The sequence below is a fragment of the Apodemus sylvaticus genome, chromosome X (genome assembly GCF_947179515.1).
Source record: "Apodemus sylvaticus chromosome X, mApoSyl1.1, whole genome shotgun sequence".
In the NCBI taxonomy this organism is placed as follows: domain Eukaryota; kingdom Metazoa; phylum Chordata; class Mammalia; order Rodentia; family Muridae; genus Apodemus; species Apodemus sylvaticus.
Genome location: NC_067495.1, coordinates 12,141,448 through 12,202,395, shown reverse-complemented (window position 1 = coordinate 12,202,395; position 60,948 = coordinate 12,141,448). Strand labels below are relative to the sequence as shown.

At 46.3% G+C, this 60,948-nt stretch overlaps 2 protein-coding genes across 5 annotated transcripts; one reads left to right on the top strand and one right to left on the bottom strand.

Annotated features, from left to right (window-relative positions):
• Positions 1-16,127: 16,127 nt before the first annotated feature.
• On the bottom strand, positions 16,128-28,859 carry Ftsj1 (FtsJ RNA 2'-O-methyltransferase 1). 4 transcript variants are annotated; one of them, XM_052171343.1, is made up of 13 exons: positions 28,636-28,857; positions 27,187-27,342; positions 26,883-26,952; positions 26,707-26,797; positions 25,218-25,296; positions 22,760-22,812; positions 22,618-22,671; positions 22,419-22,521; positions 22,223-22,306; positions 21,335-21,438; positions 21,063-21,251; positions 20,843-20,884; positions 16,128-16,538 (listed from the first exon to the last, which is right to left on the bottom strand). In XM_052171343.1, exons 2-12 carry the CDS (start codon positions 27,305-27,307, stop codon positions 20,852-20,854), a joined length of 981 nt encoding a protein of 326 aa, XP_052027303.1. In that variant the 5' UTR covers positions 27,308-27,342; positions 28,636-28,857; the 3' UTR covers positions 16,128-16,538; positions 20,843-20,851. The 4 variants fall into 4 exon arrangements, with proteins under 4 accessions (XP_052027303.1, XP_052027305.1, XP_052027306.1 ...); XM_052171345.1 differs by having other exon boundaries at positions 21,335-21,432; positions 28,636-28,854; XM_052171344.1 differs by lacking the exon at positions 16,128-16,538 and adding an exon at positions 20,180-20,430 and having other exon boundaries at positions 28,636-28,858.
• Positions 28,860-47,114: 18,255 nt separating this feature from the next.
• On the top strand, positions 47,115-55,311 carry Slc38a5 (solute carrier family 38 member 5). The gene is made up of 16 exons (XM_052171270.1): positions 47,115-47,229; positions 47,611-47,670; positions 47,766-47,847; positions 48,364-48,479; positions 48,589-48,662; positions 49,317-49,409; positions 49,528-49,606; positions 51,584-51,666; positions 52,038-52,096; positions 52,245-52,373; positions 52,538-52,617; positions 53,177-53,277; positions 53,442-53,557; positions 53,983-54,127; positions 54,222-54,325; positions 54,879-55,311. The coding sequence occupies exons 1-16, from the start codon at positions 47,207-47,209 to the stop codon at positions 54,978-54,980; spliced, it is 1,446 nt and encodes a 481-aa protein (XP_052027230.1). The 5' UTR covers positions 47,115-47,206; the 3' UTR covers positions 54,981-55,311.
• Positions 55,312-60,948: the final 5,637 nt, after the last annotated feature.

Genomic DNA, 60,948 nt, shown 5'->3' with positions numbered 1-60,948 from the left:
TTTTCTCTTTCTTCCTCTCCTTTCTCTTCTTTCTTCCTTTCTTTCTTCCTTCCTTCCTTCCTTTCTTTCTTTCTTTTTCTTTCTTTCTCTTTCTTTCTTTCTTTCTTTCTTTCTTTCTTTCTTTCTTTCTTTCTTTCTTTCTTTCTTTCTTTCTTTCTTTCTTTCTTTCTTTCTTTCTTTCTTTCTTTCTTTCTGTCTTTTTGAGACAGGATTTCTCTGTGTAGCCCTGGCTGTCCTGGAACTGAACCTGTAGACCAGGCTGGCCTCAAACTCAGAAATCCGCCTGCATCTCAAGAGGATTAAAGGTGTGTCCCACCACAACTGGTTCCTGTTTTTACCCTCTCCCTTCCTTTCTTTTCTTCTTCTTCTTCTTCTTTTTTTTTTTGAGATGTGGTTTCTCTGTGTAGCCTCGGTTATCCTGGGACTCACTCTGTAGACCAGGCTGGCCTCAAACTCAGAGATCAGCTTGCCTTTGCCTACCGAGTGCTGGGGACTAAAGGCAAGCACCACCACTGCCCGGCTCTGTGGGATCTTTTCTTGCTAGATGATTGAAATGGGAGGGGCCACCCTCTGTGGGTGGTAGCATTCCTGTGCAGGTGGTCCTGGGTTTTATAAGAAAGCAAACTGAGCTAGCCAGTAAGCAATTGTTCCTCCTTGGCCTCTGCTTCAACTCCTGCCCTGACTTCTCAGTGCTATAAAATGTAAGCTGAAATGAACTCTTTCCTCATCACATTGCTGTTGGTCATGATGTTTATCATAGCAATAGAAACCTTCAGAACATTCAGAGCACAGCAGCGTCAGAGTGGAGCTGCCAGGCTCCGAGAGGACAGATGGATCCCCAGGGGAAGGGACGGCCATCTGCTCTACATGGAATGGAGCCATGATAGGAAGGAGGCTGCTTTGGCCTTTTCTGCCACCTTTGTGACTCTCTAGCTAGGTCTTCCGAGCAGTAGGACGTTTCTCAAGAGATCCGCCTCCCCCTCCTCCCCCCTTCCTTTCTGTACTGCCCTAAATTCTGCCAGAAGACAAAGTCCTTTCCTTTTATAGACAGTCTCCGCCACAAATGTGGTTCACCACTTTTGAGACTCCTTACCATTCCCATACAGATTCATTGCCATCTGTCCTGGGTGGCAGAGTTTCTGGGGCCAAAGAGAAATGACATGACTTGTGGGATAAAGCCGAGGACTTCTGAGAAGTGTACAGAAGGGCCACGAATGCCTGTGGCTTTGCTGAACGACTCATTGGTGGCGTCTTGTTACAGGCATACACTCTATTTGCCAACTCAACTCCTACTTAAACACCCCGTCCTCTTTCTTCCTATCCCCGGAAATACTAGTGCCGAGGATGAAATTTGGGAATAAATGTGTGAGCCTAGCCAGACCACATGACCTAAAACGGGAACACAGGGAGCCAAGCTTGCCCACGGCCTGAGGCTCCTCACTTTGTAAGAGTTGGGGAGGCTGCCTCTGTGGGAAAGCCTACTGAGGGCTGAGGAATCACAGGCCAAGCAAAGTCCCCTTCGCTGCTGCAAGATGAGGAGTCCTTGGGCAAGAGTGCTCCCCCGGCTCAGGCTGCTCCTATTATTTTTCTCTCTTAAACTGGTTTTACTTGGGATTCTGCCACTTGCCACCCACATATTACCAAAGAGTAGCGCATCTGCCTTCCTGCCTGGTCAGGTCAGGTAAGGCTCCCAGACTGGTTGTCTGATGTCAGGGCATGTTAATGTTATAGACAGGAATTTTGCCTAAGAGATTTCTCAAGCTACCAGAATCCATTCCCAGTGTCTCACAAGATCAGCAGGCAGGACTCATGAATAGCCTGGATCCAAACATCCTGTTCACTGGCTGAGAAACCTGTGCTTTTGCTGCTCAATCTGCTGGGGCACGCTCCTGCTGTGGATGTTTTCCGGAATGCCTTACCCACTTGTCTGGTGGACTTTGTCTTCAAGAGAGCAGGGCCCAGGCTCGGGGATCCTCAGTCTTGTAGCTGTTAGGATCATGGAAAGCCAGGGGGTGGTGGCACACTCCTGTAATCCTAGCACTCTGGGAGGCAGAGGCAGGCAGATTTCTGAGTTTGAGGCCAGCCTGGTCTACAGAGTGAGTTCCAGGACAGCTGGGGCTACACAGAGAAACCCTGTCTTGAAAAAGCCAAATACAAAAAACCAAAAAAAAAAAAAAAAAAAAAAACCCCCAAAAAAACAAAAAAAAACAAACAAACAAACAAACAAAAAAAGAAAGAATCCAGGGATTTTGGGTTTTTTTGTTCGTTTGTTTGTTGGTTGGTTTTTTTTTTCCGAGACAGGGTTTCTCTGTGTAGCCCTGGCTGTCCTGGAACTCACTCTGTAGACCAGGCTGCTTCGAACTCAGAAATCTGCCTGCCTCTTGCCTCCCAAGTGCTGGGATTGAAGGTGTGCGCCACCACTGCCTGTCAAGAATCCAGGTTTTGGCAGAGCCACAGGAGTGAAATTTGACAGCGTTTCGGTTGTCTCTGAAACATTGTCATTTGGAACAAAGATCGACCTTGAAAAAAGTGTTGCTTTTCTCCTTCAGCCATGCCCCCCCCCCTCCTTGTACTGAGCCATTCTAAGAGCTCTGTGGTAACCCTGAGATATATGTCAGAACGTGAGATGGCTTGTAAGCCACTAATGTCTGAGGGAGAGGTGCCAGGAAGCCAGCCTGTCAGAACATGGAGAAGAAAGTCAAGCATGACACTTGCAAGACAATTTCCTACAGGGTACACTGAAAAGATGCCCAAAATGGCCTACAGCACTGGGGAGAAGCTGGGCATGGGAAAACAGAGTCTGGGGGCCAACACCAAGGTAGGGGGTACCCTGAGAGCTGAGACCTAGGAGTGGGCAAACAGTTGGACCAAGAAACTGTGCCTGGCTCACTAATCACTTGTAGGAAAACAAATGCCCAGGCCTAGAAGTTGTCCAGAGAAAGGGAGGCTTTGAGAGGACGGGTAAGGGAAATCTATGTGTTACTCAAGCACACTCCCTTGCCTTAAAGAGCTACCCAGGATTCCCCAAGCCCCGGGGCCCTACTGTGTGTTGTCTGCCTTTTCTGGGCCTCAGTATTCTAAATCACCAAATGGCCAACGTGTTTGCTGCCAGGGCAAGCATTTAGCCTGAAAGAAGAGGCCACGGGCAGTGCCATTTTGTGACCTCTCTCCGAGGGACAAGGCACGGAAATAGAGTAAAGTCGTAATAGCCCTCCACCCCTCACCAACCCATTATGGGAGAAGCCAAGCCTGGTGGGATGGGGCTAAGAGAGAAACATCCATTGCTAGTCCTACACCACACTGACCCACTTGGTCACTGTAGGGAAAACAGAGACTTCCTCCTACCCCTGGCTGTCCCTAAATCCCCAATGGGGCTCAGAGAAATGACTGAGGGATCTCCCCATTAATCTCAACATTTCATCCCTACCCACCCACCCCACCCCAACCTGCACTTACCAAAAGCCCCCAGGTGCAGTATTAAGACCTCCCCGTGCCTCTACGTCCACACTAACAGCTATTTGCATCTGGAGCCTTCAAGAGACATAATACTGACTACGGAATGTCAGGCAGCAGTGGGCCACGATACATAGCTATGGGAGACATGCCCTAACAACGGACTCCTTGGAAGAAAACCGAGTATACAATATAGCCTGAGCTCTTCTAGCATTCCTGGGTGGGGGTGGGGAGCAGGGGGTGTGTGGACCTAGCTTTGCTTTGCGTCCATAAGGAGAAGGGTATTCTACTAAGTTTCCAAAGCATTGCATAAACCAGTGAGGACCTTCAGCATCCGGGCCTTTGAAAGCTCTTTTTAGGTGCTGGAGAGATGGCTCAGCAGTTAAGAGCACTGGGTACTCTTCTGAAGGTCCTGAGTTCAAATCCTAGCAATCACACAGTGGCTCACAACAACTATCTGTAATGAGATCTGACGCCCTCTTCTGGTGTGTCTGAAAACAGCTGCAATGTATTTACATATAATAAATAGATCTTAAAAAAAAAAAAAAAGAAGCCGGGCGGTGGTGGCGCAGGGATTTAATCCCAGCAGAGGCAGAGGCAGGTGGATTTCCGACTTCGGAAGCCAGCCTGTCTACAGAGTAAGTTCCCGGACAGCCAGGGCTATACAGAGAAACCCTGTCCGGGGGTGGAGGTGGGGGTGGGGTGGAGGTGAGCGTGGGGGTGGGGGAAAGCTTCTTTTTAGATCCATTTATTTGCCGATTTGTTTATCTGTTTTAGAGAAGGGGCATCTGGAGGTCAGAGGTCAGAGGTCAGTTCCCTCCAGCTACCGGGTTGTCCCAGAGATCAAACTCAGGTTGTTGGGCTTAGCCGCAAGCACCTTTACCTGGAGAGTCGTCTAGCAAGCTAGCATCCAGCCCTTTAGAGACAGATGAAGTCTGCAGATAAGGCTGAAGTGGAGTAGTGGACGTAGCTTGAGGGATGGGCAGGCCTCAGCCTGGGGTAGCTCTGACCAGGGGGAAAAAAAGCACAGCTGTTGTGGGTCTGCGCTTCCTCTGAAGTGTCAGAACGCTGCCGAAACACCGCTCAGGGAGGCGAAACACAGTCTAAGGAGTCCCACCTAAGTTTCTCCGGGTGAGACATGGGGGGACTGGGACGGAGGCTGTGCTTCTTAAACTCCTGTGCACCTAGACGCTGCTGGGAACCTTGAACAGTCGAGAGCATTGGTTCTCATCCTGTGTCCCCAGAGGCTGCTGGGGATCAAGAGGAGTTGAGAATGGGGGCCCATGAGCCCAGGGCAGGGGGATTCCACCTTAGGTCTGGGTGAGGGCCAGGAGTATGGAGGGGCTCTACAAAATGACGGCTTCCCCCTGAGGTGGTTCTTGATAAAGAAGATAGTCCTTGATTGTCCAAACTGTTTTGCTCATGGTGGATGAAGATGTATATATATATCCTACTCAGGGTGATCCAGGGATTAAATACATTTTGCTGACAGGGATGCCCCGAAGGGAGGCTCATTGGCTAAACACTCGAGGGCCCCTTTAGAGATCTCATTAGCATGGAGAACTCTATGCTACTGTGACCTGTTTTCATGGTTCTCTTAGCCGGTTTCATGGTTATGTGCTCCAGGACAGGAACCTGGTCGGGAGCTAGTTCCAACTGCCATTCTCTTTTTTTAAAATATATATATATATATTTGGTTGTTTGGATTTGGTTTTTTCGAGACAGGGTTTCTCTGTGTGTAGCCCTGGCTGTCCTGGAACTCACTCTGTAGACCAGGCTGGCCTCGAACTCAGAAATCCTCCTGCCTCTGCCTCCCAGAGTGATGGGAGGCCTTGGTCTTCAGGGGTACATTTTCATAGACACCCAGACGCAAGGTCCTATGGGTACTTGGACACAGGACAACATGCATCCGGGGCTCTTAGAGGGTATGTGTACCTTCATGACCAGACCCAGATCCAAAACCTGCACCTGATATGTACACAGATAAAACCTTGGGTCCCCCAAAAAGAAGGAAGGAGTGGCCCCTGGTCCTGGAAAAACTCAGTGCAACAGTGTAGGGGAATACCAGGATAGGGAAGTGGGAAGGGGTGGATTGTGGAACAGGGGGAGGGAAAAGGGCTTATGGGACTTTTGGGGAGGGGGGATCCAGGAAAGGGAAAATCACTTGAAATGTAAATAAAGAATATATTGAATAAAAACAAAACAAAACATGGGTCCCTGGAGTTACACATGGAGATCTGCACAGGCCTAAGCCATAGGCATGCCTGTGTCACATGTATGGGTATCTAGAGATAAATATGCACAGATGCTAAGGGCTGAGTTCATGTGCATATTTGATCACTTCCATATGTGCATGCATTCATATGAAGTATATGTGTACAAACATCTAACCATAGGCCTATGGACAAATAATCACTTGTGTATACATACATATCTGTGGGCACTTGGAGTACACATGTACTTGGTCCTAGAACAGTGGAAATCCCTGCAGTGTAGACTCTCTGTCTGTCTGTCTATGTTTCTCTGTCCCTCTGTCTATCTCTCTCACCCATGCTTGTATGCAAGTTCCCAGAAATCTACATGCGCAGACATCCAGGTCCAAGCTTGCAAATAACCTATTCACTCTCAATTGTACACATATAGGCACCCAAAGGTATGCATGCACACACAACTAGAAACACCAGCCTCAGTCAATGGGCGCCTCTGAATGCATACATAACTATGTCTAAGCACTTTGGTAGGCACGCATACACATACAGACAGGAACACTGAGGCAGCACACATGGCTAGTATGCATTTGCACATAGAAATGTAGTTGCACAACTACTTTTTTTTTTTTTTGAGACAGGGTTTCTCTGTGTAGTCCTGGCTGTCCTGGAACTCACTCTGTAGACCAGGCTGGCCTCGAACTCAGAAATCCGCCTGCCTCTGCCTCCCAGAGTGCTAGGATTACAGGCATGAGCCACCACCACCCGGCTGCACAACTACCTTTTACAAGATATGCACACACCTGCTAGGCATATCTGTACACCAGTAGTCCAGAAAATATATACTGAGGCTAGTAGTACATATGTGTGCATAATCTCATCATCTCCATTTCCAACAGCAAAGTATGAGCATTACACACCTCTATATAAAGGCACCAAAGTATTATAACTGTGTACACACATGTGTGGGAGTATACCGTGGAATGTACAACTTTATCCTCTTCAGAAGGTACACGTACCTTCATGCACATATGAACATACAATTATCCTTTTTTGTTGTTGTTTTGTTTTTTGGATTTGGTTTTATGAGACAGGGTTTCTCTGTGTAGCCCTGGCTGTCCTGGAACTCACTCTGTAGACCAGGCTAGCCTCGAACTCAGAAATCCACCTGCCTCTGCCTCCCAGAGTGCTGGGATTACAGGCGTGCGCCACTGCCGCCCAGCTACATCCAATTATCCTTAAATGTCCCCAGCCCTGCCTGGATGGTTATGGCTCCCAGTAGGAACTAGCAGAGCTTTTCGGTGAGGCACAGCCCATGGCTCGGCTTTCCCAGACACTTGCTCCTTCCCTTGGACTGTCACTAAGCCTAAGAAGACCACAGTGCATCTACTTTTCTTTTTTATATTTATTTATTTATTTATTTATTTATTTATTTATTTATTTGCGTCTACTTTTCTGAACTGAGGCATGAGTGCTGTCTTAGTTAGGGTTTCTGTTTTTGGGAAGAGACACCATAGCCATGGCGACATTTATAATGGGAAACATTTCATTGGGGCTGGCTTACAGTTTCAGAGCTTTAGTCCATTCTCATCATGGCAGGGAGCATGGCAGCGTCTACATCTTTTTTGTTTGTTTGTTTGTTTTTTGTTTTTTTCTGATATATTTTTAATTTACATTTCAAATGATTTCCCCTTTCCTGGCTCCCCACTCCCCGAAAGTCCCATAAGCTCTCTTCCCTCCCCCTGTTCCCCCATCCACCCCTTCCCACTTCCCTGTTCTGGTATTGCCCTATACTGCTGCACGGAGTCTTTGAGTTCTACATCTTAATCCATAGGCAGCAGAAGGGGACTGTGTGCCACACTGGGCAGAGTCTCAGCATAGGTGACCTCAAAGCTCACCCCTACAGTGACATGCTTTCTCCAATAAGGCTACACCTTCTCCAACAAAGCCACACCTCCTAATAGTGCCACTCCCTATGGGCCAAGCACACACACACACACACACACACACACACACACACACATACTCTCGCGCGCGCGCGCGCGCGCGAATCTATGGGGACCATTCCTATTCAAACCACCACAAGTGCCTATAAAACTATATAGCCGTTCAGCAGTAGAATAACTTGGTATGGGCCAAATTTGGAGGCACAGTAGAAGGTGATTTTGTGCAGTTATAAAATGGGTATATCTCCAATATACCCATTTTCCTAGGCAGCAATGTCGCTGAGGATGGACAATGGGCACAGCTTCTAGAACCCACTGCAATGCTGCAGATTTCATCCTCGAATTTTCCTGAGCTGCTGCTGTTTCCTCTCAGCTCCATACCTGGTTTCAACTTAGCCCGAGGATCAGTCAAATTCCCTTTCCTTCAAGTGAGTGCCTTCTCTCACACATAGTCAAAGGCAGGTCTCCTGAAATTAGCCTGGAAAGTAAGAGGCAACGTCTCAGTGGTTCCAGCCTTTATAATAAAGTGTTATGGGCTCTGTGGCTCAATACACGCGGCGGTTTGAATAAGTATGACTCCACTCCGCAGGCTCATATTTGAATGCATAGTCATCAGGGAGTGGAACTATTGAGAAAGACTAGGAAGGATGTGCTTTGAACTGTGGGGTCCTGGCTCTGGAAGCTTCGGAGGAGGATATTAGGAAGTGACTTAGAGGCCATTCTTGTGAAATTTTGAGGAAGAAAGTGGCTGCTTTCTGCTTCTGTCCAAAAAAAAAAAAAAAAAAAATCTGCCTGACAGTAAACGGAAGAGTTTTGGAGTAAGAAAAGCCTCACCCTAAAGGGAGTAAAGGGAGTGGCAGCCTCAGGACAAGACCCTGTCCAGCTAAGCTAACTTGCAGAAAGGAATTAAAGTGTCTCCTAACTCCCCCCCTCCAAAAGAGAGAGAGAGAGAGAGAGAGAGACAGAGAGAGAGAGACAGAGAGAGAGAAAGTGAGAGACAGAGACAGAGACAGAGAGACAGACAGACAGAGAGAGAGAGAGAGAGAGAGAGAGAGAGAGAGAGAGGAATATTAAAGAAAAGTTTAAACGGTGGGGGAAAGCATCGGAAACAGAAAGCTGGTGAGAATAAATTTGAATGAGGGAGCCAAGTTCCAGTCCCAACAAGTAGCAGACCTTGGCACCTTCAGCCAAATTATTTTGGCTGTACTTTGAGAGGGTTTAGGAGGTGTGGCCTTTTTGGAATAGGTGTGGCCTTGTTAGAGGAAGTGTGCCATTGGGGGGGGCCTTTGAAGTTTCCAAAATCCAAGCCAAGTCCACGGTCCCTTTCTTCCTGCTGCCTGTAGGTTCAGATCTAGAATTCTCAGTAATCTCTCCAGCACCATGTCTGCCTGTGTGCCACCATGCTTCTGCCATGCTTCCCGCCATGAGGATAACGGACTAAACCTCTGAAATGGCAAGCCAGCCCCCAATGGAACACTTTCTTCTTTAAGAGTTGCCATGGGAGGAGGGGAGTTAGGTTGGGGGGGCTGCTAGAGAGATGGCTCAGTGGTTAAGAGTACTCACTGCTCTTCCAGAGGTCCTGAGTTCAAATCCCAGTAACCACATGGTGTGGTGACTCAGAACCATCCGTAATAAGATCTGGTGACCTCTTCTGGGGTGTCTGAAGACAGCTACAGTGTACTTACATACATAAAATAAATAAATCTTTAAAAAGAGTTGCCATGGTCATGTTGTCTTTTCACAGCAATAGAACACTAACTTGGACTATATTTATTCTCTTCACAGTTCTGGAAGGCTCAAGTCCACAAGACGAGAACAATAGCAAGGTTGCTTTCTAGTCAGGTGTCTCTTCCAAAAGGTGTATATAGCCATCTTCTTACTAAGTTCTCTCTTGGCTTTTGCTGTGTATGGTCTGTGTTTTCTTATGATGACACCTATCCTAATAGATGAGTAACTTATATATGTGACTGTATTTAACTGTCTCCTTAAAGGCTGGCTTTCCAAACACAATCAGTATTCTAATGGGTTCCACACATACGAAGTCAACCAATCTCAGACTAAAATATTCAGAATAACAACTGTGTCTGCACTGACTATGGGCAGACCTTTCTTCATTATCATTTTCCTTATATAATACAGTATCACATCTACATGCACAGCATTAACACTGTACTAGGTCTTGTAGGGAGCATTGTCATATATGCTGGGGAGCATATATCAAGCAGCATAAAATATATGTGTGTATGCATATGCTTATATGTGTTGTGTATTTTTGGAAAATTAAACAATATGATCCCTTCATGCTTTTTCCAACAACCTTGCTGTTATTTGTCTCTGGTCTTTCCCCCTCCTTTTGTATGTATCTTCTTTCCCATTTTTCTATTCTCACTTTCTATCACCCCTAGTCTGCTATTTCCCTCTCAAGCCCTTACTACCTTCTGCCCTTCTATGCTTTAATGGTTTCTGGATTATTAAAAGCCCCCAGTACTAGGTATGAGAAACCACCTTTCATATGTTTCGTCAGGGTGGCCAAATGATTCCCAAAACAAGATAGATTTTTGCTGGTTGCCTCTCAGAGGTTGAAGGTAAGCCCTTATTGCTGAAGACACCATACATTTAGGATACAGGCCTCAAATGACTTGGGCTGGATCTAACCTGGAAGCTTCCATGGTCCTGGAAAATACTATGCTTCCCGAGTGGTAGAATTATAGGTTCACGCCACATAGACCAGGCACTATAATTTTTTTTTTTTTTTTAGACAATGTCTCTTTCTATGTAGTTCTGACTGTTCTGGAATTTGCTGTGTAGACCAGGCTGGCCTCAGATTCACAGAGATCCTTCTACCTTTGCCTCTTTTTTTTTTTTTTTATTTATTTATTATATGTCAGTATACTGTTGCTGTCTTCAGACACTTCAGAAGAGGGTATCAGCTCTCTTTACAGATGGTTGTGAGCCACCATGTGGTTGCTGGGATTTGAACTCAGGACCTTCAGAAGAGCAGCCAGTGCTCTTAACCGCTGAGCCATCTCTCCAGCCCCTACCTTTGCCTCTTGAATGTTGAGATTAAGAACTTGTACCACCACACCTGGCAGAATTCTTTGAGAATTTCATACAAAATATTTTTATTATATTCTTTCTCAGACCCCAACTCCCTTTCCCTACCCCAACTTCATATTTTCTCTCTTAAAAAAAAATAAGCAAGCTAGGTGTGGTGGCACAAGCCTTTAATTTTATCACTTGAGAGACAGAAGTAAGATCTGATTGTGTGGGCCAATGAGGTCTGCTCTGGGGTCGGGTTAATACACACAGTGTCACTCCATTAAAGAAAACTGATTTTTCCTCTCCTATCAGCTAGCATTTGTGGGCAGGACTTTGTGCCCACTTCCCCTCCTCTCTGGTGCAGTTTTGCCTAGCCTGAGGTTGTTCAGGTCTGGTGCGTGCTGTCATAGCCTCTGTGCATTTATATGTGCCACAACTCTGCTCCTTTTGGAAAATGTGGTTTCCTTAACATTGTCTCCCATTTTTGACTTACAATATTTCATCTCCTTCTGCATAGCTAGCTCCCTGAGCTTTGAGGGTAAGGGTTTGATAACAAGACATCCCAGTAAGGCTTAGGGCTTCCAGAGTATCTTATTCTTTGCACATTCTCCAGTTGTGGGTGGGTCTGTCTTCATTACTATTTACCGCAAGAAGCTTCTCTGATGACTGAATAGATGGAACTAGAAGCTTGCTTCTTGGGTGAGGTAACCCAGCCCCAGAAAGACAAACATTACGTGCTCTCTCCTATGTGGATGCTATGTTTACGCTTTACACATGTGTTCTATGTAGAATATCCAGAGGTTAGGTAGTTGATAACAGACTGGCCGGGAGGAGGGGGTCTTCTAAGGATGGGATAGAGAATAGTATAAAGGGGCATGGGAAACTGCAACAGAAGGATTCAATAAGGAGGGCAGGGTAAAGGAGGGACCATAGAGAGAAAGGGATAATGAAGACTAAAGGCCTTCTGAAAAGCCACGTGAAAACCCACTACTATAGAAGCTTCTCAAAACATATGCATTTATCAAAGGACCATATATAGCATACGGAGGGCAATAGCACAACTAGACATCTTATACAACCAAGTATAATCTCTAGGGCCAGGAATGGGTTACATTATGAGTTCACTGGGCAAAGAGGTCTCACAGGCCCTTCAGAAACACTGTAGGTTGTTGTCAGTGCTATTGGTTACCCGGCACCAGTTGATAGTAAGGCCCTGTTGCTGAAGGTGCCGCGTACTTTCAGTATAGAACATGGAGAAAGGAAGTCGGTAGTCAACTGGAAGTACTGCCCCTACTGGCTAGAGCTCATAGTGTTAGAAGGTGCTACACATGCTATTGGTGGGCGAAAGTAATCATTAGTATCTGCTTACAAAGCCTGTGAACTATACTATATTTGCTCAAAAGAAGATATGCTAAGATATGCCCGCTGGCACAACGGTGAATTTAGGGGAGTCTGTAGCAATGTGCCCAGCAGGGATTTTATTTATTTATTTTTACTTATTTATTTATTTATTTTGGTTTTTTTGAGACAGGGTTTCTTTGTGTATGTAGCCCTGGCTGTCCTGGAACTCACTCTGTAGACCAGGCTGGCCTCGAACTCAGAAATCTGCCTGCCTCTGCCTCCCAGAGTGCTGGGATTAAAGGTGTGCTGGCCACCCCCGGTGAGCAGGGATTTTTAAAAAGGCTAGGGACATGCACATATCTCTGTAGTGGGAAGTCCTCTGGGTTATGCTCAGGAGTGGTATAGCTAGATCATACAGTAGTTCCGTTCTTAGGTCCTTGAGAAGCCTCTATACTGATTCCCATAGTTGCTGCACTAATTGACACGCCTATCAAGAGCCCAGGTTCTTGTTTCTATAATCTTCTATAATCTGTATTAGCATGTTTTCATGATGGTGAGATTTTGGCTTCGCGGCAGGTGGAATCTCAAAGCAGTCTATTATTATTATTATTTTTATAACGAGAGGTCCTGTGTAGCCAGGGCTGGCCTCTAATTCCTGCTGCAGTCAAAGATGATCGTGAACTTCTTGTCCTCCTGCCTCTACCAATCCACTGCTAGGATTACAGCCATGTGCTGCCCTTCTGCCTTCTGCAGAGCTGCCTTTGGAGCCAGGGTTTTGTGTGTGCTAGGGAAACCTACCCAAACAAGTTACGTTTCTATCCCTTCAAAGTTTACATTTCTTTAATTTTAGTATGTGTGTGGGTGTGTGCTTATGCCACAGCCTGTAAGTGTAGGTCAGGAGGCAGCGTGCAGGAGCTGGGTCTCTGGACTTGGGGCCTTGGCTACTTCCTTCAGGTTGCTAAGTATCGGCAGCCTTTTCCTTCCTACAGAGCCTTCCTGTCGGCCCTCAAAGTTGTTTAATTGTGAATTTCTCTGGTGACTAAGGATGTTCACTACTTCAGAAGCATTCACTGGCAGCTGGGTATGGTGGCACATGCCTATTAATCCCAACACTCAGGGGGTAGAGACAGGCTGATGTGAGTTCAAGGCCAGCCTGGTCTACAAAGTGAGTTCCAGGACAGCCAGATCTGCATAGAGACTCTGTCTCAAGAAACCAAAGACGGGAAATACGAGTGGCCAATAATCTTTTAGTTTTGTTTTGTTTTATCTTTTTTGAGACAGGGTTTCTCTGTGTAGCCTTGGCTGTCCTGAAACTTGCTCTGTAGACCAGGCTTGTCTCCAAGTCACAGAGATCTGCAGCCTCCCAAGTGCTAGGCTTAGAGGCATGCGCTGCCACCACCAGATATTAACTCTGTTTGAAGTACAGCTGGCAAAAATTGTCTTTTGTTCTATACAAAATGTCTGTTCACTCTGCTGAGCACAGGAGACCTTTAATTTTATGTAATCTCATCTGCCCATTCTTTTACTTATTTATTTATTTTTTTGTTTTTTTGTTTTTTTTTTTTTTAAGACAGGGTTTCTCTTTGTAGCCCTGGCTGTCCTGGAGCTCACTTTGTAGACCAGGCTGGCCTCAAACTCAGAAATCCACCTGCCTCTGCCTCCCAAGTGCTGGGATTAAAGGCGTGCGCCACCACTGCCTGGCTATTTATTTATTTATTTATTTATTTAATTTCCATCTGCCCATTCTTTAAAGATTTATACATTTGTGCGTGTTTTCTTTCTGTCTGTTTTATATACCACATGGAATGCCTGGCACGGGAAGAGGTCAGAAGAAAGCATTAGACGTCCTGGAACTGGAGTTACTGAAGTTTTTCAGCTACCTTGAGGGTGTTGGAAATTGAGCCCGGGTCTTCTGCAAGAACAACACATGCTCTTAAAGCTGAGTCATCTCTCCAGACCCTCAATTCTTGAGCTATTTTTTGTGCCATTCGGTTCTATCCTTGCTCCTGTCTCATCTCCCCTCTGATCTCATGTCCCACTACTGGTCCTCAGGCCGACTGTTCCTGCTCCACCCCTCATCTCTGCTTGCTGCTCATGGAGTCTGGCAAGCACAGGTTTTCCCCTCTGCCTGGATCTCTTGCTCCACCCATACCCCTCCCAACAGTCAAAGCCTGGAACAGGGGCACTTGTGGAGTCTCTCGGTTCTTTCCTGGGCACTGCGGAGTTGGTGTGGCAACGGGGCACGGGCGTAGACGCATCTGTGATGGCATGCCTTTGTGGGGGCCCTCCAGACATGCATTCCTGAGGTCAGAGAGCCAGGGTTGTGGACATTCCTGTGGTCATATTGATTTGAATGAGAATCATCATCTCAGGTTAAATCACTGTAGTGTGAAAACCTCTAGACAGAGTGGGGTGCAGACATTCCTGGAATCGCAGAGAGAGGAGTGGTCAGAGACCAAAGTGCAGGTGCTCGGATATACTTGAGTTTGTAAAGACGTAGGATTAGGCCCCAGAAGATAGCTTAGGAAGTTCATGTCAGCTCCTGCTGGGTTCTAAAAACTCAGAATTATAGTCAAGGAAGATGTACTGGCCGGTTTTGTGTGTCCACTTGACACAGGCTGAAGTTATCACAGAGAAAGGAGCTTCAGTTGGGGAAGTGCCTCCATGAGATCCAGCTGTGGGGCATTTTCTCAGTTAGTGATCAAGTGGGGAGGGCCCCTTGTGGGTGGTACCACCTTTGGGCTTGTGTTCTTGGGTTCTATAAGAGAGCAGGCTGAGCAAGCCAGGGGAATCAAGCCAGTAAGTAACATCCTTCCATGGCCTCTGCATCAGCTCCTGCTTCCTGACTTGCTTGAGTTCCAGTCCTGACTTCCTTTGGTGATGAACTGTAATGTGGAAGTGTAAGTGGAATAAATCCTTTCCTCCCCAACTTGCTTCTTGGTTGTGATGTTTTGTGTAGGAATAGAAACCCTGACTAAGACAGAGGACTTCGACACTTCTTTTTTTTTTTTTTTTCTCGACACTTCTTTAGAAAACAAATTTCCCCCCACACGCCTGCTTATATTGGTCGTGCTGGGCATAGAATTCAAGGACTTGTACCTGGTTAGCTAAGTATAAAGAAAAGACTGACAACCCAAAAAGTTTGGTCCAGTAAAATTAGGCATCGTCAAACATGCCTTTAATGTCAGTACTTGGGAGATAGGGATGGGAGGATCCCTATTTCAATGTCATTCTTGGGTATACAGTAAGATTGAGGCCAGCCTTGGCTACACAAGACCCTTTCTCAACCAAATAAAACAAAGCAACTGCAACAAAAATCATCTGAGAAATCTTTTGGAAATCTGGGATTATAGGTGTGTGCCACATTTGACTTCACCTTTTGTTTTCTTTTTGAAAAGGGCCTAGCTCTACTGTCCACATTGACCTCGAGGTTCTGGGCTTGAGGGTTTTCATTTTGGGCACCTGAGTAACCTGTAGGTGGTAACAGTACTACATCCAACTAACAGACTTTGTGTGTTGGTGAAAATGGAACCCAGGGCCTTATGCATACTAGGCAAGGACCTACCACTGAGCTACATCCTCAGTCCACCACAGGGTGTTTTTGAAGGCAAACCTGCATATGCATACAAATACCTCTGAATATTGACAAAGGCAGATTATGCTGAAATACAGTTATCTCCTTACATTTGAATAAAACTGGAATATAGTAGCCAGGTTTGGTGGCACAGGTCTGCAATCTCAGCACTCAGGGAGTGATGCTGGAGGATTTTGAGGTCCCCCCACCTCCCCTCCCCAGATAGGGCTTCTCTGTATAGCCCTGGCTGTCCTGGAACTCACTCTGTAGACCAGGCTGGCCTCGAACTCAGAAATCCGCCTGCCAATGCCTCCAAAGTGCTGGGATTAAAGGTGTGCACTACCACTGCCTGGTGGATTCTGAGTTTTAAGGGCAGTCTAGCCTATAAGGGAAGATGTCTCACAAATATCCACCCAGACAATCAACCCATTGGGATGCAGTTATAAATGAGATATCTAATTATAGAATCAATTTATAAAATCAACTATTATTCAAAGTGGTGAGAAATAGGAGCAGTATTTCAGATGTCTGTAAACCGTCAGATAAAAAGTAAGCGACTTACATACATAGGGCTTTTCCTGTTTTGATTTATTGCCAATATTTGTTAACTGGGAATAAAGCTGAACTTCAGCTTTAGTGACAATATTCACACGTTCCTCCACCATGCTTGGTGGAGGTCCCTCATTTTAACCACAGTAAGAACTACTGCTTTGGGGGACAATCCTGGGCCTTCTAGGACACTCCAGGAGAGAATTAGAGAAGTGGAAGGTGCTCACAGTCTCAACAAATCCCTCCTGCAGCTCCGAGGACTTCTTCACCATTTCTTTGTAGTGATGGAGTTGTTGTAGATCCTCACTCTAGGTCGGTCTCTTCAGTCCCCATAGATGATATCTGCAAACAAACTCACCCAGACAGCTTCTGGTTGTGTTGGCAGGCAGCAGCTTTTGGGCTGTAATAGTTTGACTTTTACTGCAAACCCTAACATAAAGGGAAATGTATATATATATTAAAAAAAAACCATGTGTGTCAAAGGTACAAGTGCTATTTCATTCTCATTGTTGTGTAGTTCCTCACTGTGAACAGGCTAGGACTGAACAGGAGGGCCACAGGCGTCAAGAACTAATCTGTCAGTCTGGAGAGATGGCTCAGCGGTTAAGGGCACTGCCTGCTCTTCCAGAGGTCCTGAGTTCAAATCCTAGCAACCACATGGTAGCTCACAACCATCTGTAATGAGATCTGATGACACCATCTTCTGGTGTGTGTCTGAAGACAGCTACAGTGTACTCATATAAATAGAAATAAAAATAATATATATATTAAATAAAATAATATATATTATATAATAAATATATATAATAAATATTATTTTAACTCAATTTTAAAAGAACTAATTTGTCTTGGCCATTGGGCTTAGCAGGGAGAGCCTTTTCCTCTTAAGCTATCTCTCCAGCCCTAGAACTAATTTCTTAGAAGTACAATTGAGGCTGGGTATGGTAGTGTACATCTTTAATCCTAGCAACTGGGGGGCCTCGTGTATGCCAGGCAAGTTGTATCACTGACCTATATACCTCACCCATTTTGTTTATTTTTGTTTTGCTTCAGCCATATAGCCTAGGCTGGCCTGTTGCTTATGTACTAGGACCAAAGGCCTGTGTCACCACACTTGGCCTGTTTCAATTTAAAAAAAATTATTTATTTTCATTTTATGTGTATAACTGTCTTGCCTGCATGCATGTACGTAAATGCATCATGTCTGCTTGGTAAATATGGGGGGCAGAGAAGAAAGCATCTGATCCCATGGAATCAAAGTTACAGACAGCTGTGAGCTGCTACAGGGACCGAACCTTGATGTCTGAATGGGCAGCAAGTGATCTTAACCAGTTAGCTGTCTTTCTAGCTAATTTTTTTTTGAGATTACTTGTTTAGTTATGTGCATGGGTGTTTTGCCTTGCATATTTGTGTACCATGTTGTGCCTGGTGCATTAGGTAGGTGTGAGCCTCTGGATTTCATTCTGTAGCCCTGGTTGTCCTGGAACTCGCTATGTAGACCAGGCTGACCCCGAACTCTGAAATCTGCCTGCCTCTACCTGCTGGGTGCTAGGATTAAAGGTGTGTGCCACCATTCCTGGGCTGTGTGTCAATTTTCTTGTTTGTCTTAATTTTTTTTTATAGATTTATTTATTTTTATTTGAGTACACTATAGCTATCCACAGACACTCTAGAAGAGGGCGTCAGATCCCATTACAGGTGGTTGTGAGCCACCATGTGGTTGCTGGAATTGAACTCACGACCTCTGGAAGAGCAGTCAGTGCTCTTAACTGCTGAGCCCATGTCTCAACTTTTTAAGGTGCCCTTTATACTAGAAGACTTAAATGTGAGTAACCTGCTAGGCCATTGTTGGAAAAGGATGTCTCCTAACAGTCAGATCTAAGTCCATCCTATTTGAACCACGTGGCTTCTTCTATTTCAGGGAGTTTGAACCTTGAATAGGTCTGCTGTGCCTTCTTCCTGGAATGTTCTTCCCCTAAATAAACCCACAAGTGCTCACACCTTATTCCCCTCTGTGCTTTCTTTACCTCACAAAGGTCTTTTAGAAAACATGCTTTTATTTTTTATTTCCTTTTCTCACAGGGTCTCTACATAGCCCTGGCTGTCAACTCGCATGTAGACTAGGCTAGCCTCACACTCACAATCCTGGTGCCTCTGCCTCCCAGGTGCCTGCCTGGCTAGAAAAGGACTTTCAAAACTCCAAACTCCTGTCTGCATTCTCTGATTGTCTCCATTTTGCTTTACTTTTTCCTACCTTCCAGAGCCAGTATTACTTTTCCATGTGCGGCCAATGCATTCCAGTGACAAGGCACCTCTGTGGGAAGCACACCTTGGGTACTTTTGTTATTGTATAAAAATCAGATGGTCTCTTAGGAGACCATTGTTTTTGTAGCTCATTGTAAACACAGTCAAATACAAGTTACAATATAGAAATTCTGACTCTTTGTTTCCTGTTGGATCTTTAAACCTAGAATGCCTGCAAATATTCATTTAATAAGTATTTACCAACCCCCTCAACAGGTAGTATGCAAAATGCTTAAAGTTCTTCAGATGCTCTCTATATATTCATCTATTGAGAAAAAAAATGTTTTTAACAAATCCTTGGGGGTGGGGGTGGGGGTGGGCCAGGAGCTGGAGAAATGGTTCAGTGGTTAAGAGCACAGCCTACTCTTCTGGAGATCTTGGGTTTGATTCTCAGAGCCTACCTGGTGGCCCACAACCACCTGTAACTCCAGTTCCAGGGGACCTGATACCATCTTTTGGCCACTTCTATAGCCCCAACTTCGTTTTTTATTGAAGATAGGGTCTCATGCAGCCCAGGCTGTCTTCCTGGACAGACAATCTGGTATACAGCTGTGGATGACCTTGTACTTCTGACTGTCTATGGTGGTTTAAATGAATGGTCCCCAGAGGCTCATATACTTGAATGCTTGCTGACCAGCTGGTGGAAGTGTTTCTGGGAGAGATTAAGAGGTGTGGACTTGTTGGAAGACGTGTTGTCACTGGGGACAAACTTTGAGGACTCAAGGCCCAGGCTATTCCCAGTAAACTCCCTCCCTCCCCTGCTCTCTTTGTATGTGCCTCTCTGCCCCATGGTTTTTATCTCACAATTACTAATTATTGCTCCAGAGCCATGTCTGCCCACTTCCATGCTCCCTGCTATGACAGTCATGGACTCAACCTCTGAAACTGTAAACTCCCAATGAAGGCTCTCTCCTATAAGTTGCCTCGCTTATGGTGTCTTATCACAGCAATGAAAAACTAAAGACGGGCAGTGGTGGCGCATACCTTTAATCCCAGCACTCTGGGAGGCAGAGGCAGGCGGATTTCTGAGTTTGAGGCCAGCCTGGTCTACAGAGTGAGTTCCAGGACAGCCAGGGCTACAACAGAGAAACCCTGTCTCGAAAAGCTAAAAAAAAAAAAAAAAAAAAAAAGAAAGAAAGAAAAAGAAAATAGAAAAAGTAACTAAGACACCGTTCGACCACGGCATGAACTACTACATGGTCCTGGGGCTCAGAGCTTTGTCCATTCCAGACAAGCCTTCTACCAACTAAACTACATCCCCAGCTCTTAATACATTTTTGTTTTATTTCCTTGGCAGTATTGAAGATTGAGCCCTTTAAACCCTTAAAAGATTTTTTTTTTTGAAAAATTGCATGTGTATAAGTGTATACCCAATAAATAAACCTTATTTTTTAAAGCCCCTGGGTGGTGGTGGCGGTGGCATGTGCCTTACATTCCAGAACTATAGGCAGAGGCAGGTGGAGCTGTTAAGTTTGAGGCCAGCCTGGTGGTCTACATGGCTAGGGCCACACAAACCCTGGTTCAAAAACAATTAAAAAAATGTAAACATTTACTGAGGTCTTTCATCTTTTGAGGCTGGTTTTCATGTAGTTCATGCTGGTTTCAAACCTGCTAACTATCTGAGGATGTTCTAGAAACTCATATCCTTCTATTGTATTGTCTGGGTGCTGAGATTATATGCCCGGTGAACCTGGGGTTTTGTGCATTTTAGGGAAGCACTCTACAAACTGAGTTATATTTTCAACCCACTGAAGGATTTATTCTGTTGCTTTCTTTTTTTCTCTTTTTCCAGATAGGGTCTCATTATGTAACATTGGCTGGTCTGGAACTATTTTCAGACCAGGGGGCTGGAGAGATGGCTCAGTGGTTAAGAACAGTGACTGCTCTTCGGAAAGTCCTGAGTTCAAATCCCAGCAACCACATGGTGGCTCCCAACCATCTGTAATGGGATCTGACGCCCTCTTCTGGTGTGTCTGAAGACAGCTGCAGTGTACTCACATATAATAAATAAATAAATCTGAAAACAAAAACAAAACTATTTTCAGACCAGGCTAACCTCAAACTTGTAGAGATTTGCTTGCACCCTAGCCCTCCAAGTGCTAGGATTAAAAGTGAGTGCCACCATGCCCAAACTATTTTTATTGATTTTAATTGTGTGTGTGTGTGTGTGTGTGTGTGTGTGTGTGTGTGTATGTCCTGGGTATGTGCTTGTGAATGTAGGTACCCTGAGAGGTCAGAGATATCTGCTCCTGTGGAGGTGAAGTCATAGGCAGTTGTGAGCTCCCAGACATGGCTGCTGGAAACCAAACTCAAGATCTTCCGCAAGGGCAACACTTGCTCTAAACCACAGAGCCAGCTTGCAGTCCTATGCAGATTTTTCTTTAAGGTGCCCTTTATTTGAACTTTGGGGGGGGTGGAAACAAATTTACCTTAATGTGTTAAGATGAACAATTGATTTCATTGTCTTCCACCTGCCAAAGAAAAAGAAAAGGGAACTCAGCCATTTGGCTACATTTTCCAGTTGTCAGTGGGCTGACCTACTGACTCTTATAGTTATTGCAAGGCAGGAAAGGACCATGCGAGTGAGTCAGGGCAGAAGCAGGCACATTGGGGAGACGTCATGGTGGGCTCGGAGGTACATATCCATACCTTGGGAGTTAGCACAGTATGGATAGGAAGAGGCTGGGGCAACTTGTCTACACTGTTGATGGAGCATTCTTGGGGCAGGAGTTCCTTGGCCAGTTGCCCATTCTTCTTCAACCTGCAGGCCTCTTGGTATGGGGGTGCAATGGGGGGCTGTGTGGGTGGAGTATATTTGTACTCAGAGCCATCGTCTAGCTGTAAGACACAAGGGATGATGAGGATCTGAGAATCCAAGACAATCCATCTTCTGATCCCTGATCTGCTGGCGGGACACTCACATCCAGAGAGTATGTGCGGTCCGAATCGTAGGCGCTGAGGTCCCCGCAGGTCACAAAGGGCACAATAACACGAGTGGGACCATCCAACTGGTTGAAATCTGTGTCTTGGAAAGAGGCGGAGTAAAGATACAGGCCACACCGGGGGTGGGGGGGTAGGGGTGGTGGTGGGGGTGGTGGTGGTGGTGGTGGTGGTGGTGGCGCACACCTTTAATCCCAGCACTTGGGAGGCAGAGGCAGGTGGATTTCTGAGTTCGAGGCCAGCCTGGTCTACAAAGTGAGTTCCAGGACAGCTTGGAACCCTGTCTTGAAAAAAATCCAAAAAAAAAAAAAAAAAAAACCAAAAAACAAAACCCAAAACAAAAAACAAAAACAAACAAACAAAAAACAGATACAGGCCACACCAGCACTGAAGTCCCCCTCCCGCTATCACGGTCCTTTTGTAACCTGTCACCTGGTGCAGATTACCTTCTGATCACTGATGCTGAAACGGCAGCCCGAGGCCTGACTGTTCACTGTATCATGCCCGCCCAGCATTTTACCAGCACATTCTATCTTGTCTCATTCAAATGGGATCTACAGAGACAGGTTCCACCTTTGCCCATCTGTTTCCGAGGCTACAGACTTACACAGGAAAACATGTTTAATACAGGTGAGCTTTCTACCTGATAGTTTCCCTAAGATAGACAGGTAGGATCTTCCCTGGGTGAATGCTTAGTTTGGTGAAATTTCCACCAGGGCAAAGAGCTACCATTGGAAGACTATCTGAAATATCCCTACGAGGGTGGAACTGTTATCTCGGTTGTGAGGCTGAGGCTTTCAAGACACACAGGTGCATGCGGCTGGTTTAAGTTTCCCCAGGCATGTGTCACCACGAGCTCTGGCTCTCACCGTAGGAGTGGTTCAGCAGGGGTCTGGTCAGGTCTGGAATGAAGCCCTCGGGAGGGTCATAACCCTGACACACAGCAAAGGCCTCTGTGGGGGAAAACCTGGAGTGAGGGGTGACTCTCTGTCACCTCAACCTTATGCAGACACATGGTCAATCACCCCCTTGCCTATCAGGCCTCCATGCCACCCACCCACTGACCAATGCTTGAGTTCCGGCTGCTCTTGGGCTTAGCACAGAGCACACTGGAGAAGAAGATCCGGAGTTGGCTGTAGAGGAGGGTCACATCCCGGCCTCGGAATATCTGTAAGGTATGATGGAAGGCAAGAGAGAGAAGGAAGGGGAGCCTTTCCCTAGACGGGACCTTTCTCAGCACTCCCCCAGGATCCCCAAGGCTCACCTTGGCCACGAAGCAGCCCCCTAGCTTCAAGACATGAGTAGCAATGTTGAGGGCCTGCAGAAAGTGCAGGTGGGTAAGGTGGAGGCAGAAGCAGGCAGGAATGGGTCAGAGGAGGGCAGAGGCGGCCACCAGGGTTACTCACAGCTAGGAGAAGCTGGGCCTGCATGTACTCATCCACATCATGGAGACCAGTGACTGTAGCAAGAGGGAACAGCATTAGGGGACCCTCTGATTTCATATGTCTTCTTATAGCAGAGATTAGAAAACCAAAGATATTTTTCAGGTCCTCTTAACTGCGAAGGTTCTGGAAAGACTATTTGTCTTCCAACTGGATTTAAGCCCTGAGCCCTTGGCAACCTGGGAAGCCATTTTAATTCTGGAAAACTACTTGTCCCACAAGCAGCACGGGTATTTCCACCTCTAGCCCAGATGGCTTCCTGGGACTCGATAGACCAGCCCCACAGGTGCAACAAGTTCAAAGCCAAATTTCTACTTCCTTCTTTATTATCGGTTCCTCGATGTTTCTCAGCTCATCGGATCCTTCCAAGTTATTCATGTCAAAGACCTTAGTCCCTGAGACTAACTTTGGCCCACGTCAGTCATACTCACATTCCCGACTTTAGCAGATCCAGCCCCTTCCATTTTCAAAGTAGGACCATTCTCTCCTTGCCTGTCACTGGACCCCCCACTGTTTTAAGTCACTCTTTTGCTCTACTGCAGTGGCCATCTCCTCCTGGGGGAGGGGGGCATGTCTCTGCTTCCACCTCTGCCCCTCACACTGCTCAAGAAGCCTGAGGGATACAGTCACCGTCCCAGGCAGGCAGTCTTCCTTGTTCTACAACCCTCAGGCTTTCTCCAAGTTTGCACTGTCAGGAGCAGTGCTGTAACTGATGGCCCATTGGCTCCTTCGCTATCAATTTTTACTGCTCACAAGTCAATGATGCCTTTCCTGTCTACTTTATCTCAAATCTCAGCAGGTAGTTTTTACTGCCTTGGCCTATCTCAGTGACTTCCTTACAGGATCTGCTACCTTTAAAAAAAAAAAGTTTATCTTTTTATTAAAAATTGTAGGGCTAGAGAGATGGCTCAGCGGTTTAGAGCACTGACTGCTCTTCCAGAGGTCCCGAGTTCAATTCCCAGCAACCACATGGTGGCTCACAACCATCTGTAATGAGATTTGATGACGCCCTCTTCTGGTGTCTGAAGACAGCTACAGTGTATTCATATAAATAAAAACAAATTAAAAAAAATTATAAATAGCTGTTCTTTTTGTGTATTTTTAAACATTTTTAAAAAAATACATGTGTCTGAGTTTTGTATGTCACATGTGTGTGCCCATGGGGACCAAAAGAGTGTCAGAGCCTCTGGAGTTAAAGCTACAGGCAGTTGTGAGTCACCAGGCTCGGACAGCTCTCAAATGAACTCAGTACCCTGGAAGAACAGCAAAAACTCTTACTTACCCACTTATTTTTATTTTTTGAGACAGGGCCTTTTTTTTTGTTTGTTTGTTTTTTTTGGATTTGGTTTTTTTGAGACAGAGTTTCTCTGTATAGCACTGGCTGTCCTGGAACTCACTTGGTAGACCAGGCTGGCCTTGAACTCAGAAATCTGCCTGCCTCTGCCTCTCAGAGTGCTGGGATTACAGGCGTGCTCCACCACTGCCCGGCTAAGACAGGGCCTTTTTTTTTTTTTTTTTTTTTTTTTTTTTTTTTTTTGAGACAGGGTTTCTCTGTGTAGTCCTGGCTGTCCTGGAACTCTCTCTGTAGACCAGGCTGGCCTCGAACTCAGAAATCCACCTGCCTCTGCCTCCCGAGTGCTGGGATTACAGGAGTGCACCACCACACCCGGCTCGGCTCAGACAGGGCCTTTTTAATCCAGGCTGACCTTGGGCTCTAGTGATCTTTCTGCCTCAGTTTCCCAAGATCTGGAATTACAGGCATTGAGCCACCAGCTCAACTTTCTCTCTTTTTAAAAAAGATTTTATTTATTTATTATATATAAGTACACTGTAACTGTCTTCAGACACTCCAGAAGAGAGCATTGGATCCCATTACAGATGGTTGTGAGCCACCATGTGATTGCTGGGATTTGAACCCAGGACCTCTGGAAGAGCAGTCAGTGCTCTTAACCGCTGAGCCATCTCTCCAGTCCTCAACTGTCTCTTTTCTATGCAGTCCCACTGAAACACCGACCTCACAAGGCCAGAGACCAGTGGAATTTACTTATGCACAGTTTCCCAATACAATATGTGCTCAGAAGATGTTTCGAATAGAAGGTTGGCTAAAAAAGAAAAATCAAAAACAGAGCACAGGATGAGAAGGCAGGAGGGTCAACACAGCACAAAGCTGACGGGCAGGGGGTAAACCTCAGTGACCTCAGTGACAGAACACTTGCGTCCGTCCATACGTGAGGGTCCAGCTATTTTCAGTACACAAAACAGCCCCCAAAAATCCAAACAAACTTGCAAGGCGGGGAGAAGGAGGCTGGACAATGAGAGCGGAGAAATTGCCAGAAAGGAGGAAATGGAAAGAACAGAGGGAAAGAGGGAGAGAAAAAAAAACTGAGCTAAGAGACAGAGGTCACCCCCACACCTCATTTACCATCAGGAGCCCCGTCACACACTACGAGGTCGGCAGGGCAGCCCTCAAAGTGCTGGATGATCTCCTTGGCAGTAGAAAGCTATGGGAAAAGAAGAGGGCGTGAATGGTCTCAGTACCTTCTGCTGCCCTCACCCTCAAATCCCACCTGCCCACAGCCCTAGCCCCGAAGCCCCGGGGAATAGCCATATTCTTAGGCTTTGCCTAAGACCAGGTTGCATCTCCAGGGACCCGTCCTCATCATCTTTTGGTGTCTCTGCAGTCTATGTACCAGTGGTCAATCTCATTCTCAGGTTCTGTCTTTGGTACTGGGATAGAACCCAGTATGCGCTGCTTATACTATACGAGTGCTCCAGCGCTAAGCTACATCTCCAGTCTACTCCTCTAAAAAGAAAAAAACCTAAATTCTATGTACAATGAAATAAATATAAATTGAAAAAAAAATTTAAGGGGCTGGTGAACTGGCTTGGTAGGTAAAGTCACTGCTGCCAGGCCTCATGACCCAAAGTTCCATCCCTAGAACTCAAACAGTAGGAGAAAACTGACTCCTCCAAGGTAACCTCTGACCTCTCTATGCACACACAGCAAATACGAACAAAATTAATCAATTCCTTAAAAATGCTTTTTATTTTCCTCTCTCCCTTTCTCTCTTGGCTCTTCTTTTCTTAGGTATATAAATGTTTTGCCTTTATGCATGTCCGTGCCTCACATGTCTGTCTGGTGCTGAGGGAGGCCAGAAGAGGGCATTCGATTCCCTAGGACTGAAGTTACAGATAGTTGTGCGCCACTCTGTGGGTGTTCCGAATCGAACCCAGATCCTCTGGAAGAGCAACCAGTGTTCTTAACTGCTGAGCCATCTCTCCAGCCCCTAAGATATTTTAAAGCTGCATTTATTTATTCATTAACTGCGTGCATATCTAGGTACATATGCATGTGGAAGTTCAGAGGACAACTTTTGGGATTGAACTCTGGTTTGTAGTCATCTGGTTGGTTGGCAAGCCCCTCCTTAAGTCATCTCAAAGTCCTTTTTCCTTTTCTTCTTCTTTTTTTAAATTTATTATATGTGAATACAGCATTGCTCTCTTCAGACATCCCAGAAGAGGACGTCAGATCCCATTACAGGTGGTAGTGAGCTGCCATGTGGTTGCTGGGAATTGAACTCTGGACCTTTGGAAGAGCAATCCGCTGAGCCATCTCTCCAGCCTGCCTGCCTCTCCCTTCCTTCCTCTCTCCCTCTCTCTTTCCCCCTTCCTCTCCCTCTCTTTCCCTCTCTCAACTCACTCACTCACGCACTTTTGAGCCACAGTCTCATTTTATAACTCAGGCTAGCTTTTAGCTTTATACTTGTTACCCCTCATGCCCAGCATTTTAAACCCGGGGGATCACACAGCCTTTCTCTGTTTTTATTGTCTTGTTTCTCTTCTACTTTCTATCATCCCCAAATGAAGCCAGTCACGCAGGATAACCCCAATATTCGCAGGCGTGCTCTCACCTGAGTGATGTCACCCTGGATCTGTATCACACCTGGGAGTGGAGCCATAGCCTGCAAGTCCACAGCCACCACCTGCCCAGAACTCTGGCCCCTGCGGATAGCATAGGCCACATCAGCATAGGATTTCCGCCCCAGGCCTTTCCCCCACCAGGTCACCTTCTAGTGCTGCCACTCACCCAACCTTCTGGCTCAGCACCTGGCTCCAGCTGCCTGGGGCTGCACACAAGTCAACTGCTCGCTTCACACCTGTGCAGACACAGTGAGGACATACTGGTCGGCTGTGTAACCAGAGGATACTGCAAGAGTCACCTCTGTCCTATGGAGAACCAATGTCTACCCACCAGCCCTGTGCCCACCTCCTCTTTTGTGACCCATCTTCTTCCCTGTCTCCGTGCTCCAAGTTAGCCCACCCATTACAGTGAATTCTGCAGAAGCAGCCTACTGTCCACGCCCAGGTCACTTAGCCACCAAATTGGGCACCTTTGAAGAGTTGGAATTCCTCATCAAGTTGCAGTAACTTGAAAGCGCTTCGGGCCCGCCAGCCATTCTCCTTGGCCAGGCGGTAGTAGACATCCCGCTTATCCTTAGATGTCCGTCCCATCTCAGTCTACTGGTAGGTGGTGCGTTGACGCTGTCCTGTACAGGGCAAAGAAAACAAAAAGTAGAGCTAACTGAGTTCATGGGGCCCACATGACAGACAGCTCATTCAACACATGGAGATGGAAGCGCAGACAGGACCCTGAGTACCTTATCATGAACTCTCAGGTCCCTTTTCTCATCACATAGGTCCCCATCACCGTGGGACACCACAGTTAACTGACAGAGGACCCACCGACTCTGCTCACCTCTGACTATATCACCTGACACGCCACACAAGTAATTTCTCCCTTAACCATTTTCTCTACCCATTTCATCTCCATCAACACCTGACTGGCTCTACTTATTTCCATGGTCTTTAGATTCACAGACCCTGTACTACCTCTCCATTAAGCCCTCGCTTTTCATACCTATTACCCTGACACAACCTCATTCCATTTCCCATAGACTAATCTCTCTCTCTCCACTCTGTAGTCCACCAATCCTGTCATAGATTAGGCCTCCAGTCATTAATTAATGCCTGGAGGATCCTGACCTGTTAGGTTTCCATTACACCACTTTACCAGCTCCACTTACTCAGCCCTCTGACTGACCTCGCAAAGATCACACTAGTGGCCTTCAGGATCCTTTTCATTACTACATACATTACCTCTGTTGCTCATATAGCTTTTATCTCTTCTTTCGTCACTGATCCCATTGGTTTATCACTCTGCTTACTCGTCTCTCCAGAACCTCACCAATATGAAAACTGCCAAATAGCCACCACTTTCATTATTAGTCCTCATTAATTTCCCAGCGGACACAGCACCACACGTCTAATACCTTCAAGACCCACCTTTTTGTTTTTGTTTTTGTTTTTTTTGGATTTGGTTTTTTTTTTTTTCTTTCCCCCAGACAGAGCTTCTTTGTATAGCCCTGGCTGTCCTGGAACTCACTCTGTAGATCAGGCTGGCCTCGAACTCAGAAATCCTCCTGCCTCTGCCTCCCAAGCGCTGGGATTACAGGCGTGTGCCACCACTGCCCGGCAAGACCCACCTTTTATTAGCAGCCCTAAGACTATCTACATAGCCTTAAAGACCATCAGCCCATCAGAACCACCAAATACCCTTCAAGGGGGCCCAGCAGATAGCAGATCAGTTGTGTGACTCCATGCTGCACCCCGTTCGAGTTCACCCAGCATTCTAGTTCCCTGCTCTAGGCAAGCTTCCCAGGGCTTGACTGAACTATGCGGTTGCAGCACCGAGAGTGAATCCCCTTATCCCGAGTTGGGGACAGGACAGGCACGCCTCCAGTCTCGGTCCCAGCTCAAGTCCTCAGTGCCCCAGGACCTACCTCAGCTCTTGGATACAGAGCTGATCACCAGCCTTTAGAAGAGTGTGCAAACTGGTGAGAAAAGGTACGGCTCCAGTTGGTGTTCGGAGTGGACCCGAAGGCCTGTTGCACACGGCTAGAGGTTGCCGCAACGTGGTAAAGTTTGCTTCGTAAAACAGCGCAGTTCCAAGGAGGTCCAGACCAGAGCACAACGTATGACGTTAGTCTCGTCATCTTGCGTCGACATATCCGGGTCACAGGAACTTCAGTTCCCAGAATGCAACTGACATCGTTTGGCCAATAATGTTGCAAGGCACGTGAACTGGCTCTTTGGTCTTTGTTTCAAGGCCAAGGTCGTATAGCTGCGTTCCGGAGCAAGATCCCGAGTTCTCGGCTAGTCTGGGCTACATAGAGAGACCTTGGCATGGGAAACTTTCACCCCCTGATCACTCAGACAAAAAAAGAAAAAGCAAGAAAAAGGAGGCCAAGATAACTTACTTGGCCGCATTTTTCTTTTTACATCGGGGCGGCTATTGAGCCTATGTACTACATTTCCCAAAATTCAGCGGACATGACCACACCTATTTTCTTTCAGTCTGGCGGGAAAGGAAATTACGCAAGGGGGTGGGGCGTGACCGCGGGAGGAGGAAAGCCTGTTGCAAAAGTGAGCTAACCGGGAAGCTACGGTGCAGTTTTGAATTCTACTACCTGGAAGCTACCACATACGATTTGCAATGTTGAATCCTACTTCTACCAGTTGATTGAAGTGCTCTCAATTTTGCCACCTTAGAACTTTAGTTTCCTTATCTGAAAAGTAGAGATAATCACCTATGCAGAATGCACGGCGTTAATCGGATGTGTGTCCTTTCCTAATTGTATATATTCCAAATGCTTTTTCTTGATACATTTTAACCACCACCACTGCCGCCACCACCTCCACCCGGATCACTGAAAAGTGTGTCTACGGATTTGCAAGACACAGAGTAGAGACTTTTGCCGCCATATCTGACCACCCGAGTTTGATTCCCCAGACAAAAGGATGGAAGGAGAAGAGGACTCCTACAAGTTGTCCTATATTCCCAACATGCGCACTGTGTCACGCGCCCCCTCCCTAAATTAAATAAATAAATAAATAAATAAATAAATGTATGAATGAATAAAGTTTAAAGCATTGTTCTTGCGTGCTTTTGCTCATGTCGTGATCTAGAGCATAAAACGCAATCATTGAAAGAGTATTTACTGTGTATTAGGCCCTATTTTAGTGCTGTCAGCAATGTGCTGGTAAATGGTTAACAGGCTTTTGGCAGGGTAGGGGATTGGGTCTGTTTGTAGTATTTGTTAGTTTCCATGGTTTACATATCATCTATCATCTGGTCAGATTTTAAGTCACCCATGTGTAGTCTAAACACAGGCGCCCCAGTACACCATGATGTATTAATTCGACCGTAAAATAGTAGAAATGGCTTCAAGAACATAGGAAATGAATGCAATACAGTCAGATAACACATTTTGAGTATCCATTACACTTAAAAATCCTATCCACTTAGTCCTTAAGTTCACAGTATTATTTTTCTTTCTCTTCCTCTCTTTTTCTCCCCATAGTTTCAATGTAGACCCCACAAACCACTCCCCACCTTCCAAGAGCAGTGGTTTTAGGTTTTCCCACCCCAGTGTTCTGCAGGAAAGAAATAAAAAAGTTTCTTATTTTATTTCTTTGAGAAGGGTTCTCAAAGAGTTACCATGTAGCTCTGGGTATCCTGAAACCCATTATGTAGACCAGGCTAGCTTCTAATTCACAGAAATCCATTTGCGAACAGATGAATGCTAAGATTAATCAGCATTTCATTTTTAAGATCAATTTAGTTTTATATGTATAAGTGTTCTTTTTCTACACATATATGCAGAAAACATGCATGTCTGTAGCTTAAGGAGTTCAGAAGGTGTCAGACCCTGGAACTGGAGTCAGGATGGTGATAAACTATCACATCAGTGCTGGGAACTGAAGCTGGATTTTCTGCAAGGGCAACAAGGGCTTTTGACCACAGAGCCAACTCTCTAGTCCCAGTGTTTCAATTTTGACAATCAGTTTACAAAATTCTCAAAATTGAAAGAGCTTACTTGTGAAAACCTATATACGTTGTTTCCAGTGTACTGCTGAATTCATTTTTTTTTTTTCCAAGACAGGGTTTCTCTGTGTAGCCCTGGCTGTCCTGGAACTCATTCTGTAGACCAGGCTGGCCTCGAACTCAGAAATCCGCCTGCCTCTGCCTCCCAAGTGCTGGGATTAAAGGCATGCGCCACCACTGCCCAACTGTACTGCTGAATTTTTTTGTTTGTTTGTTTTGTTTTCTGGATTTGGTTTTGTCGAGACAGGGTTTCTCTGTGTAGCCCTGGCTGTCCTGGAACTCACTTTGTAGAGCAGGCTGGCCTCGAACTCAGAAATCCGCCTACCTCTGCCTCCCAGAGTGCTGGGATTACAGGCGTGTGCCACCACCTCCGGCTAAAATGTTATTTTTAGGGGCTGGAGAGATGGCTCAGCAGTTAAGATGCTCTGAATTCCCAACAACTACATGGTGGTTCACAATCATCTGTAATGGGATCTGACGCCCTCTTCTGGAGTGTCTGAAGACAGGAACAGTGTACACACATACATAAAATAAATGAGTAATCCTTTAAAAAAACGTTATTTTTAGATTTTATTTATTTTGTTTTATGTGTGTGCATGTTTTTGCTTTCATATATGTATGTGAATCAAAAATGTGCCTGGTGCCTTCTGAGGCCAGAAGAGGGCATTGGATCTCCTGGTACTGAAAAAAAAAATAACAGTAAATATTTTATATATTTTTGTATCATGTATAAAACCTAGGCATCACCCTATACGTATAACATACAGTGTATATGGTAATATGCCTCTATATATTCAGTAAGGTAACTGTATTAAATACAGATATACTAGTAAATAGATAAGAGAATGTTTTATCTTTGAGGTAGGGTCTTCCTATATAGACCACACTGCCCTTGAGGCTTGGTCCTCCTGCCTTAGTCTCTCTAGCATTGGGATTACAAGTATGACATACCATGGCCAGCAAATAGATGATGCTTTGTTGGGTGGCGACAAAGTAAGATGAAAAGAACAGACAATGAGGAAAGGACGAAATTGCCCTTTCTTCCTTTTTGAGATGAGATCTTGAGAGGTTGCCCAGGCTGGCCTTTACCTTGTGGAAATGCATTGCAAGAAAAGGGGGCAGTAAATGCTAAAAGCTGAGTAGTAGGAAGGACTTTGGCGAACATTCAAAGAACTAAAGGATGACTAAAACTCCATGCCTTTGAATGAGTTTCATCAAGAGTGCGTGTGTGTGTGTGTGTGTGTGTGTGTGTGTGTGTGTGTGTGCTATTGTGATGCTCTCTGCTGCCCCCTACTGCCTAGAACAGGGTCTGCTCTTAGCTGTTCATCGCACCTAGTCTTTTGTGGCTGTTCCTTCATTTTCTTCTCAGTATGTTCGGTATTTTCTTTCATTGCTCAAGCACCCAGGGGCCTATGCAAACAAGGTAAGCAGCTTTGAGCTGCATCCCCAGCCTTGCCTCACTTTATGCATTATTATTTTTTTTAAAGAGGGCTTGGTGGTGTATACCTGGAAGGCAGAGAGGCAAGAGGCTCTCTGTGAACTTAAGGCCAGCCTGGTCTATATAGTGAACTGAGGCCAGGCAAGGCTATGTAGAAGGATCCTATCTCAGAAAACATAGTGTGTGTGTGTGTGTGTGTGTGTGGTCCAAGGATGGAGCCTCCGAGTTGAGGCCCCATCACTGCAGAAGAAGCAAAATGTTACATTAAATTAGAAAGGTGAAGCAACATTTTGGTCAGCTGGAGCTCAAGTGAGTCTCATGGGGGGTGATGGGAACCTGGCTCCTTGCGCTGCAGGAAACAAGTGTGAGAAAGGAAGGGCACAAACAGGCCACTGCTCCACAAGAGAGGAGGGGGGTGCCAGGCACGGGGGCCCATGTCCATCCTGCTGGATGCTTCCTATGTCCTGTTTTCTTGTGGGTCACAAAGAGGATGTTTAATTTTTAGTAAAGAAACTTGCTTCCTCCAGCAGGGCTCAAGGTTTGGGAGCCAGGAGCCAGGCTCTGAGTTCCCCATGCCACTGGAGGTATCAGTGTCACATAAGACAGACTCGGCCACCCGTCCTCCAGAAGCCAATGGAAGAGACAAATTAATAGTGAAAAGCAGGAAAAGGAGATCGAATCATTGTGGGCACACTGGAAAGAGGGACAAAGAGATTCAGTGACAACCTTTTACCAAGTTTCTCTTAGGTGAGGTCCAGGTTTAAGTACAGGCTCAGAGTTATGCATAGCTAAGCCATCCGGGTCAAAGTGTGGTTCTGCCCATCGGACCTGTCAGCAGCTGTCTGTGCCAATCTCTCCAGCATGATAGTCTGACAAGTTCTAATATCTCTTTCCTAGAGACAAGGTTTCCCCTGGCTGGCCCCAGATTTCAGCTTTTTTTTTTCTTTAGCCCAGCATGAGATTCCTGGGGAAATTCCAATTTCTTGGGGTGCATTGTTTCAATAGTCTAATAGCCAAGGGAAGGGACAGAAGTGTCTCTTAAGAATATCCTCATTCCTGCCAGGCAAGCCCGTTACACCCAGGCTCTTCCCGGAGCCAGAGGCTCCCACCCAACACCCCACTGAGTGTAAAGGTGTCCTCCGGTCAGCCCGACCAACTCTTTCCGGGAGAGGGCATTTTAAGAGTTGGAGGGGAAGAGGAAACCTGGGCCCAGAAAGGCTTCAATCGCTGTGCGCTGTGCGGAGGGCAGGGGCGGGGCAGGGAGGCAGGGGGTGCATGGACACAACTTTGAGGGTCAGGAAAGGATTGAAAAGAGTTCCCCAGTGGGGAGCCTGCATGAAAGGATAGATTAAAATTGGAAATGCAGAAGAGTGGGGGGGGGGTTGTTTTACAGACCATTCATCTATTCGGTTCACAGACTTATCCTGGGTAGTTAAGACAGGCTTAAAACATGGTTCTAAGTGCTTTCCTTTTGAAATTCATCCTCCCTCTAACTTTCTAAGTTAGGCGCTATCTTGCTCCAGAGGCACAGCAAAATGTAGGAATTTCTCAGGGCCGCAGAGCTAAGGAGGAGTGGCTGAGCAGAGAAAGCTTTTGCCAAAGACTTGCTTGGCTGTTTTTCTGCTCCTGAGTTCTGACCTATTTTAATGAAAATCAGGGGATATTCCTTCCTGAAGGACCGATTCTCTTTGTGTCTCTGTGCCTCTCTGTCTCTGTCACCTCTCTCTCTCTCTCTTTCTCTCTTTCTCTCTCTCTCTCTCTCTCTCTCTCTCTCTCTCTCTCTCTCTCTCTCTCTCTCTCTCTCTCTCTCTCTGTCTCTGAGAAGGCCTCATCACATAGCTCCAGATGTCTGTAACTGAAGAACTCAGAGCGTCTCAGCCCGCATGGTGACGGGACATGGGTCTCCGCACCCACCCTGCTTTCCAAAATGACTTGGGTCTAAATAGGAATGCCTTGTCATGCAAAGCCCTGCTTTGCCGAAGAAGCAAATCCTTAAATGACCTTGAATAGGAGTCATACCCTGACCAACTAACAAAGTGTTCTTATCCCTGGCAGGACCTCAAGGCTGCAGGCAGACTTACGAACATCTGTTCCTTCCATAACAGGTTGTCCTCCACAGCCAGACCCACTCTGTTGGTGCTTCTTTGTGCCAATATATGTATTGTGCCTGATATTTGTACTGCTTTCAAACTTCTAGGAGCTAACAAACGAGCTGCCCCCACCCTAGCTCCCAGGAATAATAAATAAATAAATAATAATAATAAATATTATTATTAACAACAACAACAACAATAATAATAATGACACAGCACTTGATATTTGGAATTTATTGACCATTTGCTGTGTTGGGCAGTATTGACTAGTGGAGAAAGTCCCTGGCAAGGGAGATGGGTGGTCAAGGGAGGAGGTTACAGCTGAAAAATGGATGGGTGCATTAGTGGGTGAGGGTATTTATTTTTTTTCAAGGTATATTAATTCTTTAGATAGGAGATTTCAGATTTTTTTTTCTTGAAGTGTAAATACTTGCCTAGCCCCCTTCCCCCACTTAGTCACATGGGCCAAGGTTTCTGCTGACAGGTGTCTTTTTCCCTGGTCAGCCTGAAGTACGGATGTACTCTAGGTGGGGGGAGGTTGACAGAGGAGAGAGAAAGCGAATTGAAGCGAGGGGACAGCTGCTGCGGTGCCCCTTCCTCTGACCCTGTGTGTGGTGTAAGGTGCGTGCGTGTGAATAATGTGGGTAGAGCTTACGTGTCTGGTCACGTTTTCAGCAGTCAGCACAGAGATATGAGCGGCATATGTGTCTTCCTACTTATTTGCCCAGCTGTGTTTTCTTTCTACACCACCTCCCCAATTTAACATATTTCCTTTCTGGCAACTGATGCGTGTGGTCCTGTCTACCCGAGCCGTTTAGCCGAGTGGAGGTGTTTGTCGCTTACGTGTTTTTGTGTGCTCTTTGCACGACTCGCGGGTGCGTTTCTCATGAGTGTTTTCTCCGTGTGTCTGCAGTGGTTGTGGCCTTTCTTTGGCGAGTGCCAACAGAAAAGTGCCATCTGTGTAGTATGGGCATTTTCTTCTGGAGCCGCGGGATTATGCTAGCTGGCTCCTTGTTTCTTCTTGCACATTTAGGCACATTTTCTTGAGTTCTACTTTGTGACATTAGAAGCATACTTTCTGCATCCTTGCATGGCTTATTTATATGTCTTTGTCCGGTGTCCCTGGATGTTTCACTTCTGAATCCTAATGTGTGTGTGTGTGTGTGTGTGTGTGTGTGTGGCCATGTGCTTCAAATGGGGATGGGTCTGCCAGTCGCTGGGTTTCTCTGCCTATGAGTGTCCGCGTCTCTTTGGCCACAAGGGCACACTTGAGTCCACAAGCACCGAGGTATCATTTTGAGGCTGGGGTGAGGAAGCCTGGCCCTCGGGCACCATCTGAACCCAAGTGTAGGAAAGATAAAGGGATGTGCTGTGCCCTGTGCACCCATCTGTGCATCCATCTTTGTACCTGAGCAACTGTGTGACTGTGTGGGATCAATCAGTTGGCTGTGTTTGGTGTGTCTGCCAGTCTGTGGGGGCAACTTTGTCTCTAAATCGGTATCCTTCTGCCGGTTTATGTGTTGTGTGAGGCTTTGATTCCGTGGGTGGCACTTGTAAGACCGCTATAGTTCAGTACAGCTGTGAGTTTATGATTGTCCCAGAAGCCCTGGTACTCCATGTGCAGTTGGGCATAGCCTCTCAGCCTGGATTCTTTGTGGGCGATTGTGAATCTTTGTGTGCACTTTGCTAGACTTGACATCTGCATCACCGAGTCGCTGGATGGAGCTAGGAAGGAGTGGGTTGTGTAGCTGTGGTCCCTGAGGGTGCAAGGCTCTTTCCTATTGTGGGGAAGCAGGCGGGGTGGGGGCATATAGGCTACCTTTGAAGGCCCAGCCAGCTTCTGGCCTTTCCGGGAATTCTATGCTCCCTGTAGGGGGTAGGCAGGCAGACCAGATTCCACATAGACACGCTTCTTGTCCTTGTCCACCTGGGCTTCAAGCAGCCCAGTCAACAGGGTCTGGAAACTGAGTGTGTCCCAGAGTCTTGGTGCCCAGCACTGGCATTGGGTAGGGCCTGTCCAGGCCCTAATTAAAAGTCCTATGTAATCAACAAATGCTCTCCCTACCGCCATTGGGGGGACCACGTGTCTAGAGTTCTCTTTGGCTGGCTTAGATTGGCAGCAGCCTCTGATGACTTGGCTTACCCATCTGCTCTTACCTCTGTCCCTTTGACCCTTTGGGTTGATGTGTCTGATCCAAACCTGTTCGGGATGCAGTTCGTTGTGCATACCTGTCTAGTAGACCATTGCCTGTTATTGGCTTTGATTGCCTTTGGCACTCCTCCTGGTTACTGTACGAGCCCATTTCCAACCCACCTGTCTGAGTTTGCCTCCTTTGGCGTTTTTTTCCCCCAGTAACCACCCCTCCAAATGTTTGCCACCTCCTCTTTTCCCGTGTCTACCCTGTTTGTCTTTTTGACCCATGACCTTTCTGTCCTTGTTTTGTGTCTCCTGTGCACCTATTTGTCTGAGACTGTTTTTCTTTTTGTGTCCTCTCTTCTACTGTCTAACTCTGTTTCCCCTTTTTCCTTGTCCCTGTCTCTGGATGTGGTTGTATTCCTTCAATCATTCAATCAGTGTACCCCAACACACACACACACACACACACACACACACACACACACACACACAATGTTCTTTTCCTTCACATGGGTTCAAATGGGAAACCCTCCCTCCTTGTTTTCACGTAGGGTTCAAAGAAATGAAACTCAATTAAAATGAGCAGTTCTTCCATTAACCCCCCCAAACAAAACAACAGAAACACCAAACCAAACAGCTGATCAACAAACAAACAAGCAAAACCTCACTGTTTGGCGTGGTGGCAAAGCTCACCGTGGGACAGGCACTTGGGAAGCAGCTTGGTATGGGATAAGGCAGAGGCAGCGTCATCCCAGTGGGACATAAGCTAGCGATGGGCTCCCAGAGGCCAAGTCTGAGTTGTTTCAGCTTTCGGAGATAGAGAAGTATGAAAGCAGGGGAGGAGGGCGAGCCGTGGAGATGGGGGTCCTAGAAACCGTGGGGGTGGATGGGCATTTCAGGGGCTCCCTAAGGACATTCGAGTGAAGTGAAGGCGTCCTTTTAGTGCCTTAGTCATAGAAATTGCATTTAGAACTGATGAGAGCTCCCAGAGTGTACTCGTGGTTTGGTACTCCTCCTCATCCCAGGAGACGGATTCAGGATGTTTGCCAGGGCCACATCATTTTATAAAACTCCATTTTGGTTGAACTGTGAGTAACTGCAACAATTTAGTTTCGAGAAGTGAATTAACTTGTTTCTCTAGATTTTCCACCACCTGGCTCCAGGGATCCCTAGTAACGGGCAGCCAGGACAGGTGTTATGGGTCACCTAACATCCTTTAACAGACCACTCACTGGTTGTCCCTAGCAATGCTCAACTGCAGGCCCCAAATGGAAACCTTTTAACCTTTCCCCTCCACTTGCTTCTCCCCTATTACTAACGCAGCTGATAAGGGGACCGTGGGCTCTGATTCTAAGAGAGACCCATCTGTTCGAATCTGAAGCTTTTCCCCTCCAGACACAAATCTGCGCTGTTCTAAAGCGTTTGTTCCGTTGTCTGTTTTTCTTCTCACTGACCTTTCAGTTGGTGGCCCATATGGAGAGTCAATGTGTGTGGACTTTCCCACAGGTCCCTCTCCAGCCCCCCTCCTTCCCCCCTCTTTCCAGGGACTGCTCTCCATTTTGTTCATTGCATACACCACCAGTTAACTGGACTCTGGATGACTTTGGAACTTTCTTTCCCTTCTCTGGAAAGTTTCCCTTTCTGATGCTTTGCCAGACAGATTTGTGAGAAACCTAGGACCTTGTGGAGAGTTTTCCCTAGACTGAACTTTTGGTCTCCTTTGGGGAGTTCAGTAGAGACACCTCTGTCCTCTACACTGGTTCTCGGACTGAACAGAGTCAGTCATTGGTTGAGGGATACATTGTCCTTTTCTCTTGGTTTCTGTCAGGAAGATCCCCCCCCCCCTTTTTTTCACCCTTCCTTGCGGCCTTGGACCAGCAATCCTCTGTCCAGAGACATTTTTGACACATCTTATAGTTCTCTAGTATAACCCAGCTTGGCCACTGTACTCCCTCCAAAATGGCTACCATTGCCCAGAGTTTTTGACTTCCAAACGCAAGGACCAATACAATGAAATACTGTCTGAGGGTTCCGGCACTCAAGCCTTTATCTTTCTTAGCTTCTGCCCTTCTCTCTGCTCCCCCTGGTCGACCCTTCAGGTTCTACAGCTCTCCTAGGTCTGACCCCACTTCATATTTGTGATGCTCATGTCTCCTCTCGTCACAAAATGACCTTTTCTATCGGCTGAACGTTGCTTTCCAAAACCTGTTACAAAAAGTTCTACTACTCTGGAAAACCCTCCTTTGTCCTGGCTGAGAGGCATGCCTAGTAAAATCTTCTTTTTAACCAAACTCCTGCTCTAATCAGATAACAAGAGCCAGGCAGGCTCTCTTCTGCTCTCTCTGCACCCCCCACCCCCCCCCCACCCCGCCACTCTGATACGCATGGTAGCTTATGGCCACTGGCCACCCCTCCCCTGAGACTTTCTCTGCCAAATCTCCCCATTTCTGTCTGCTTCCCACTTGTTTTTTTTTTTAATTATTATTATTTTATTTTTTTCCCCCTGTCTGGCCTAAAACTGGAACGGGCCATTCATCTTCATGTGGGCATGTTGCCTGCAGGGATTGATCAGAGACAAACTCACCATGCCTACACCTGCAGTTTCTCCAGCTAGACTTCTAGATCAAAGCAAGTACCAAATTCTCAGCTTGTCTGAAATGGCCAATCTATCTTCACCCACCAGGCCTCCATGGGGAACATGCCTGAGGCTCTCTTTGTTGTTGACCTTCTGAGTTATATTTTAAATTACATTTCAGACATTTATTTATTTATTTATTTATTTACTATTGTGGGGGGGTGGGGGGATGTATGCCAGGTCATATAGGTGGAAGGTCAGAAGACAACTTGTAGGACTCAGTTCTTCCTTCCATCAATCACGTGGACCCCAGGGATTGAACTCAGGTCATCTGGTGGGGCAACAGGTGCTCTGACAGGCTGAGCCACTGATGGATCCCCACATTATTTGTTTTGAAAAACAAAAACAAACCCCCAAACTAAAACAGTCCAATCTATAGACTTCCATACAGCTTCTCTAGCCTGTAGGATGCGTTCAGTTGCATGTCTTTTTCTGACTGCCCCCTAGCTTCCTGCCCCACCCCAGCCTTCAAAACATCTCTCAGTCAAGCTGCAAGAGATAAGGTTCTCTAGCACGGAGAGGGAGTTAAACTGCCCAAATGAACTCCCAGCTGTATCCCCGTTTCCCAGAGGCCCACAGTCTGCCCAGATAGAAAAGTTTTACACGACTCCTGCCCTTTGGTGATTACATGTGAGCATGTAGTTTTGTATGTGTTTGGCATCTGTGTTAACATGTATGTAAATTGTCTTTATACATTATAAAACAAGTGGCCACTGTTAAGATTCTAGAATTCTATATATCTGGTTTTAAGATGTATATATATATGGGTGTGGGGCTGGAGAGGAAGTTTGGTGATCAAGAACATCCACTGCTCTTGCAGAGGACCTTAGTTTGGGTCTCAGCAACTTTAGTGGGTGGCTCACAGCCACCTGTAACTTTGAACTGCAGCGTCAGGGAATTTGACATCTCTGGCCTCCATAGTCATCTGCATTCTGTGTGTGTGTATGTACACATACATACATACACACATACATGCTATTAAAAACAATAAAAATAAACCTTAAAAAAGGGGTGCGCACATAGGACTGGAAAGACGGATGGCTCAGCAGTTAAAGGGTTGCAGAGGACCTGGGTTCAGTTCCTAGCTCTCACATGGTGGCTCACAACAGCCTGTAACTCTAGTTCTAAGAGATCTGATGACTCCTTTAGGCCCCTCCACAAGTACCAAGCATGCACGTGGTGAACACATATGCATGCCAGTGAACATACACATAAAATGAATAAACCTTTTTTTAAAAAAAGATGTGTGAATGTGTCTGGCTACCTATGAATGTATATATATGTATATATATAAACATATTAAGGTGACTTTATTTTTAAAATGGCATAAACAGTTTTCCCATCAAGTATATTAAAAATGGTTACTATACTATATCTTCTTGTACCATTAAACATTTGTGATATAGTGTGCATGTTTTCTGTGTCTCAAATACAAGTTATTGTATGCATATGGGTGCTTCGCATGCACGCATGTCTGCACACTAGTGACATATGTCCACTGCCCATGGAACTGACCAGAGGGTGATGGATCCTTTGGATTTAGAATTACAGAAAGTTTTCAGCTACTATGTGGGTGCTGGGAACTGAACTAGGGTTTTCTTCAAATATAAATATGAAATATAAGTGGTTTCAAAAGCCATAACATTTAATGAGCTACAAAATATAAAGTATATAGTTGATAAAAACATTAAAGACAAATGTTTTTACATACAAAGATTTCTTTCTTTATGTATGCAAGTGTTCTATCTTCATGCATACCAGAAGAGGGAATTATATATACCATCATGGGAGGTTATGAGCCACCAGGTGGGTACTGGAAACTGAACTCAGAACCTCTGATCCCTTTACCGATGGTCGTGAGCCACCATGCAGTTGCTGGGAATTGAACTCCGGACCTCTGGAAGAGCAGGCAAGTGTTTTTAACTGCACAGACCTCTCTTAGGCCCCATAAAAAGATTTTAATGCCGGGCGTGGTGGCGCACGCCTGTAATCCCAGCACTTGGGAGGCAGAGGCAGGTGGATTTCTGAGTTCGAGGCCAGCCTGGTCTACAGAGTGAGTTCCAGGACAGCCAGGGCTATACAGAGAAACCCTGTCTTGAAAAAAAAAAGATTTTAATATAAAATTTATAAAGGATGGGTGTAATATAGTTCTAACTTAATTTTAACTCTTAAAATCTTAAACTCAGGCATATCCAGACAAAAGCGAAGCCTGGTTCTCTGTTTACAACAAGGTTCTCTTAAGTATTGGTCGCTCTTATTAATGCTTATCAAATCTTAGAAGTATTTGCAAAAACTGTCTTGAAAAACATAGAGTTTTTAGACCTGAAGATTAGGCTCAGTGGTGGGGAGCATTTGTTGCTCTTGCAAAGGACCCAGGTTCAATTCTCAGGACCCACATAGTGATTCACAACTGTCTGGAACTCCAGTTCTAGCGGGATCCCATGCCCTCTTCCAACCTCTGTGCACACCAAGCATACATGTGGTGCGTATACATACATGCAAGCAAATAACTCACACATAACATAAAAGGAATAAATCTAATTAAAAAAACAAAGATTGTGTTTTATCCTTTTACTAAATGAGAGTTTTAAAACCCATGATTAGATTTCTTCAAAAAGCTCTTTAAATGTTTCCCCCCCCCCATTGGCCAAATTTCATAGCTTACCTCATAGGACAAAAACTTAAAGCTATATAAATTTTGTTCAGTTTACAAACTTTGCTGTGTCTATGATCTTCAGTTCTGTAGATTTAGCTATGGGAAAGAGCTATACTTTTCTATTTTTCTTTTTCTTTTTCTTTTTGTTTTTTTTTTCGAGACAGGGTTTCTCTGTGTAGCCCTGGCTGTCCTGGAACTCACTCTGTAGACCAGGCTGGCCTTGAACTCAGAAATCTGCCTGCCTCTGCCTCCCAAGTGCTGGGATTAAAGGCATGTACCACCACCACCCGGCACTTTTATATTTTCCAAATCCTAGATATTTAAATTTTTTCTGGGTTATTCTTCAGTGATGAAAATGACTAACTTCAAGTCTGCAAAATTTACAAGGAAAGACATTTTCAGGTCCTTCTACTATAACTTTGTTTACCAAGATCCCCTATCTTATTTTGGAGGGTACTACACTTGAGCTCTCCTAAATTAGAATATCAGTCTCCTTCATCTGCTTTCTTTGCATTTAAAAAATTATTATATTTTGTTATTTTCACATGAAATACAGTACCTCTGTGCTATATTTACATTTACATGTCAACATCAACGAGCAGTTAGCTGTGTTTTAAACATTTTTGTGACCAAAACTCAAAATTTACTTCAGGGGATCAACTTTAAAGAGCTCCCTAGGACCCTATTCAAACCACTTGTACTCGATGATGCCTCTTCTATAGCCACCTCTAAAACAAACCAAAACAAACCGCTCAGGTCCTTTAGATAGTCACTCCTTCACCCGATGCCTGCTCCATCAGGAACTTGCTCATTTGTCCTCTCCATCCTTAGGATGCCCTGCTGTTTCTCTTTCCACCCTCAGATTTCCCTTTCCTCTCATCAACTTTACACTCTGTTGGAGTTCCGGGAGACCTTCCCAGCTTTGCCCTCACATCAGCCTTCTGGACTTTTCTCTATTGTTGGGGTCCTGCTGCCACAGTTCTTTAATGACTCCTCTTCTTTGACAGGGCTCTTTAACATACACCTGGGGTTCTGGCTCCCACCTTTTCAGAAGTTCTGTTCACCTTTCCCTTCTCTCTGAGGCTTCTGGGCCACTGTTAACTGTGCAGATCTCTGTGTGAAAGTAAACTGAGGCACACAAAGATGTGAGTCTGTTCTCTCTTTGTGCTAAAGTCACTTGACTTACCAACAAACACTCCCTCCCTAATGTCCATCCAAGGATTCCTCCCTTGACTGGTTCTGTACTTACATAATGCTTTCTGTGAGTCTCTTATTGTCATAGGGTAAGAAACCCCACCACAAGTGCACATTAGCATCAGCCACCTGATGTTTGACAAAGGTGTCAAGACATCATGTTGGAGAAAAGACAGCATCTTCAACAAATGGTGCTTGGAAAACTGGATGCCCACATGTAGAAGAATGAAAGGTCCATATTTATCATAAGCTAATCTGCAGAAAACAGTAACTCTAAATGAAACAAAGACCTAAATGTCAAACCCCAAACACTGAAACTGCTAGGAGACAATGCAGGTGGTATGCTACAAGATATAGTTGCAGGAAAGGATTTTCCTACAGTTGCAGTTGAATAGGATGTCATTTGCCAAGGAATTATTGCCAACAACAAGTGGGAATTCATAAAACTAAAGAGCTGCGATACATCAGAGGAGACAATGGAGTGAAGAGGGAATCCACAGGATGGGAAAGGCTCTTTGTCAGCTACACATCTGAGAGAGGATTAGTATTCAGAATATATAAAGAACTCAAAAAACAGATGGCCAATGGTCCAATAAGCAAGGGGGGGCTATGAAGCTGAAGCTAGTCACAGTGGCACAAGCTTTTTTTTTTTTTTTTTTTTTTTTTTGTATTTTTCGAGACAGGGTTTCTCTGTGTAGCCCTGGCTGTCCTGGAACTCACTCTGGAGACCAGGCTGGCCTCGAACTCAGAAATCCGCCTGCCTTTGCCTACCAAGTGCTGGGATTACAGGCGTGCGCCACCACCGCCCGGCGTGGCACAAGCTTTTAATCCTAGCACTTGAGAGGCAGAGACAGACAGATGTCTGTGAGTTGGGGGCCGGCTGGGTCTACGTAGCAAGTTCTCATTAGGCAGGACTTTGTCTCAATCCGAAAAAGGGAGCGGGTATGGATCAGAGAATTCTCAAAAGAAAACAAGAAAAACGGCAGAGAAATATCTCAGAAAGTTTAACATCCTTAGCAATGAGGGAAGTGTAAATAAATACTCTTCCGAGATTTCATTTACTCCAGTCAGAATGGCTATAAAGAAAACTGGCAACAGATGCTGGAGGGGGTGTGGGATAAAAGATTGCCCTGCCTTATTCACGATTGGTGGCATTGGTGGAAATCAGGATCTTGAATTCTCAAAGAGCTAAAAAGAAACATGTCTTGTGATCTAGCTATACCATCCTTTGGTGTATCTGAAGGACTTAGTATCTCACTCCTCTTCGCCTTCCTTGAGGATTCATGTACACTTGTATGGCTGGCAAGGACCCTCATCCCTTCTGTGGACTTTCCCTCTCCACTTATTGTCCAGTGTAACCCTAGTCACTAGTCATTGCAGATCTGTTTCTAGCTAGGAGTAGAAACAACATTAATGTCCTCCAGCTGATGATTGGAGTAATGAAAATATGGCGCACATACACTGTGGAATACTATTCAACTGCAAAGAAAAGGGAGATCATGCAATTCACAGGGAAATAGATGGGTACCAAGTGACACAACTCTCACACACATGCTCTTTTTTGTTTGTGGTTCCTAGCTCTAAGGCTTTGGATGTGAGTGTACAACATACTGGAGGAGGAGGAGGAGGAGGAGGAGGAGGAGGAGGAGGAGGAGGAGGAGGAGGAGGAGGAAAAGAACCAGGGTGGTGGTGGTGCAGGCCTTTAATCCCAGCACTTGGGAGGCACAGGCAGGCAGATTTCTGAGTTCGAGGCCAGCCTGGTCTACAAAGTGAGTTCCAGGACAGCCAGGGTTACACAGAGAAACCCTGTTTTGAAACAAACAAACAAACAAACAAAAAACAAAAAAGAAAAAAAAAACAAAAAGAGAGAGAGAGAGAGCTCTTAGAGGGGAAATAGCAGTTCATAGGTGCTATGAGGTGGGAAATGGGCAAAGAGGGGGTGTCTCTAACTTTGGAGGAGGGCAATATAGATGGAGAGGGATGGAAGAGTGATAAATCACACTAAATATGTTTGATAGAGCCATAGGGAATTATTAATTTATGTTTACATAAAATTACATGTGATATATATGTCATATGCATACACATATACACATACATGTACACATACACACATACTTAAATGAGGGTACACCATTAGGGTGATGATGATGCTTCTTACAAGGGCCATAGTCTATCTAACAAAAACTTCAGTTCCAGACACGAGAAGTCTCCTTACAAGTCAGTGGTCAGAGGAGTTCAAGAGATTTCTCGAACAATATAAATCTAGGCTTTTGCCCTCGTCCTTGGTTGTCTTCCAGAATTTCAAGGTAAATCCCTAGTGCTGAAGACACCACACACTGAGGACACAGGACTTGGAGGAATTGAGCCAGAACTTGCCTGGAAGCCTCCTCCCCGAGGACTGGAAGGTACTGTGCAAGCTTCCTGGGGCTGTGGGGACAATCAGCAGTCCTATCCATTTGTCATGACTGTGAAAAACAATGTCCAGCATAGCAAGATATCCCCAAAGGTACAATGGTTGCACTTCAATTTTGGGGGTGAACAACAACTGTCTAATTGGGCTTAAGGTCTGATAAACAGGAGAAAATCCATGCCTGGCACTGTAAACCTAGTCAATTTAGCCATGGCTAGTAAGGTCATGGAACCTAGAGGAGAACTTTTTACTGCCCATTTCTGAAACCAGTGTGATTTTTATTTGCTTTTTTTTTTTTTTTTTTTTTTTTTGGTGTTTTGGATTTGTTTTTTTTCGAGACAGGGTTTCTCTGTATAGCCCTGGCTGTCCTGGAACTTACTCTGTAGACCAGGCTGGCCTCGAACTCAGAAATCCGCCTGCCTCTGCCTCCCAGAGTGCTGGTATTACAGGCGTGTGCCACTAGGGCCTGACCTGCATTTTTTAATACTCACTAGCTCTCACCTATCCTCAAAGAAGTTAGTTTTTTTTTTTCAGCAACGTCTACATCTAAGGCTTGGAGGGCTTTATAAAGAGTGGTTAAAAATGTTGTCAGAAGGGTATGAGGGCATCAGATGAAAGACTATATAGGATAAGGGAGCTACACCCATACAATCTCAACAGTAGAGTTGCCTATGCAAGAGTGGAAACAATGACATTAGCTAACACGTGTGTGTGTGTGTGTGTGTGTGTGTGTGTCTGTGTGTGTCTGTGTGTGTGTGTCTGTGTGTGTCTGTATGTCTGTGTGTCTGTGTCTGTGTGTTTCTGTATGTCTGTGTGTCTCTCTGTGTGTGTGTGTGTGTGGTATCTCAAAAGGCTCTGCTTGCAAATAAAGTCATAATGTCTATAGGCAGTTCATGACTGCTCAAAGAGGGAGAATCAGTCTTGCCCAGGGATGAGCATTCCCAATTGGTTTTCCAGTACCAGTGTTCAGCCTTAAAAACATATACATTCAAGCAACACTGACTAGACTCAGCAGGGCGTATTTATGTATGTATGCATACATGTAACAATAACAATTAAAGTAAAAAGGAAACCAGTGGAGATAATACATGAAAGCAGGAGGGGGCCTTGGAGGTAGAGGAAGGAAAACAGTTGGAAGCAGAGCAGGATATGGTAATGGGGGGATGAAAACCGGCAAAGCTCATCCCATGCATATATGAAATGTCAGAGTGAAACCCATTATTTTCTACAATTCGCTAATTAAAAAAAGACAAAGTTTCCAGGTTGGGGTGGGGATTGCAAAGACAATCTTACCCTGAGAAACACACGAGGTTCTGGGAGCAGGACTTGGGTATTGTTGGCAAGGGGAAACTGTTATCAGGAGGGGAAGTGTTTAAACTTATGCGGGTTTGTGAGGCACACCAAGCTCAGAAAGCAGCCCAAGTCTGGAAGTGTCTCCTAAACTTTTCCTCTCAGGAGAGGAGAGTTAAAGACTTGATAGGGGTCCGAGAAAACTCCTCTAGAATCTAGAAGGGAAGTTTAATGAGAGTCCCTAGGTCAGGCTTTCCCCCCCCTCCTTTTCTTTGTAGTGCTGAGGATTGAAAAGTGCTTCTCCACCTAGCTTCACTCGCGTACCGGTCAGTTCTGTCCCAGCAAGAGGGGCATTTCGGTTTGCTTCAGTCTCTGGGGAAGAATTCAGAACCGTAATAAAAGTGGTTTGTAGCACCGGGGTTGGGGTCTCTAAACTTGGGGGGAAGGGCGGCGCTAGGAGGGGTGGGGCAGACAGGTGACACGTGTCCCTGCTAAGAGCCAGCCGGAGAGAGGTGGGGGCGGGAGATAGGGACAGAAAGAGACAGAAAAGGGCAGACGGCGCGGGAGACAGAATCTACCCTGTGGGAAGAAAGTCTATTTCCCACTTCAAATGGCCATTTCGTGCGCTGTCGGGTGGGTCTTTCCGTATCTATCTCTCTGTTTCTCTCTGTTTCTCTCTCTCCTTCTATTTATCTCTTCTTGCCTTCTTTGCCCCGTTCTAAGAAGCTGTTTTTGGTTCTCCTCCCCTGATCTTCATCTCTCTCTCTCTCTCTCTCTCTCTCTCTCTCTCTCTCTCTCTCTCTCTCTCTCTCTCTCTCTCTCTCGCTTGTCTTCAACTCTCCACTGTCTCCTCTGCCCTTCTTTCCTCTCTGTTCCTGCTTGTCTCTCTAGCCAGTTGCTCTAAATTACATCTGTTGGTCTCTGTGGGGGCTCCTCTCCCCTCTTCTAACTCTCCTCACTTTCTAGTCCCTTTGCTCCACTCCTGACCCTCCTACCCCATCTTTTTCCCAGCAGGATGGAAATGCAGGAACCAAAGACCAATGGAACCCTGGCTACCGGTGGTACTGCTGCGGGGTGAGTGGGGGATCCGAGAAGGCAGGGTTGTCGGGGAGAGGTCGGGCTTACCTTTCCATCATCCTCATTCACCCCCCTCCCCCGGCTCTATCCAGCTGCAGGCAGGAACGTGAAGGCTTCCTGCCCGCCACCACCCATAGCCCTGCTCCCGCGAGGAAACCTGTCCAGTTCTTGGATGTAAGTGAGCACAGGACTCCGCGCGTGTCTCACCTCCCCTATCTAATCCCAACTCCTTCTCCTCCTTGGCTGCTCCCCGGTCTAGCTATCTCCCCGCCCCAGGTCTTGACTCCTCTGTTGCTGCCATCTCCAGATACCCCCTTTCCTCAGATGCTCCCACTCTAGCTCTCTCTGTCGCCTAGTTTCTCTCTTCCCACCTATTGCCCCCTGCCCTAGTGCCTGTTATCCCTACATATTCTCCTCTTCTGCTCCCCTCTCTGTTGTTTCTTATCCCCCCATGCTCCTCTGCAGCTCCCTTGCATTTCCAGCTGCTCTGCCCCGGACTTGGCTTGCACTTTTCCTTCTCTAAGCTCTCCCTTTCCCATTTCTTCCCAGCAACTTTCTCTTTCGGCTTCCTCTTGCTTCCTGTCACTCCTCATGGATGTTCCCCTCCCCGCTTGCCTTCACCTTCCGTCCTCCCCTTGTCCTGCTTTCCCCTCCACATCTGTGTTTGCTGATCTTGCCCCTTGCCAACAGTTTGAGGGGAAGACATCATTTGGCATGTCGGTGTTCAACCTCAGCAATGCCATCATGGGGAGCGGCATACTGGGGCTGGCTTATGCCATGGCCCACACTGGAGTCATCTTCTTTCTGTGAGTCTAGAGGTGGCTTTTCGGGGGTGGGCGGACGGGTGGCGGTGTTGGTCAGTGGAGGGCTGAGTGGGAGACCTGGCCCGCGTCTCAGCTGTGCTGTGTGCTGCAGGGCCCTGCTGCTGTGCATTGCTCTCCTGTCTTCTTACTCCATCCACCTCCTGCTGACCTGCGCCAGTGTTGTAGGTGAGGTTCCCCACCCCATCCCCATCCTCTGTGGACCTCAAACTCGAGATTCCGATTCAGAGCTCAGCTCAGACCTTGAACCCCAGTCCCAACCCCACTTTCTTGATGCCTGATTGTAACTCACGTCTGACCCTGGACACCACCACTCTGACATCAGACCCCAAATTCAGCACCCCAGTTCTCATACTGCACTCCCTGTATGACAGATTCCACATTCAACCCCAGACCCCAGACTTTATCTGGGCTCCTAGATCACCACCTCCCAATTTCCCAATACCCATGGCACCAGACTGTCTTCAGCCCCAGATTACTACATTCTATCCCTTATCTCACACTCCTCAGTCTCCAGGTCCTCCTAACCTGGAGGAAACCAGTTCTGAAATCCTAAGACCTCTGTTTCCTAGCAGTCATGGTCCCAGGATTCTCTCCCTCCATGACCTCCATCCATAGTCTGTCCCCAAAACCCCAGCTCTTCGCTTTCAGCCCTTAACCTCTCCCTGGCCTCAGATACCACTCCTCAGACCCACAAATTCCACCATAAACTGCTCAGTCCTCCACACCAGCCTCTATCAGTCACAGCTGAATTACAACTCTCCCTCCTAGCCTAGCTTCGCCAAACTCACAGGCTATTCCTTCCTGTCTCCCCGGCCACAGGCATCCGCGCCTATGAGCAGCTGGGACAGAGGGCATTCGGACCTGCCGGGAAAGTAGTGGTGGCCATCATCATCTGTCTGCACAACGTTGGGGGTGAGGTCTTGGGGAAGGTCAATTAGGGGGAAGAGGGTAGACCGGGTGAGGTGGGCTTTCCCAAGGGTGGGCTTGGGGAGAGGGGATCCTGATTAAATATCCGCACCATCTGCACCAGCTATGTCCAGCTACCTGTTCATCATCAAATCTGAGCTGCCCCTGGTTATTGGCACCTTCCTGCACATGGACCCTGAGGGGTGAGTATACAGTACCCCCCAGGGACCCCATCCCTGCTTGGGAGTTCTAGCCATCATCTTCAGTGCTGTGTCTACCTGACTCCCAGGCGCTCTGTTTTTAGACTATAGCAGCTTAACCGTAACTGACTATGATTCCTGTGTGTTCTGAGTCAATATTAAATGTGACCATAGGCCACAGGACTCTGGTAGACCGTATGCTGCTTTGGAGCCTTCTTCAGGCTGATTCTGGCTGGCAGCTGTCTCTGTATGCTTGGTGTGTGCTGATGTTGACCACACGTGTGTGACTGTACAGATCCAGGAGATGCAGACTCTGGCTTTGACTCAGTGGCTGTCGGACTGGCTGATTGTCTCTGGCCAGCCATGTGATGGGTGACAGCTGGGACCCGTATGCTGCGATTGATCCCAACCATATGTGTTTGACACTTGGCTCTTCTCAGTTTTCCTGTTTAGCTGATTCCGGCTTCATCGGGCTGTTGGGCTCTATCTAGCTCTAAATGTGTGACTGCTGACTCTAGTGGTCTGTGGGTCATGTCAACTGTGTGCGCTCTGTCAACTCCATCTCCTTGTTTGCTTTGGCGATTATTGTATGGCAGATCCTCTCAGGCTGTGTGTGTGTGCTCGGGGGAATGTGACTGTGGAGGTCCTCTTGATTGCGGTTGCAACCATGTATATATGTTTAGACTGTTAGACTCTAGATGCACACTACTGGCACAGCAGCTCAGTTTTTACTTTTTAAATGCATACACAACGAGGTTCAAGGTGTGTTTATTTGTGCACACAGCAGTACTTTGCTTTTTTACATGCATACACATCTTTCTGCCTATGTATATTTTTAATGTGGATGGAACCCAAGGTCCCTTGTGTGTCAGGCAAGTGCTCAGTCACTGAACTGCATACCCCCAACTTCTTCTGCATACCTTTTTGTTGTTTTGACACAGGGTCTCTTTAGGCATACCTGTAAATCACCACCTTACTTACTGCCTCTGCATATTTTGACATAGGTTTGTATGTTTAGGGACTGCTCCTTCCTCTAATCCTGCAGACTTTCGTGCACATGTGTGACTTAAACTCAGGGGTGATCTTATGTGCTTGACTGACAGTTTGAATTAAGCGCTTTGTTTTTATCTGTATGTATCCTGTGAAGTTCTTGGTTTGATTCTGAAACTATCCAAATATGACGAGGTATGTCCACATTGTCTTTTTTCCCTTCTGCCTCACTGGGGTTCAAACCTGGGGCTTTTACATGCTAGGCAAGTAAGTACCATTACCAGTAAACAATGACCTCCTGCCATATCAATTATAACCAAGTCCCATTGTGTACGTAACCAAGATTTATTCTATTCAGTTGTGTGTATGTGATAGGAATACATTTTGTGAATGCCTGGAACACAGCAGGCACTCCATAAAGTGAGTGTGTGCTGTACGTGTGTGTTCTTGCGTATGTGCACATGAGTGCACATGTGTGTAAAGGCGAGAAATTGGTGCCAGGTGTCTCTTCTAGCTTTCTTTACCGTATTTCTTTTGAACAGAGAGGTCTTTTGGACAGAGAGGTCTCCGCGAGGTCTCTGATGTGGATTCTGGGATCTTGTCTTCCTAGGGACTGGTTCCTGAAGGGAAACCTCCTAATTGGACCTCTCATTGAACCCAGAACTCACTAATTAGGTTATAGCAGTGTGCCACTAAGCCCACAGGGTCCTCCCATGTCCACCACCCATCCACAGTGCTGGGATGTTTTGGCACGAGTGTTGGAGATCCAAACTCAGGTCTTTATGGTTACCTAGCAAGCACTTTACAAACTGACCTGTCTCCTTAGCCCTAAGTTTAAAAAGTCTATTTTATATACCTGTCTGAATGTATGTTGTGCATTTCACATATATGGTGCCTCCAGAGGCCAGACATGAACGTCAGATTCCCTGCAACTGAAATTTAGGTATCCGCGAGCTCTCTGATGTGGATTCTGGGATCTTGTCTTCCTAGGGACTGGTTCCTGAAGGGAAACCTCCTAATCATCCTGGTCAGCTTGTTTATTATTTTGCCTCTGGCTCTCATGAAACACCTGGGTAAGGAGGCTTCCCAGGTCAGTCATCGGGTGGCAGGGTCAGAGCATGGGAACTAGGCAGAAAAAACTCCATTTTGTTTTATTTTTAATTTGGTTCTGGAGACAGAACCCAGGGCTGCACACAGGCTACACAGGTGTAATATCACTAGCTATACGGCCAGTCTGGAAAAAAAATCCCATTTATGGGTTATGGAACATGGAGGGGTTGGGGAGGACTTGTTTGATTTGGGTTTTTAAGAGATTAGTAGGAGTTTTGTATAGAGGTGAGGTTGGTTCAGGTGGAAACAAAGGCTTATGTGAAGAAGGACAAACCTTCGGTGTGTAGTGTTCCGGGTTCCCTGATTTCTGAGGCTCTGTTATCAACTCCTGTAGGCTACTTGGGGTATACAAGCAGCCTCTCCCTGACCTGCATGCTGTTTTTCCTCGTTTCGGTAAGTCAGAGAGAGAGAGAGAGAGAGAGAGAGAGAATATGGAGGCGGGCAGTGGTTGTGTGAGAGTTTGAGACACTGAAGCAAAGCCTTCTCTGTGAACTTTGCTCTGCGAACTTTGCGAACTTGCTTCCTTACTCGGGACCCCCAGGTCATCTATAAGAAGTTCCAGCTTGGCTGTGATGTGAGTCACAATGACACGGTAGTGGAGGGTGAAAAGGCTCCCTTGCAGGCGTTTAACAGCAGCTGTGAGGCCAAGCTCTTCACAGTTGACTCACAGGTAGGTAGGAGCTTGTACCACATTGGGCCATCTTGTTCCGTCCCAACATTTTGTTTTGATCAGAATATTGGGCTTCTGGGGCTGTGTCATGTGCCTTGCTTGAGAGGGAACGGAATCCCCGGTACTGTAGGGGTTCTAATCCCATATTCATGGACCCCCCCCAGATGTCTTACACAGTGCCTATTATGGCTTTTGCCTTTGTCTGCCACCCTGAGGTGCTGCCTATCTACACAGAGCTTTGCCGGTGAGTAGAGGGACATGTGAGAGATGGGCCCACTGAGGGGGGGGGGCAGTAGCCATGGTGTCTGGCAACCTCCATGGCAGTCTTGGTATGGTATCTTGAGGGTGGCTAGTTTTGACAAGGGAAGGATTTGGAGTGTCCACGAGACCTCAGAAACTCAGGAAGTAAGTATTTACTGATTGCGTTTAAGAGGTCTGCTCTTTTAAAATGTGAATGGACAGAGTGACAGAAGAGGTGGTGGTCTGAGGAAGCAAGGGTGGTCAGATGGCTGGGAAGACAGATGGACAGAGGAGAGGCAGGGCTGGGGTTTCTGGGTGATTAGACAGAAAGGGGCATTATAGATGGTTCTATGGAGGAAGAGCAGGAGATAGTCATATAGATGGACAGAGAGGGGAGGCTTAGCTAATTATAAGGGGGGGGATGGATAGAATGTCAGTGTGGATCAGCTGAACACTGTCAGATCAGGAGGAGGGAGACTCTGGACACTTGGGGGCCAATTTTGAGGGTTCTGGGACAAGATCAGGGATGTGAATATGACAGCTCCATGATCTATGCACTTCAGCCCCACCCAGCGCAGGATGCAAGCTGTGGCCAACATGTCCATCGGGGCTATGTTCATCATGTATGGACTCACAGCGACCTTTGGATACCTCACCTTCTACAGTGAGTGTGGCTATAGGGCCAGGGGTGGGCAGAGCTATGGTAGAGACTGAGCCTGAGCTATGGCAGAGGCCTCTGAGCTTCGCCACAACCCCCGCTCCCCAGGACCTTGGGCCCGGCAGTGAGTCCAGTGTTCATGCATCTCATGTCCCTTCCCTATGGCCCAGGCTCTGTGAAGGCAGAGATGCTGGAAATGTACACCCAGGAGGACCTGCTCATTCTTTGTGTGCGTCTGGCCGTGCTGCTTGCAGTAACCCTCACTGTGCCTGTCGTGCTTTTCCCTGTGAGTGGGGGCAAGGAAGACCTGGGAGGGTATGCAGGGATATGGATGGATGAGCAGAGAGAAGAAAACTGGAAGGTGGGGATAGGAGCAGATAGGTAGGTGGAGGATGTGGGAACAGATACCCAGGAAAAGGGCCCGGCGAACGTGGACAGCAGCAATAGAAGCCTAGATACAGAGGCAAATGGGGAGGTAGAGATGGACAGGAGAGGAGACAGATGTCAGTAGTGGCGGAAGCCTATCTAGACGGTTGTCTGGAGGAAGATGGCTTGGTCATACTTGGTAGATACTTTGTCAGACAGGCTGAAGGCATATAGAGGGAGTGGCATAGGGAATCCAGGATCTTGGACAGGGTAGCAAGAGACAGGATCTCATGGCAGAGGGAGCGCATGTGAGCCTTGACCTGTCCTGCCCTTCCCTGGCTGCAGATCCGCCGAGCCCTCCAGCAGCTGCTCTTTCCAAGCAAGGCCTTCAGCTGGCTCCGCCATGTGGCCATTGCCTTGATCCTGCTTATTTTGGTCAATATCCTTGTCATTTGTGTGCCCACCATCCGAGATATCTTTGGGTTTATCGGTCAGTATTGTCAAGTATTGCTGGTTCCTTGCCCTGTCTAATATGGGCTTTGCCCTCGAACTTAGCTTGACTGCTGTCCCTTTGTGTCCTTCAGGGTCCACTTCAGCCCCTAGCCTCATTTTCATCCTTCCCAGCGTCTTCTACCTCCGTATTGTACCTACTGAGGTGGAACCCTTGCTTTCCTGGCCCAAGATCCAGGTGAGTATCCCAGGAAGGAGGGCTGGGGGAAGACATAGCATTCTGAAGAGGGATCCCTTGCTCCAAGATGCAGAGAAATGCAAGGAACATTATCTAGATGGGGCTGGGAGAGGAAGCAACATCCAGGAAGAGGGAAGTAAGGAAGAAAGAAGGCGCTTGTCTCAGTAAGGGCCTCAGTAGACACAACACAAACAATATCTAGGAAGAGAGAGAACACTCTAGAAGGGACTGGCAAGCTGAGCTTATGGTCCAGTTGCAGTGGTTTCCCTAGCACTGGTAAATCTCTAGGTTCTGTCTCCAGCACTGCAAAGTGGGGAGGATTCTTCAGATAGATGGAGGGAGCACCACTAGGGAGAGAGGCAGAGGCACTCTGAAAAAGGGATGGAGGGAACTCATTTCCAGAAGGTTCTGAAAAGATGGAAGAGATACTTCCAGGATGGACATGGAGAATAGAGGAGATCTGGGAATGGCTAGGGCTTTCACTGGAAAGGGTGGAGGGTTTCTAGAGCATGCTCTGAAACGTTTTGGTGTTTTCTCTTCCTATTGTCCACAGGCCCTGTGTTTTGGTGTCCTGGGGGTCCTCTTCATGGCCATCAGTCTGGGCTTTATGTTTGCCAATTGGGCAACAGGCCAAAGCCCCATGTCTGGCCACTGAGCTGGCCTGACCTGCCTCACTCAGTCCCTATGCTCACACGCGTGTATACGAGGGAATCCAAGTCACTTTCCTGAGTTCCTCCTGCCAGGGACATGGAGGTGGCTGGTCTCTAGTAACATTGCTGTGGGAAATGGGGACAGCAATTTGAGGAGGCATAGTAAGTAGTCTATTCCCTACCCCCTAGAGCTGCCTCACTGCCAACCCCATGAGAGGAGGCAGGGGAGGCCAGGTCCTTAGAAGGGTTCTTACCCAACATAGTTCTCACTTCCTAGATGAAGCTGTTAGGATTACCCTGGCGCTAAAGGGAAAGAATAAAGATGCTGAATGAAAACCCTGGTCTGAGTCTTGTGTTATTTCTCAAAGACTTTACCGGAAGAAAGGTGCCCAAGTTCAGGCAGGGGGAAACTGAGATTCTGAGTAGAATCCTGCTCCTGCTCAGCTGTGCCCTGCTTCTCCCCATTCCTTCAGTGACGTGGCACTCAGCTCGGTCAGTCACTCATGTACTTCCTCAACACTTATCGTGAGGTTGGGAATATAGCACTGAATATCCAACGTGTCAGACACAGAGTCATGGATCAAGTAGATCGGAGTGCTTCAGTACAAAAGATACACACACACACACACACACACACACACACACACACAAAAGACCTAAATTTGGTCCGCTTCCTTCTTCTGTGTGGCTCTTGAACTAGAATGCTTTTGCAAATTTCTAAAGTTTAGAAAAAAAAAATCAAAGGAAGAATAGTATTTTCCAGAGTGGCAAGATAGCTCAGCAGGGGACAGCACCTGCTGCCAAGGCTGACAACCTTGGCGATCTTGATTTGGAAGGGCTGTACTGATTCTTAGCATTGTCCTTTGACCTCCACACGGGGGGCCAAGGCATTTTGTGCACATGCAAATGCACGCACATCCAGGCATGTACATGCACACATCTCAAATAAACAAATAAATAGAGGTTAAAACACGAATGGTGTTTTTGTGACACTTGTAAATGGCAAGCAACTCACATCTCATTGCCCGGATGCTCTTGCTATCATGCGGCTACTATGTGTGTTTGCAGACCACTCATGGCTGTTGGTGCAGAACTAAGGAGTTGCTAAGGAGACCATATGGCCGACAATACCTACGTTATTTATTCACTGGCCTTTGCCAGAAAAAAAAAATAGCTAAATGCTGACTCAGTGGAAAGGAAGAAAAATACCACCCCCCTTTGAGACAGGGTCACACTATGTAGCTTCTGGTGACCTGGAACTCGCTGTGTAAACCAGGCTGACTTGAAACTCACAGACATTTGTTTCTGCTTCCCAAGTGTTGGGGTTAAAAGCATATACTGCTATGCCTGGACTTAAAAAAATGTTTTATTTATTTTTGTTTTTGTTTTTTTGTGCATGAGGGCCATATATATATGCTTGGTCACTGCAAAGGCTGGAAGAAGGCATGGAATTTCCTGGAATGGCGTTCCAGATGGTTCTCAGATGCCATGTGGTTGCTAAGAACCAAATCCAGGTCCTCTGCAAGAGCAGCAAGTGCTTTTAACTGCTGAGCCATCTCTCCAGCCCCATAAAGGATTATTTTGCACCCTGGAACAAAAGATTTCCCAAGCCGAGGCAACAGCAAGTGCAAAGTCCCTGAGGCACGGACTAGGGAGACTGGACTGAGCAAGAGGAAGGAGGAAGGGGAGCTAGCATGAATATTTAAGGGATGATTTCCACACAGTTTTGTCAATAACCCCAAGTTACAAAATTAATTATTGGTCACCTCCTAGATAGAAATGGTATTGCAGCTACATTTCTATACTTACGGAAGAAAGGTTCAGGTGCCAGGTGACATTTATCTTCCCACATTCTTTATGCCTTTAATATTTATTGTGCCAAGAATAAAACCAAAGGCTTGCTACCTGCTAGGTGAATACTCCATCAAAGCAACATCTAGAACCTCCCCAATAATCTTCATGTATACATAGGCCACTACTGATAACTACTATTTTCCCCTATGTGATGGTTGGTCTTGTCAACTTCATGGGATTTGGAATTGTCTAGGAGATGCACTCTGGGTTTGTCTGCGAACAGGGGGGTAGGTTTGCTGAGGCAAAGGCCCTGCGTGTGGATGACGCTCTCCCTGTGAGATGAGGGTCCAGACTGAACCAAAGAGGAATAGGAGAAAGCGAGCAGCGCTCCAGCAGCCGTTGCTCTTTCTCTGCTTCTTGAGTGGACATGGTGTCATCACCCCCTCGAGTGCCTTTGCCGTCATAAACTGTACCTCAAACAAACTGCGTCTCAAGTCAATTTTGTTATAACAGCCAGGAAAATAACTAATAAACTCCCCTCCATCCTATTTTAAAATTTTGCTTAGGTAAGTCTCACCCTGGTGTCCAAGTGTGCTGTGAGCGCTGCCTTTCTCAGGCAAGCAACCACCATCTTGGTGCATTCGGCTGTGCCCACCCCCCATAAAAAGATCAACCCAGCTGGGCCTCCTGACACTTCACATAGTAGCTCCCTCCACCCCGAGTATCCAATTGCTCCCTACCAACTCTGCATATAGAGGCCAGAGGGGGCTTGCTCCATCTCTGTGGCTCTGGGGAGGCTCTCATCTGTGTGGCATAAAGCTTTCTAGGTGAGGCTGGCTGGAGAAGAGATGTCCACAGCCCTGCTGTGGGACAGCAGCATAGGAACCCCTCACCTATGTTCTGGAAGGAAGCACAATAAGCTCATTGGTTTCCCAGAGGGAGCATTGGAGGAATCCTGCCTCAGATCAGATTGTAGCCGGGACCTTAGGAGAAGGGGTAGATAGATGTTGCTTTGTCTCCCCTGGAAAGCAGGAATTTTAGTAACAAGTTTGGTCTCAAAACCTTGCCTTCAAGGGGGTTTCTTCTCTCTCTCTCTCTCTCTCTCACACACACACACACACATACCTCCTTCTCTTCCCCTTCCCTCCCTTTCTTTCCCTCTCTTCTTCTGTGTGTTTTAAACAGTTTCACCCTGTAGCCTAGGCTAGTTTTAAAGTTGCAATGATCTTCCTTGACTCACCCTCCTGAGTTATGGGACTATAGACATATGCTACTATGCCTTCTCTCTCTCTCTCTCTCTCTCTCTCTCTCTCTCTATATATATATATATATATATATATATATATATATATATATTTTTGTTTTTGTTTGTTTGTTTTGTTTGTTTGTTTTTTTTTTCCGAGACAGGGTTTCTCTGTGTAGCCCTGGCTGTCCTGGAACTCACTCTGTAGACCAGGCTGGCCTCGAACTCAGAAATCTGCCTGCCTCTGCCTCCCAGAGTGTTGGGATTACAGGCACGCACCACCACCACCACCACCACCACCCAGCTTCAATTTAATTAATTAATTATATGTGAATACACTGTAGTTGTCTTCAGACACACCAGAAGAGGGTGTCAGATCTCCTTATGGATGGTTGTGAGCCACCATGTGGTTGCTGGGAATTGAACTCAGGACGAGCAGTCAGTGCTCTAAACCGCTGAGCCATCTCTCCAGCCGGCCCCAGTCTCTCTCCTTGTTTGTTTATTTATTTGAGACAGGGTCTCATGTAGCCTAGGCTGATCTCACATTTGCCATGTAGGAAACGATGCTCCTGAGTTCCTCATAGTCTTCTGCAGTGATTCAGGTGCTGGGCTTGCATGAGTGTACCACCATGCAGACCTGCGTGCTCCCTTTCACGGTTCTGTGATCCTCACTGCCACTAGACACAGATTAGATGACTACTTGATCAGAGTCAGGGGTAGGGGGTGGGGTAGTTTTTTGTACCAGGCCCACCAACTGAGCTATACTCTGATTTCCATTGTGAACAGAATCCAGGTGGGGTTTTCTTTTGTTTTAAGTTTGCCAATGAGAAAGCATGATTTAAGAAAAGAAAGGACAGATTTAAAAGAAAAACACCCCAAAGTTTGCCAATACAAACTCAATAATAGCAGAATTAATATTTAAAGAGCAGCCAAGACAGACCTGGAGGCATAGGCTTGTAATTCCAAGTGTGTGGGAGGCTGAGGTAGGTGGATCACAGGCCCAAGGCCTACCTGGGCCACAGGGCGAGTTTAAAGCCAATGAAGTGATTTAATGAGAATATGTTTCAGAAATAGAAAGTTCTGGAGAGTTGGAGCTTAGCGCCCACTGGGAGAGGGCTCATCTAGCTCACAGTGGTGAGGCTTTGATTCAATCCCCAGTCCCCCCTCCCCCCACACAACAATGAGTAGTCAAGCATTTCCTTATTCAGCTCAAGATCAGATCAGAGCCTTGTGCACGCTAAGCAAGCGCTTGACCAACTGAGCTCCATCCCTAGCTCACAGCCCAGAAGAGTTTGAAAATAAGAATAATACAGCATATTTGCCCTAACAAATACTGCCATGTAGCTTAAAAATCATAGTCGAGGGGCTAGAGTGGTGTGTTAAGGGAAATAAGGGTCCCTCAAAGATACTCATCTCCTAATTCACAGAAGCCATGAACACGTTGAAGGGAAATTACAGTCTCATATGGAATTAAGGTAGCTCAACCTTAGAATAGTGATATCATGTTCGCTTATCCTGATGGTTCCAATGTCATCACAGTGGTCTTTATAAGTGGGAGGTAGACAGTTCTCAGAGAAAGACGGCAGAAACGGAGACAAAGGAAGGCTATGTTGTTGGCTTTCCAAGATGCAAGATGAAAGCCATGAGCCAATGAAGGTAGAAAATGCTCGCTTTGAAGCACAGCCCTACGCTCACTTTGCTTTAGTCCAGTGAGACTTGTGCTGGGTTTCTGAACTACAGAGGTTTACATTTGTGACTTTAAAATTATGTATGTACACACACACACACACACACACACACACACACACACACACACATTCCGATAGTTTGTGAGCCACCATGTGGTTGCTGGGAACTGAACTCAGGGCCTCTGGAAGAGCAGCCAGTGCTCTTAACCACTGAGCCATTTCTTTAGCCCCCAAATTTGTGATTCTTTAGGACAGTGAATACGTGACAGTTGATTATAGCTGTAATAAAAACTGAATACATATAGAAATGGGTTTGTTAGCTGAACAAAATGGAAAGTCAAGAAACAGACTAATCTACATATGAAGCTTAAGCTTGTATTTCCAAATAGAAGATAGATTTTTGTGCTAAATGATTGTTTGACAAGTGCCTGTTCATCTACAAAAATGAAATTTTTACCTGACAGCACAAAAATAGTACATTTAAGAAAAAACATACAGTACAAAGTAGATGGAGGCTGGGTATGGTCATACATGTTTGTAATCTCATTCTGGGGAGGCAGAAGCAGAACAGGGTGGCGATCCTGGGCTACTTAGTAGGACCAAGTCTCATAAAACGAAACAAAACATAGCCAGAAGTGAAGTGAAATATAAAAACTTAGCGTAAGTACTACTTGACATGACATAAAGGCTAAAACAATTAATCAGATATATTTTAAAGATCTGAAAATGAAAGTATCATTTATGGTGCCAAAACCCAGATAAACTGCTGCTTTAAAAGCCAGATTTGGGGGCAAGGGAAGAAACACGTAACAGTGCAATACTAACTGTTCTGAGGATGGAGTTTAGTGAGTAAGACTGCTTGTCCAGTATGCACAGGCTGGGGTTGATCCTCAGCACCCCATACAGTGAGAAATGGAGATGGGAGGATCATATATTTCTCAGGTCCATAGTGAGTTTGAGGTCAGCCTGGGCTACAAGAAACTTAAAAACAAACAAACAAACGAACTGGGGGACTGGAGAGATGGCTCAGTGGTTAAGAGCACTGACTGTTCTTCCAGAAGTGCTGAGTTCAAATCCTAGCAACCTCATGGTGGCTCACAACCATCTGTAATGGAATCTGATGCTCTCTTCCGGGGTGTCTGAAGACAGCTACAATGTACTCAAATATATATAATAAATCTTTAAAAAATCCCGTTCTGGGGGCTGGAGAGATAGCTCAGCAGTTAAGAGCATTGACTGCTCTTCCGA

Bases quoted from the DNA above. Each gene is read 5' to 3' on its own strand.
- Ftsj1 (XM_052171344.1), bottom strand. From the start codon at position 27,307: ATGGGACGGACATCTAAGGATAAGCGGGATGTCTACTACCGCCTGGCC. The intron at 26,953-27,186 runs GTGCCCAATTTG...GTGTCTGCACAG, and splicing joins GGAATTCCAACTCTTCAAAG to GTGTGAAGCGAGCAGTTGAC. The intron at 22,813-25,217 runs GTAAATGAGGTG...CTCTTGCTACAG, and splicing joins GTGTGACGGGGCTCCTGATG to TCACTGGTCTCCATGATGTG.
- Slc38a5 (XM_052171270.1), top strand. From the start codon at position 47,207: ATGGCCATTTCGTGCGCTGTCGG. The intron at 47,848-48,363 runs GTAAGTGAGCAC...CCTTGCCAACAG, and splicing joins AACCTGTCCAGTTCTTGGAT to TTTGAGGGGAAGACATCATT. The intron at 48,663-49,316 runs GTGAGGTTCCCC...CCCCGGCCACAG, and splicing joins GACCTGCGCCAGTGTTGTAG to GCATCCGCGCCTATGAGCAG.